At 47.8% G+C, this 71,243-nt stretch overlaps 2 protein-coding genes across 2 annotated transcripts; one reads left to right on the top strand and one right to left on the bottom strand.

Moving 5' to 3' along the window:
• Window positions 1-1,733: 1,733 nt before the first annotated feature.
• On the bottom strand, window positions 1,734-27,598 carry ADAMTS15 (ADAM metallopeptidase with thrombospondin type 1 motif 15). Its single transcript, XM_081037069.1, has 8 exons — window positions 26,625-27,598; window positions 15,258-15,390; window positions 14,589-14,756; window positions 14,071-14,354; window positions 8,683-8,860; window positions 7,425-7,606; window positions 7,143-7,318; window positions 1,734-5,265 (listed from the first exon to the last, which is right to left on the bottom strand). Exons 1-8 carry the CDS (start codon window positions 27,579-27,581, stop codon window positions 4,491-4,493), a joined length of 2,853 nt encoding a protein of 950 aa, XP_080893195.1. The 5' UTR covers window positions 27,582-27,598; the 3' UTR covers window positions 1,734-4,490.
• Window positions 27,599-44,227: 16,629 nt separating this feature from the next.
• On the top strand, window positions 44,228-64,163 carry ADAMTS8 (ADAM metallopeptidase with thrombospondin type 1 motif 8; the record flags this gene model as incomplete). Its single annotated transcript, XM_081037730.1, has 9 exons — window positions 44,228-44,971; window positions 52,860-53,099; window positions 53,931-54,066; window positions 54,718-54,885; window positions 55,879-56,180; window positions 58,142-58,325; window positions 60,720-60,892; window positions 61,017-61,192; window positions 62,972-64,163. 9 exons carry the CDS (start codon window positions 44,228-44,230, stop codon window positions 63,540-63,542), a joined length of 2,694 nt encoding a protein of 897 aa, XP_080893856.1. The 3' UTR covers window positions 63,543-64,163.
• Between the last annotated feature and the right edge of the window lie 7,080 nt (window positions 64,164-71,243).

The following is a 71,243-nucleotide window of genomic DNA, read 5'->3' as shown; positions in this document are numbered from 1 at the left end:
GAAACCTCCATAAAAATCCCTAAACTACAGGATTTGGAGAGCTTCCTGGGTGGTGAACACATCCATTCCAACTCCACAGGGACAGAAGCTCCTGCACTCAGAACCCTTCTGGTCCTCAACCTACATATCTCTTTATGTGGCTGTTCACCCATACCCTTTATAATAAACCAGCAAGCATAAGTAAATATTTTCCTGAGTTTTGTGAGCCATTCCAGCAAATTATCAACCATGAGGAGGGATTTTGGGAACCCTCAACTTTGTAGCTAAGTTGATCTGCAGCGTAGGTGTCCCAGGAACCCATAACTAGTGAATGATGTCTGAAGTGAGGGCAGCCTTGTGGGACCCTGAAACCTGTGGAGTCTGATGCTAATTCCAGCTACTTAGTGTCAGAAAGGAATTATATTATAGGACATCCAGTTGGTATCCAGAAAGCTGGAAAATTGGTTGGCGTGGGGAAAAAAACACTACACATTTGATGTCAAGAGTGCTGTAAGTAGAGAAAGTTTTCCTTTACCCCTAAACCAACCCATGGGAACTTTTCCTTAGAAAGGTTTTACTGGCAATCGCTATAATGGAAAACAGAAGGGATAACCAAAATAACAAGTCCAGGAATGTGACAGCATTAGGTGTAATTTTACAAAGATCTTACAATTGCTGACTTCTAGCTTAGACATCAACCTGAACCTCTCCAGATCCCTTCCAGACCTCCATCTAGCTCATCATGTTAAGTGGGCTCTTCTGGCTAGCTCCTCTTTCAACCAGAACTTTCTATCAAGTGCTGAAGTTGTGTCCAAGCCCCCACTCTGGAGCCTGCACCCTGGACCCCTGTCGGTCTATAATCGGCTCCTGAAGAAGTCATTCTCCCCATTGCTTCTCCCTGCAGGAAAGGCATAAGGAGAAGCCCCTTCATCTCTGAACCACAACTGACACCAAATAATCCTCTACCAAAGTTTAAACCATAACAAATGCCTAGAAACCCAGACTGTTAAATCTAGAAGCACCCTAAAGGAGCATGAAATATTAAATCTGTCTTTCTCACTTCGCAGATAGGCAATGGGATTCCAAGAGAGGATCTCAGACCTGAGACCAACACAAGTTTCTGGACTCCCAGTTGGATGTTATTTAAACTGTGTCCTGCCCCTCTTCTGCCTACTTTCATCAGAGCAAAACAGAAGTAGGAAGAGAGAAACAGTCTACAAACAGAATGCAACTTTGCCTCAGAAAACGTGGGGTTTCCTCAAGGCAGGTTCTCAGGAGCCCCTGTATGATGGACCTACTGGTCTTTCCTGTGCCTCAACCCCTCACCACAGTCCTGACCCAGAGGCCTTCTCTCGGGCCCCCCTGCACACCCATTCCATCTGGCCCCCAAACCCCAGCCTGCTGCTCCTCTGCGAAAAGTCTCCTGTGACCCTTCCACAGGGCTGTGTCCCATCTTCTACCAGTTTTCCCTGGTCACTATATCCAACACATCCCCCACACACCCAGACCCCAGTTCTTCTTAGTGTCCGTTCATTTCTTCTTGGCACTTACCACATTTGCCACTATCCTGTCTCTTTGCCTATTGACTTGTTTGCTCTGCCTCCTCAGCAAGCTGCACGGAACAGGACTGTACTTGTCCTAATCACTGCTGTATTATAGCCCTTAGCACCATGGCTGGCACACGGTGCGTGTTCAGTAGATATGGGGAAAGTATTTGTGGATGAGATAAAGTCACAGAGGCAGCACATGGATTTTAAATACTTACAACTTTATTAGGAGTAGGCTGTTGTCCCCGCAGCAGCCAGCTCCCATGTATACATAGTATACACAGCCCAGCCAGTATCCAGGTCCTTTCATCCTTCTGCAGTACATGGAATGCAAAAGAACAAAACACAAAAGGCGGCGAGGGGGCTCTAAAAATGACAGTGTCTGGTGCCTTCCAGAGCCAATTCCCAGGCTGGGAACACTCAAGCCCCTTTACCTGTTCTCAGCTCCCCCCCAACCCCCTCACTCCAGTATGGCAAGGCCCATAGGTTAGACTTCTCCAATCAGTGCACACGATGGGCACAGGAGACAGGGAGCTCCTAAGCCCAGGTCCTTTCTGGTCCACACGCCACAGAAGAAGTTGCTGGAGTCCCCAGAATGTTCCTCTTCTTCCATAGACATGAGATATGACCTTAACTTTTTATTCCATCACCAGAAATCTTTGCCTTAAGGCTTGTCTCTGTTCAGCCTTGCAGAGTATTGTTGGATTAGTAAAATGGTCAAAGACAGGACAAACCTCCCAAGTTGTCTTGGTCATATTTCTTTTAAAAAGGTAAAAAAGGAAAAAGAAAAATAGCACAACAGAAAAGAACATTGAGACCCAGCTTGTGTCAGGAACAACATTGGTTGTCCCTCCTTGAAATGATTTGTAAAGCTGCTCTGCTAGGGGGCCAGACATGCCCACTGATGCAGTTCCCTTCCCACCCGCCCCATTCCCCTGCCCATTCTGCACAGCCCCTGTGCCACCCTCTCCTCGCCGAGGAAGGGTTCGCCAAACACAGGGCGCAGTGCTATCGTCAGCTAGCGGGATCCGCATCTGGCCTGGCACCCTGGATTCCTTTTGGCCCTGTTGCCCCACAGTATTCACTCCTACATGGAGGAGGAGTCCTCCTCACTCCATTCTCCCAGGGAGACTGCAGCCCTGCCTCTAAGATCTGCATGCCCTCTGCCCGACTGCAGGAGTCTGCTGAAGGGCCTAGCCCAGGATTAGATTTGATGTATACTTGGATTAAAACACCATCCCAGAGGCCTAGCAGGGCTGGCTGGCTGGTTTGTGGATTCTGACTATTAGGGGAAACCAAATAAAAGACACTTGACCTGATGTCACCTCACCAAAATCCAGGACTAATTACCTATACTCAGAAGCAGACTCTCCCACGTATACCCTGGGGCAGCGGCATCCTCAAGAAACCCTGCTTGGCCAAAGAAACTATAGCCCCAAAACGTCTTCCCACTTCGAGCTATAAGCAATGTCCTGGTTTCTACTCCCCCAACATGTCTCCAAGATAGACAGGTTTCCTACTGGTGGCTGTCAGGTAATTGATTCTTGGTGTCTCCTGAAACCTGTCCCCAGGGCACCTGAAAAAAGAGACCCCATCTTTGTATTTGGACCGACACTGAGTGGCCAGACTGTGGAGAGCAAAAAACCATGCACCGAAGCTCATCTTTGCGTCTGGGCAGCTCAGTCTACAGAGGATGACAGCCGGGTCTTCTGGAAGCACCAGGTCACCACTGCCCCAGAGGAGGGACAAGGGTGGGTTTCCAGAGAGCACAGCCTGAGGTAGCAAATAGTGAACCCCATTTTGCAACTGCAGAAACCACAGCCTGGGATAAAATGTGACATGCCCAACGCCAGACCGCATGGAGCTGTCTGCATGAAGACCCACCTGTAGGCATGTGGATGTTCAGCACCCAGCCCTCCTGGGCATGTCCCATGTCCTCTGAGTGGGCACAGGACCATGGCTACTTTGAAGGTTCTCTGAGGGAATGCAGAGCCTAAGGCATCAGCCTGATTTATGCCTACCTCTCTAGAGGAAGAAGCCATCAGAGCTGGGGCCTCCTTCTCCCCTTCTCAGGGTGCCATTCCCCCAAAGTTTAGACCCAGCCCTAGTGACAACAGAACCCTCTAGATCTGTCCTCAAACTCCCCTGCTTTAGCCACAGAATCCTTCTCCTCTTAAAAGTTTCAGCATCTTTTTGAATGTTCGGATCCCTCTTGAAGAAGACAATACTCTCCCTTTTGATTTCCAACTCTACCTGCAAAGCCTCAGAGGACACCTATGTGAAAGCCCTCTCACTCATCTGGCGTCCTGGACGACATTGGGAGAAGATGTGGCTCTTTAAGGGAGGGCCAAGACGAGAAGATGAGGAACATCAGGACTCGCCTCTATATCCACCTCTTCCCGAACACAGTGGCCCAGGCTGCAGGTATACCTCACCTCACTCTCCCCTTAGCTCCTGCTCACCACCAGCCCACTTTTATTATTCAGTCCATGTCAGTCAGAAAAGGAAAGTAGGCTGAAAGCACCTTATTCAGAGATGGCTCAGAGCCCCTGGGGCCACCTGAGGGTGCCAAGCTGCTGGGTCATGGCTCTTCCCGCAGCCTGTGGCCTCCCTTATGGGGGCCAAGGTCCCTGAAGTTCTGCCTGGGAGGTGCCCATCCTCCAGGCCCCTTGGAAACTGGGGCCCAGCGCCTTCTTGCCCAGCACCCGCACCTCTCAGTCTCTCCCCGAGACTGGGCCCCAGAGGAACTGAGCGTGAGGTAGACTGTGCATTAGTTACTTAGGTCCCCGCCCCGGCCAGGGAGGAGGAGAGAACCGCTCACCCCCACCCATGATCCTTGTCCCTGGATGTGGTGACAGCGTGGCATGGGCCCCTGGACACTGCCATCTGCCCACGGCTCCAGCTGGCCAGAACACTGGCAGCACCAATGAGTGGACAGTGAGGAGGAGAACGGGACGGTCCTATTCAGCATGGCCTTAAGATGCAGAAGTCCAGTTCTTGGGGCTTCCGGCGTAGGTTGCACTGGTCCCGGGCCAGTAGCCGCCCTCCATGGCCCAAACACTTCAGTGGACGTCTCTTAAATCCCCGGCCACAGCTCTTGGAGCAGGGTGACCAGGCACCGAGCTCCCAGGTCGGGCAGGGGTCCCCACAGACTCGTGTCTCCACCGGCCGATGGGTTGTGTCACAGGCGGATGCTGTGCGCTGCCCCGGGGAGCCACGACAGACCACTGCCCGCTTTTGCAGGCCACTGCCACAGCTCGTGGAGCAAGGACCCCAGCTGCCTGCCACCCAGCGTGCAGGCGGCCTGTCATCCGGCTGCTCCACTTGATTGGAGAGGCTGAGGACGCTGTTGTGGAGCACAGAGGGGGGTCGAGGGGCCTTGGGGTGGGAGGACTTGTCCTCCCAAGGCTCTTTGGGCAGATAGAAGGAGTAGCGGACCCGTGGTGGCGTCATCTTCCCCACAGAGAGGACCTCCACGGTCAGTGGCTCCAGGATGGGCCGGGAGGCCTGCAGGCTCTCCACTGCCGTCCCCGTGCCACTGTAGCGCAGCAGGCTGCCCTTCACCACCAGGTCCCGTTCCATAGGTGACACCACGAAGTGCCCGTTGAGCAGGTACTTGCCTTGGCTGTTCTTCAGGGCCAGGTAGTTGTCGTCTCCAATCAGCCCCTTGTAGCCACGCTGACGGATGTCTATGCTCGAGGCGCCTGCAGGGATGGCCACCACGAAGTTGTAGCCATGCCTGTGGTGGGAAGGCAGTTGTGCATTAGACAGATACCTGCACGTAAGGATCTCATTCCCTCTAAAGTCACAACTGATTGCCCTTTCACAAGGCCCAGGGTAGGTCCTGAACATGGCAGAGAACCAAGACTAACCAGGCTGCCTCACCCATGAAGGCACACAAGCTGAAAAAGGCAGAAGGAGATGGTCATCCGGTCATCTGGGACTAAGCATACTGGCTGTATTGCCGCATGATCTTTTCTCTTCAATACATTTATATTTTGGTGAATTCTAGCATGGGAGGAGAAGCAGAACTATTGGAGTCAGAAGGATCCCTACCACACACTTAGCTGCTGGCCTTAGATAAGTTACTTAGCTTCTCAGTTTCCCCACCTATAAATAGAGATCATAACAACACATACCTCGTTGAATTGTAATTAGGATTAAATAAGCTACAGCACCTGGCGTACAGTAAGCACTCAGTGGATATTATCTAAGAGGAGGAGGAAGAAAATGAGAGGAAGGTGGGGAGAAGAGGAGATGAGTCTGTAGTCTCCAAGTCCAAGGCTGCGGCCTTCATGCAGACAGACACACTGGCCCTGGAGTTGGGGACCCAGATCAAGCCTTGGTAGGGACACTAATTCCCTGGTGGCTTTAAGAAAGTCAGTCTCTCTGGGTTCTGGTGTCCTCATCTATACAATGAGTGGGTTAAATGAGATGATTTCAAAAGTTCCTTCCAGCTTCAATAGTCTATGAAAGGAACACTTGCCATTTAACCAGTGAAGCACGTCTGGAGGTATGGCCTCCCCACTTGGCCTCCCCACTGCAGATCCCTGAAAAGAATGGCCTAGGACACCATCTGTTTGCAGTGCCCGAGCTACCAGAGAAGTTTCCCACCTAGGGGCTCAGCAGACGGCCCTCTGCCCAGGGTGGGGGCAGCCAAGGCTCCTGGCCAGCCATCATCAGCACCTGGACTCCCAAGTTTTTACAGCCAACCACACCTGCCTCTGAAATGAAACCTCAGGGGCTCTGCCTGCCCCAGCTGCTCCCAGAACATGGATCAGGGCTTTAAAAGGAACACATTCCTCTGGAAAATAAAAAGGAATGTGCTGGACCTCAGAAAGCTCAAGCTAGAGGGAGCCCCAGGCTTTGGAGTTGGGAATAGAAGAGGCCCAGAGACATTTCTTCTGCTGATCCCTGCACAGATCTCCCAGGAAGGGAGGATTCCTTTAGTCCCAGCCTCTCACTCTGCCTCTTTCTATAGTTTAGCACCATTCTCACCTCATTCTGGTCCCCAAACCCAGAGCGTCAGGCTCAGAGAGAGGGGGAGGCTGTCACATTTTGCTTCCAGTATAGCTGTTTTGTTACCACCGTCGTGAACATTTATTATGTACCAGGTACTATGATAAGCATTTTACTTGGATGAATCCCCTTAGTCCTCACAACAGCACTACATGAAATATATTAGTGACATGACCACTTTATAAGTGAAGAAATATATTATTGTAGAGACTGTGTCACTTGCCCAAAATCATCCAGAAAATGGGGGACTGAGATTTGAACCCAGGTCATTCTTATGGTAGGACTCTAGAGAGACCCTAACAACTCTCTGCCAGCTCCCTGAATAGCATCTCCTGTTAAGGAATTTCTTCTGCAAGCATTGGTCTTTCCATTCTCCTTTGTTTGCTGAATGAACGAACAAACGAATGAATGAATAAATGAATGAATGAATGAATGAATGAATGAATGAATAAATATCATAGAAGACTGAGTGGCTTCCACAGCAAGGGTACTGACATTTACCCCAATCTAACCCGAGCTTCCCATGCTTGGACGCAATGCCACTCACTCCTCCTCCCCACTGCACCCTGACCATACCTTCCAAGGCCTAGAACTCACATGGGCTTGGTGAAGAGTCCTGTCACCTTCTTACAGCTCTTATTGTCTCCCCCACACACCCCACATTTGTCGAACTTCTTCTTGGAGCCCAGGTTCCCATCACAGCCAGCCTTGATGCACTTGCCCTGGACGCAGACTGAGGTTGAGTCAGGGGTACACAACGTACCATCCACCACCTGCAGCACCCCCAGGAGGGGGAGAATAGGAGAGAGGGGCAGCTTAACTGAATGCTCGCCAAAAGATGTTGAGCCTGGTCTGATCTCCTGGCCCAGGATCACTCACCTTGGGTGCCAGCACGTAGAAGTAGCCGGTGCCGTTGGCTCGGCAGATGAGCTTGCACTTGTCCTGGGGAGACACACCTGAGTACTTGGGCACCCATGCCACGGCGAGGGTGACCCGGTTGGTGCTGTGGTTGTAGCCATTGAAGGCCTCACACTGCTCCTCCCGGAAGCTCTTGCCAGAGGCTGGGGAGGGAGAAAGTACGTGAAAGAAGCTAAAGGAGGGGCTGAGGTGGGGGCAAAGGAAAGAGCCCTCCTCCGGGTGCTCAGTCTCCTGGTACTCTAAACAGGCCTTCCCTACCCTCAGCTGAGTGATCCTTAGCACTGAAGCCGCCCCATCTGAAAGGACTAAAGCAGGCTGGGAGCACACGACGACGGGCGTGGATATCTGCCAGGCCCTGTGCCACCTTCTCCAGGAATCTGGCCTTAAACCCCCGCTGTAACAGGTATCCTAATCCTCTGTGCTATAGGACCCTTCAGTAGTCTACTGAAACTATTTTTAGAATATTATTAAACGCATAAAATAAATTACATATATGATAAAGAATATCAATTATATCGATATACAACTATCAATATGGTTTGAAACATATTTGTGATATATGTTTTCTTGTTAACACATTAAATAACAAGACAATAATGAGTCTGTAACTACTGCAATTTTGCAGTAATGACAAGCATAAATGGAATTTTGAAAAATCTGCAACAAATAAAATGTCATACGAAATATCCATGATTTTTTTGGTGACAAGGTCACAGGTACTGATACTACTAATATTGTAATTTGTTGCCTAATTAAAAGAAATCCTAAATTTTAGATAGAAAGGTTAGTAAAAAAAAAGAAAAGAAAAGAAAAGAAAAGAAATACTAAATTTCTAACTGAAAAAAATTCTAACTTTTAAATAAAAAAGATTAGTAAAAATAGAGATGTAGTTTTCTTCCCACCTAAAGTCATGGGCCCGGATAAAGAATTCTTCCTTATGAAGATGGGCTTGAGGGTACTTACAAAGGGGACTTCTAATGTCTCATTTCCATGGGCCATTTAGCCTCCTAATCTAAGCGGCCTAAAGAAAACACCTTTACCAAGGGAATGGACAGAGAAATAATCCCAAGAGGAATGTGCACCTGTGCACTTCCAGGCTCTGCCCTAAGGCATAGAATCTTAACTGCAGTAACTTTGGGGCCATGAATTATCCAGAGTGGGGGTTGTGACCTCCAGCCTGTCTTTCCCCACACCCAGGCCACCGCTGCTCTCTCCTCACCTGAACTGGGGCAGGGCTCCAGGTTGCAAGATCGGTATTTCACCCTCACTCCCTCGCAGTACTTGCCCCCGTTGGCAGGGGTGGGGTTGCTGCACTGCCTGCGGGCCAGCTGCACTCCCCCACCACAGGTGCGAGAGCAAGGGCCGTAGGGCTCCCATTTGGCCCAGGAGCCATCCACCTGTGAGAAAGAGTCTGTTACACACCTGCAGAGGTTGGGGTGCCACACTCACACCCTGAGCCTGCAAAAGAATAACTCACACCCTGAGCCATTCTGGTGGGATGAGCCTCCACGGGCCCATCCCACCAGAATGAAATCCACTTTGTATCACCAGGGAAAAAGTGACAAGCAAATATCAGTGTGCACAGGGCCGACACAACACTTCAGCCTATTAACTAGCAAACGCCAACTGCTCACAGGTATAAATGAAGCCGCTCAGAAGAGAGGCTCGTTGGGCTGTGGAGTCAGGCAGCCAAGTTCTACAACCTCCTCTACCCTCACCACATGGGTGGTCTTGAGCAAGTAAGGAAACCTCCTTAAGTTTCAGGTCCTTCATCTTAAAAAATGGGGCCCATGATACTCAGGTGTGTGGTCAGACAGAAGATGTACGTGATGCAATGTGTACGAAAATTCTTAGCACTGTGCTTGCCATCGCTCAGGAGTTCAAAGTTTCTCCTTATTTATTGTTAGTGTATTTACAAGAGTCTCCAAATCTAAGGCATGGCCAGCCCCCAGCCTTGCCAGTAAACCTTGTCACCACAGGTATCAGAATATTTTTATATGTAAATGTTCTATAATTCAGACTTTTCCCCAAACCAGGCTCAACCTTAATCAGGGGCTGAATTTGAAAAAGTTTCACTATAAGCAGTCCTAATGTTTGTGCTAAGAAGAGATAGACATAAGAAACTATTAAGCAATCCTAAAACTCTATTTGGCTTTGGGGTGAATTATGCAGTGTTGCCTTATTTTTTAAGAGGGTGAAGAGGGGATAAAAAATTTATAGTCTTCGTTATGTCTGCCTTACAATGACAGTAAAGTGAGTTTTTATCCCCCTAAACACACATAAGTTGGGCAATAGAGGAAACAGCCCCATTGTACAAGCCTGGGATTAAAATGCTGTCCCAGATCATCTAAAGCCATAACCCAGATGGAGCTAATTAGAAACTGGCTGCACGCAACATAAATACTTTAACTCATGTATATATTCAACATATTTTTTTCTATCTGTCCTTCTGTCAGATAGTTCTTATTTTATTGTGTCAACATGTCTCTTTCATCCTTTAAAAAAACATTCCCTTAGCCCTGCTTCCTCCTCAAACTGGTGCCCCACCTCATTCCATCCTTTCACTTCTAAGAGACTCTTCTACATTTGCTCTTTCTACCTTCTCCCCACTCAGTGCCTTGCAATATGGGTTTCATCCCCATCATACCATGGAAGCTGCTCTCAGTCAGCAATGATCTTCTAAAGACTGAAAGAGTCTATGCCTAGGCCTTGTCATCTCCAGTTTTTCTGCAGTATTTAACATTGTTTCTGTGGCTTCTGAGATGATACTATGCTTTTTTACCAGTCAGGGAGCAATAGCCCAAAGGAGAGGTGATGGTAGTTTGGACCAGATGAGGTGGTGAGAAATGGTTAGATCCGGGTTCTATATTGAAGATAGAGTCAATAGGAATCGCTGAGATAGTGGATGTGAATTGTGCGAGAGAAAAGGGGTGTTGGTATGAGCAACTGGAAGATTGAGTCACCAAAGCAGGTTTAGGGGAGATGATCTGAAGCTCAGTTTCCCAGATAGTAAGCTTACAATGCTTACCAGTTATCCAAAGGAAGAGATCAAGATTCAGTGGGACATTCAGGTCTATAGTTCAGGAGAGAGGTCTGGGCTGAAGGTACAAATTTGGGAGTCTTCAACATAGAAATATAAATAGTATTTAAAGCCAGCTGTCTAAATGAATCACGTGAGAATTTAGTGTGAATAATGAGAAAGGGGAGGGACTGAGCCCTGCAGCTCTCCAACATTGGGAAAACAAGAGTGTGAAGAAAACCCTGTAAAGGAGACTGAGAAGGGGCAGCCTGTAAGGGAGGAAGGAACCAAGAGACAGTGACAACTTTGTTCCCAGGGGAAAGGGTGGTCGATGTACAAATGCTGCTAACAGGTCAAGAAACATGAGAAATGATAACCAGTCATTGACTTTAACACTGTGGAGACCAATTGGTCACCTTTATGAGTCATTTTGAAGAAATGGTGTGAGTGAAAACCTGATTGGAATGAGCTCCAAAGAAAAATGTCAAGACAGGACTTGGAAAGAGCAAGTTTATACAGCTCTTTCAAGAATCTTTGCTGTAAATGGAGACAAAAAGATTAGACTGAGACATATGGAGGAGTAGGATCATGAGAAGTTTTGTTTTAGACAGGAAAAATTGCAGCAAGTTTGTATCCTGATAGGAATGATTCAACTCAAGAGAGGGGAAAGTCTCATATGATGGGAGAGAGAGGGGAGAATTGTTAGAGCACTTTCCTCAAATATTAGGTTGGTACAAAAGTAATTGTGGTTTAAAAGGTTAATAATTGTAAACACCGCAAGAACTTTTGCACCAACCTAATAGAAGAGAGGGGAAAGTGTTCCAGTGCAAAGCACAAAGACTGACCTCAGATAAGAGCATGGACAGCTCATCCATTGTCAAGGAGGTAAGGTAGAGTATATGAGCACAGAAGCAGGTCAGTAGATGTAGTGGCAGAAGTTGGTAAATATTCTCTTCTGATTGCTTTATCGCTTCTTTTTTCTTAGTGAAATAGGTAAAACGGTCACTGGCAAAGTGAAAATGAGGAAGAAAGTGTTGGTGATGGGAAGAGAGAGGTGGTGAAGATGTGAAATAATAGTTTAGGAGGTTAGGAGAGTGAAATAAAATATGATATGACTCCTGAGCAGCATTATGGGCCCACCTAAGTTTCCAGGTCATGAATTTAAATTGAGACCAGTGAGCACGATTGCATGTCTTTCTTCATCCATATGCATCTATACTGGCACAAGTAAGTAGGTGAGAAAATCAGACTCCACCAGGGTGGTGGCTTATCCACAGGAGTATGGCGAAGAAAGACAGTGGTATGGGAGTCAAAGTACATGTGAAGGAGCGATTTTAACAATGGACCACGAAATCCCAGCTCAATAAAGATGTTGGTGAGGGCATGAGCCAAGTGAGGGATAATGGAATGATGATTGGATCAATAGACTGTAGGTCTAGATAGGATTGAAAAATTGTTGGAGCCCAAACACTAGAGGAAGTGAACTGGGAAAACAGGGCCTTGGTAGTAAGAGTGGTATTCTTGCAACTGAGATCACTGGGGGGCTGTGGTGATTAGCAAGATAAGCTTTGTGTTTGACCTTGGCTGAGTAGGACAGTGTCCTATGGAAAGGGCTATGTTTCAGTTAAAACAGGGTAGTGAAGAGAAAAGAAGTTGAGAATATAGTGGATTTTGCTGCTGATGGACGTGGAAAGATTGTGCTTCTCAGATCACATTTTCCTGTATCCAATGTCCTCTTGACCATCTCTTTATCCTCCTGACTTATCTTCTCAAGAGCAGGAGCTGGCTATGACTAGCCTGCTCTCAGGATCTTCTAGTCTAAATACATCAGACTGGTGATCAAGGCAACTGCAATTCAGCCCCAAATCATCTTCCCAAAGGTGATTCTCATACACCCAACCCTCTAGCTTGCCCCACCTCCCTGACTTTACTCCATCTCTGCTTCATCCTTCCCTACTCATCCCTCAAGGCTCTCTTCAAACCTGACTCCCTCATCAAAAGTTTCTCTTATTGCAGCTTTGTTTACGGTGGCCAAGACATGGAAACAATCAAAATGTCCTGCGATAGATGAATGGATAAAGAAGTTGTGGTATATATACACAATGGAATACTATTTGGCGTTAAGGAAAGATGATATAGGAACATTTATGACAACATGGATGGATCTTGAGAGTATAATGCTAAGCGAAATAAGTCAGACAGAAAAAGCAGAGAACCCTATGATTTCACTGATATGTGGTATATAAACCCAAAACAACAAAAGAACAAGACAAACAAATGAGAAACAAAAACTCATAGACACAAACAATAGTTTAGTGGTTACCAGAGTGTAAGGGGGTCGGGGGAGGGAGATGAGGGTAAGGGGGATCAAATATACGGTGATGGAAGGAGAACTGCCTCTGGGTGGTGCACACACAATGGGATTTATAGATGATGTAATACAGAATTGTACACCTGAAATTATGTAATTTCATTAACAATTGTCACCCCAATAAATTTTTAAAATAATTAAAATTTAAAAAAAAGTTTTTCTTGCCTTTAATGATCATTAATCTCTTATCCCTTATTCTCCCATGATACATTTTCATACTTCTATCTTAACAAATAACACGTACCTCTTTATGTCTTGCATTACAGTTTCATTTCTAGCTTCTGCACTTGCCTGTAAGCCCTCAGAGACATTGCTCATGTTACATTTATTCTGACCACCACTGTTTCTTACACAGTTCCCTGAACACAGTGGGTTTAATTAAGTATATATTCCCAGAACACAGAAAAAGATTTTACATAATTCTGTGCCACAACCATTTCAGGACAATTGCTAAAGTGCTTGGAGAATGCTTTTTATTTTACTGCCTTTGTGTACATAAAACCTCAAGCCAAGCCCTCCTGCAGCCGGTCCAGGGTGGAGAAGGGATAATCCTACTAGCATGAAGGTAGAGGAGGGACTTCCTATTCCTGCCGGGAAAAGTACAAATCCCTTTAGTATCCCAACCCAGGACTTGAAAAATAGAAAGTTTTTGTTATATTCAGAGAATATTTGAGGTTTTGAATTTATTCTGGTTTGACTGCTATTCCCACTTAGTAGGAAAAAATAACTTTTGTTCAATTATGTTTCAGCTTCAAAAACCAACAATCAAAACAGAAACTGAAGCTTGGCTCAGGACGTAGTAAATTACTGAAGCTTCCTTTCAGTTCTGAGCCTTGTTCATCGCTGGCCTGCAGGTCCCTGGAAATGGAACACACTCAGAAAGATGTGATGAGGGAAGAAAAAAAAAAGGAAGCAACAAATGATCAACTCTGAATATAAATGTTCAGCTTTGGTCCAGAGCTCCTCCCCAAGTTGGCGGAGGTGTGGAGCTCAGCTCTGGGACCCTCACTCTGGTTGAAGGGCTTTCCCCACCTGCCTAAGGCTTCACGAAGTGCTCTGACCTACTATATCTTTTCTCTCCAGTCTTAGAGTCAAGAAGGGGATAGAACAACAGACAGAGCACAGCAATGCGATACAGTATAATCACATAGCACATCTGGGATAGGACAGGTTCCCTGTAGAGGCCTCCAGAGTCCACTCCCCTCCAGCACACTCACCCTGTACTTATTGAGGTTGTGTCTCTCCACACAGGCCCCCTTGAGGCAGAACTTGCCCTCGCCACAGCTGGTGCCATCTGCCCAAGGGAAGTGGCGTGTCTGGCACACCATCTGCCCCTTTGCCTTGCCGGTGCACCACAGTTTGGTGCAGTACTGCATGTAGGGACAGGGCTTAGAGCCTACACCAAACGCCAGCTCACACTGCTGGCTCAGGGTATAGCTGGCACCTGCAAGGTCCTCAGGTAAGACGATGGGCTTGCTGGGTTGGTCCAGGAGGCAGTCACCTGTAGAGAGCCAAGGGTGTTCATTAGAGATGAACTGGGACTGGTGAGGTTTGGCTAGCCCAATATCTAAATAGTGAGGAAAGAATAAAGCAAGGGGCAATGGAATAGACTCACTTCAGAGCCCAACTCTTCGGGGTCATGCACACCTTAGGTAAAAGAGGACAGGTCCATAGAGGTGGTGAGCACTGCCAACAGTGACAGCACTGATGCTCGTCCTCTGTCACCCTGGCTTACCGTGCCCACTGTCCAGGAAGTCAGTGATGATGGCAGCACTGCAGGCTGACCAGGGATTGGCACGGTCAATCTGGATGAGTGTTGGGGACATCATGTGGTTGGCTTGGAGTTTCCCAAACACCTCCTCACACACTTTCACATTGTCATGGGGCATGTTGAACACATGGCCTGTGGAGTGAGACAAGAGGACTCAGTGGGCTATGCAGTTTAGAAGGCATGGGAGCCGATTGCAGGGAGGATCAGTTGGGAAAGCTAGACAGCTCATGTCAATGGTTTTCAGGCTGGTCATTTCTACCTATTGATAGATTGCTTTGCAAATGTCCCCAAGGTCATGTTCTTGAGTTCTCTACCCCATCCATCAGTCTGTGGACTCAGTGAGGATAGCGATGTATTTAACATACTTTCCCCTTAGTGCCCAATTGATGAAAGATTCTGACTACTAACAATCTCACACAATATCACTGGCCAACTGGGCTGGAGCAATCCAAGAAAATTAAACAAAGTCATTACTAAAGAAGACTCTGATCCTGAGAAAGGATCCCTAAGCCTTCGGTACATGAGGGAAAACATGTCCATGTGTCTACCACCCACCCAAGTACCCGGTGAATCCCAAAATGATCCCACATGGGGAACTCTCCTACCCCATCCAAGAGACACCTCCAGGCTTACCTAGCTCATGAGCAGTGGTAAAGGCTGACGGGAGCCCATCATCCTCAATCACAGAACAACTTCTCTTGGGGTCACACATGGTGCCTACATCAGCCATGCCCAGCGTGTCACACGTGGTGGCTCCACACAAGTCCTGCCAGGGCAAGGGAGAAGCAGAAGCCAGCCAGAAGTTAGAGGCAGTAACAGAAAAGACCTGAAAGGAAGATAGAGCATTCCAGCTCGTCCCCATTCCAAACCTAACCAGGCGCAGCACCTTTCCAGCCAGGATCTTTTTCCCAGGGGGCTATGGGGCTATTCGTGGAATCAACCCACGCTGAGGGAGGAGGCCTCAGGAAGAAAGCTCTGTGGTTCACAAATTCTATCCAGGTAGGTCCTGTGGGAGGAAATTAGGAGGTACAAAATTAAACTACAAGGCCCATTGCTTTATATAGAGTTGGCCTTCCAGACCAGAAAATGGTGACTCCCACAGCTGGCTGAGACTCTGGCCATGACTAACTGTGGCAGGTGGGGGTGAAAGGCAAGGACACTCTCCATTCAGTCAGTTCTGTGCAGCCTCGGTCGTGGCTGATGACTGCCTTTGAACAATCATGAGTTAAGCTCAGACTCTCAGCCAAAATGTCACTGGCCAAGGACCCACGTATGCCTGAGATCTAGATTCCTTGGCTTGGGAGGAGGCAGAGAAATGTAGACACAAGCAAGCCCCTATTCAGACACAGCTCAATTGCTACAGAAGCTCAATGGCTGCTAGGAAGAAAAAAACAAATTAAATGGTTGTGACCTAAGCAGAAAGGTCCCTCTTATTGTACTGAGGTAGGACTTCCAGCAGCAGCCCTGACAGGAAGCACTTCCGGGGAGTGTGGAAGGCAAAATGGGGTTCTTGGGGTGGATCTCGCAAATAACTTATTAAGCGTTATGGGCCAGCAATGCATCTAGATACCTAAGAGCCCAGGAGTTGGAAATAGAATAAGATACTTGCACACATTCTGCTCCTCTTGGGAAGACCCTGTTGAATCGGTGATGCTGGCATTCTCCTCATTATATCCTTGCCTTTAATGTGTAGGGCATTTTACAATGGACAAGAAACTATGACATGTATCACCTCATTTAATCCCCACAACAGTCTTAGGCGGAAGATATATTATTATACCTACTTGTCAAAGGTGGAAACTGAGACTCATGAGCATGCTTAATGATGGCGACAATATATTGAAGGCTAACACCATGCATGCACTTCCCGTGCACACCCTACGGAACGGTCACAGCGTCCCACTGGTGGAATGACTGTTATTATCATCTTCTATAGACAAGGAAGCTGAAGGTCTGAGAGGTTCAAGTCTCTGGCAGAACTTCGGCCTCGAGGTCTGTATGATGAGGCACTCAGCGCTCTTTCCACCGTGTCACAGCTGTCTGCCCAGCAACTGCTGAGCTAACACTCTAGAGAAAGAGCTGTGCGTGTTCTCCCCTGGGAGCCAAGGTATTTACGTAAACACACACACACACACACACACACACACACACACACACACACAGAGCTGTTCTCAATTTCATTCTCTTCAGGGCTGTGTGTGTGTGCATGTGGGTGGGTGCAGGTACATGCAGACATGGGGAAAAGGTGGGCAGTAGTTAATGAGGTCGGGGGCATAGGAGGAAAATTGGACATAGTGCAGAAAGTCAGCAAAATGTAATCCAAAGCACTCAGAAGTTTACCAGTCAAATTTGAGCAGTCAAATTTGGCTTCCCACTGTCAGTTGACGGTCACACTTCCTAATGAGTTAACAGTTATTCTGGCCAAAGAACAGCCAGGGTGATCAGATTGAACCCAGAGTCAACCCACGGGCAAAACATGTGCCTAGCCTTCATCTGCTGTCCTGTGCTTGCACATGGCACTTCTCCCATTTCTGGGAGCCCCATGGGGTGAAACTCAAATTCCCTTCCCTTCCAACTACCTTTCCTTCTCTGAAGGTTCACTCTCCCTGAAAGTTCTCCTTCCCCAGAATTCTGAAATCTAAAGACAACTGCTGTCAAAACTTGGGAGGGGAAGTTCATGACTGCTGAGGAGCAGAATTGAGTCATATGGACCAGCTTATGAATACAGCAGAAAGGGGCCCAAGACGAGGAAGGCAGGAATGAAGACTCACGCAGGGGCACAATGAAGGAGGAATGGGCAATGGGGCTATCCAAGGTGGTAGCATCTGGAAACTCTAGCCTCGTGGTCACAGTCTATAGGACAAGCATATTACACTGGCCCGGGGCCACCATGTACACTCACTGCTGGTTTATGTGAGAGAGAGAGCACAGGAATAAAAACCAAGAAGCCTAGATTCTGGTCCTGGTCCCATCACTAAGTAGATGTGTGACTTTAGGCAGGTCACTTCTCTCCTCAGGGCCTCAGTTTCCTCCTCTGGGGAAGGGCTAATTCTCGCCTAGAACCCAGACTGTACGAGTGCCTTAAGCCTCTGCTCCTTCCCCAATCCCAGGGTGCTCAGCCCCTTCTGGCCCTCTGGGTTAGAAAACGAACAGAGACCGATATACTTTTAGAATGGAAAACCCCTGAGGATGATCTTGTCTACTGACACATGTTGCATAGGATAAAACTAACTCACAGAGAGTGAAGGTCACTCATATGGAAGTTCAGAATCGTATCCCTCTCTGCTCATCAGAAATGACTAGCGCAGATGGGGAGCTCAGACCTCGGTCTAGGCTGCCACTGAAACTCGGCTGCCCAGCAGCCGCCTCTGCAGCTGGGAGGTCCTTAAAGCCAAAAGCCTCCTTCCTCTTAGGGCGGGTGGACTCTCACTGGAGCAAAGACAAGCAGCTGCAGGCCCTTCCTAGCCAGGAGCAACCTGTTCTTTCCATCAAGAAATCCGAGTTTCCTTGGATCAAACAAGAGGAACAGGGAAAGAGCCGGCAAATTTCCTGAGGGTCAGGGTGTAGCTGAGAGCAACCCTCCTACAATAACCCGTGTCTTCCTTGTGGGGAGATGCAGCTGTTTGGGGTCAGAGGCTGGGCCTGTCCCTCTTCCCCCAGTCAGACTGGCTGGGCCTTAGTACTGTGAATGCCTGGAGGCAGTGTGCAGGGCCTGGTGGTGCCTCAGCTGCGGCACTGAATGTCTCCACCCTTCTGGAATGAACTCAGATGCACTCAGACTGCTTTAACCTCTTCAGCTCAGGCTCTTGTCTCCAGAAATAGAAACTGTTCTGGTTCTTTGCGCCTGGAGGATGTAGGCACTTCCCAGCCCAGCCCCTACCTGCCTCACTATTTCTGATCATTTGTCATTTCTCCATGTAACTGCGGCTGTTTTTCCAGATGACCCAAGAATCATTCTGGACAACAACCTAACCATCCTGGATTATTCTTTTTTAAAAAAAAAGCTGTCCCTTTTTATAAAATAATTTAGGCTTGGAGCCACGATTTGTAAATAAATAAATAAATAAGGATAACACCTTGCAGTGGCCTGATCCAACTTACCAAGGTTGCCCCCTATGTACCCACCACAACTCCCACCAACTATCTTCCCTACTGACTGCCATCCTACCTCCTCTCCTTTCCCCAACTATGTACAGAGATGTTCAATATGTTCCAACAAAAATCAAGCACATTAATTTTTTTCATGTGGCGGAAGATGCATGTGTTCTCAGGTAGCCAACGTCCTGCTCACACTGAACTCCTGGCATGTGAGCATCACATTGTAGCACCAATATTATCCTCCCACAACTTCAGAGCCATCCTGTCTTTCTACAGATGAGGATACTGAGGTTCCGGGAAGTCAGATACTCACTCAAGGCCACACAGCTACTAAGTAAAGAATGGAGTCCCAAATCCATGCCTTTTGACACCAATGCCACCAAATCCTTGGTTTGAATTGTACCACATCAGTTAGGACTGTCATAATTACTGGTGAGAACCATCTGCATAAGTAGTAATACAGCCCCTTTAACTTGTTTCCCATCTGAATCTCTTGTCATGTATCACTGTATTTCCTCCTCTAACCCAAAATCCACTTGCCTATAATTCCCAAGGATAGGAGGACCCTGCTTTGCTAGAAGAAAAAAAATGCCTAGCAGTTCAGTGCCAGGGCAACCTGACTAAGGATGCCTGGTGAAGAAGATAACATGCCCTATGGCTTCTATCTGCAGATTCAGTTTCACTGGAATATAAACCCCTCGAGGTGTACAAATGGTATTATAGCAAGAGACGGAAGTAACCAAAACAACAACAATCACCTCAGTGTGGAAGAAGAGGAACCCAAAGCTTACAGGAAGAACAAACTTTCTCTAGATATCATCAGTTCACGAAGGGGTACATACCAATATAATGATAGTAGCTAACATTTATTGAGTTGTTACCATGTGTTAGACACTGTTCTAAGAGCTTTACCTGTTATTAGTTCATGGAATCCTCACAACAGCTTTAGGAGGGAAATGCCATTTTATAAGGTCCCATTATTTTTTTTAAAGATTTTTTTAATTGGGGAAGGAGAATAGGACTTTATTGGGGAACAGTGTGTACTTCCAGGACTTTTTTCCAAGTCAAGTTATTGTCCTTTCAGTCTTAGTTGTGGAGAGCGCAGCTCAGCTCCAGGTCCAGTTGCCCTTTCTAGTCGTTTCTAGTTACAGGGGGCACAGCCCACCATCCCTTGCAGGAGTCGAACCGGCCACCCATCCAGTGCCATGTTCAATCTTAGTTGCAGGGGGCAGAGCCTACCATGCCTTGCGGGACTCGAGGAATTGAACTGACAACCTTGTGGTTGAGAGCCTACTGGCCCATGTGGGAATCGAACCGGCAGCCTTCGGAGTTAGGAGCATGGAGCTCTAACCGCCTGAGCTACCGGGCCAGCCCTATAAGGTCCCATTTTACAAATGAGACCCAGAGAAGATAAGTAACTAGGCCAGGATCAAACAGTGAGCCCAGGATTAAGCAGGGAAAGAGTGGCAGAAGGAGGGTTGAAATCCAGGCAGTGCAGCCTCAGAGCTGAGCTCTTCCCACAAGCCCACAGTTTCCAGTGCACATGCACCCCAAGAATGAATGGGTTGGGGAATCTCAAGAAGGAAAGATTGCCCACCCCATACGCTCAGCCCCCAGAGCACAGGCTGGACTCTGAGTGAGGAGAAGCCAGGGAAGAGGGGAACAGCAGAGTTCTACTCAGAGTTCCCCAGAGTGCTCTTAGAGCAGTGTCTGCACCGCCTCCCTGGGTGAGCAAGCCCCTGGCTCAGTTCCCCACACCTGCATTGACACACTGACCCGATCCCTGCTGTGTGCCCTGCCTACTGGCTCCTCATTGGGGCCCCTCCTTCCTCCAGGGAAAAACCTGATGGCAAGGAGCCAAGATGAAATGACAGAAGAACCTAAGACTCCCTCTCCCAACCCTGCTGCCTGACAGCCTAAAACAACGTTGGATTAATGATTCCCAGAGGGGAGGTAAACTACCTCAGCACCCATAGCTACATGCAGTCCTTCCATGAATGCATACTGAACAACGGCAGTGTGCAGGGGCCCATGAGAAGGCTACAAAGATGTAAAGAGATCCTGCCTTAAAGGAGTTCACAGATCAGTGGGCTTGGCAAATGCTGGAGTGCATAGTTTCCCCACAAAAACAGAAATATGTCATCAGACAAGTGTTAAGTAAACTTGCAAGGGCAATGGGACAGGGCTATCCCAAATGTAAATTCTGGCAAAGGACCTATAGGTAATCATTCAACAACAACAAACATATACAGTAGTCCCCCCTCTCCACAGGGGATACCCTAGTGGATGTCTGAAATGGAAGATAGTACCAAACCTTATATATACCCATACATACCTATGAGAAAGTTTAATTTATAAATTAGACAGAGTAAAAGATTAACAATAACTAATAATAAAACAGAACAACTATAAGAATATACTGTAATAAAAGTTATGACTGTGGTCGCTGTCTGTCTCCTCTCTCTCTCTCTTGCTCTTTCTCGCTCTCTCACTCTCTCGCTCTCTCTCTTTCTCTCAAAATATCTTATTGTTCTGTACTCACCTTCTCACTTAAAGGAAGCACTTCACAGCTTCTCGCTGGCATACCTGAATTGCCTATATCACTACACCTGCGCTTTGGGGCCATTATTAAGTGACATAAGGGTTACTTGCACACAAGCACTGGAATACTGTAACAGTCAATCTGATAAACCGGGCTGGGTGTGTCTACAGCATGAAGACGCTGGACAAAGGGATGATTCACATCCTGGGCAGACAGAGCAGATTTTATCACTCTACTCAGAATGGCGCACAATTTAAAACTTATGAATTATTTATGTCTGGAAGTTTCCATTTAATATTTTCAGACCCGGTTGACCTCGGATGACTAAAACCGCGGGTAAGGGGGAACTACTGTACTGAGCGAGTACTAAGGTAGTGATGGTAACAGCTGCCATTAGTTGGGTGCCTCTTCTGGAATACTTGATAACTTATCCTCCCGATGGTCGGCTGTGTAAGTTAGTTCCCATCATTATCATTATCCTCATTCTGGATCAAACAGCTGAATCATTCAATGTCTGTGGCTAAAAGTGCAAGGGTCAGGATTCAAATTCAAGCCTGCCTGACTCCAAGCCTGTGTTCCTCCTATAAGGCCAAGTGATCAAAATCAGGAGTCAAGGCAAGGTGAGAGTGATACAACTATAGAGAGGTTCAAAGGAAGAAGAGCAAGACCTAAGGAGGGAGAAAACCCCATTTGCCTTCCTGAGTAAACCAGTATTTAAAGAAAAGAATGAAAAAGATTCCAGTGCACATTACCATTGGCTGATTTACTTGGTGTAAGTAAGAAAAAGAGAGAGAAGAGGAATCACCCTACAAGTCAGGGAACAACCCTGTCCTTCTGTGAAGGAGGAGGGTGAGGTGGGGGGAGAAGAAGGAGTGGCGTTAAGTTTCTATTTAGTGATACTTATCAATTATTAAACATCAAATCTACAGATGCCCTTCTCTGTTGATATCTCCCAAGGACTGACTTCAAAAAAGATCCTGGCAAAATTATGATTCTTTTTATTGTATTGAGAGATATGTGTAAAATGCATGTTCTCATTTTATTTTTTTTAACATTTTTTTATCTGAACATTAAATTTCACTGCCATGTTGCAATTAGTTTATTATAGAAAGAACCAGCTTCTATTTTAAATGAAGTTCCAGAATTCTGTTCCATTCTGCATAGTATAGAAGATGTATACATCCCCCCCAAAAGACACACACAAGAAGCACCAAGCTTGGGCTTGTGAGAGGCAGAAAGGTGAGAGTATGAATGAAGAAAATAGAAAAGAAATATGACAAAAGCCTGTCTCTATAATTCCAAAAGAGGACGAGGAGAACATGGAAGAAAACAGGGAGAAAAGAGGACGAGGGAACAGCATAAAGTAGTACTAAGCGCAACAGAAAAAAAATAAAGTAAATGAAGGAATCGCAGGCAGAAAACAGACTATAAATCCTTTAAAAAAAAAAAAAACATCAGTCCAAAGGAGGAAATGTCACAATAGCAAACTACAGAGTGTGCCAAAAAGATGTATGCACATTTTAAGAAAGGAAAAATCTATATTAAAATTGTAATACTCAATATACACCAATAACAAAACACGAATACAAGTCACGTTTAACTTCTGCGATTACAAGAGGTGCTCAAAGTGGTTACCATCAGCGTCCAGACACCTGATTACAACAAACTACTGCTTGAGCAATGCTGACCAAAGTGTCCACTTGTATATATTTTTTTGGCACACACGGTAGATGGTCGAATGGAGGAAATGGCTCCTACAAGATAGACAAGCTTCCTTCCCCATCACCACCAGTTCCCAACCCTTTTCTTGATTCCTGTCCCTCTGAGGGCTTCCCGGGTCCCAGCTGAGGAAGAATGAGGGTCCAAGCCTCCCCCAGAGCACTTAACAGACTATATTTTAATGAGCTGTTTCTTTATCAGACTCCCTGCCTGACAAGCAGTGAATTCCTGGGAGCCAGAGGCCACGTCTTACTAATATCAGTATCTCCACAACCCAGGACAGTTCCTGGAAATAATAAATGCTCAAATAAGTATTGAAAGAATGTACAAATAAAAAAAATAAAAAAAAAGAATGTACAAATAAATGCATGAAAGCCAGTCTATCACAAAGTTACCCAAATAGCAGAGGTATTGGACCTGAAGAGAGAAGATGGGGAAATGCAGTCCTACTGAGTCTCAGCATGAAATACCTGGTTCCTGCAGCCCAATGCAACAAGAAACCACAGAAACATTTCTCCTCGTAGAAATAAATGTCCACCCAGAAAGACTGGCTCTACTTCTGCACAACTCTGGTTCCAATCCTGTGCTGACCTCACCCTGCAGTTATGAGGCTGGAAGCCGATCACTTTGCAAAATCAGATGTGCACTCTTTCTCCAGGAACATGAACTTTTTCTGAATCTTTAAGTCAACTCCTCAAATTGTCAAAATACTTGTCATATGATCGATTTTCTTCTCCTTTGTGCACAGTAAAGGATACTCCCTGGGTCTTGTCTTCCCAGTGTTTTGATTTCAACACCCCACACCCCTCCCGCTGCCTGCCAAGAGAGGACATCAGTGACTCCCTGTAGCCTGGCCCAGACTTATTTTCATGCATAGCAACTCCAACTGTGGGTCCAAAAGGGGCTCCAGTGCCTGCCAGTCATGTCGCTCTTACTGCTCTCTTCTCCGGTACCCCTAGCACCTGGAGCTCTAAAGTAACAAGCCTGACCCTTCCTCACTGCTTCCTCCCTGCGGACACCACAAGTGGAGTGTGGTCAGTCACGAAGAATCACTAGCCATTCTTAAGATTTCTCTGGGGGAACCAAGAAATAGGTGATTCTAAAGGTGTCTATCGGTTGCACATCCCTTATAGACGAAAGGCAATTTATAAAACAAGCACATTTCTAAAAACTTTTTATCCGAACAAACTATGTATCTATTATATATGTGTGTGTAATATATATATAATGTATATTCCAATGTTAGTTTGAAATGCATTGATTATACCAACATTTTAATAATAAACAGGATTTAAGCAAAGTAGCTCATACCTCTGAGTTAAAGAATTACTGCTGACTTTCACAAAGCGGAAAAAAAAAAGTGCCTCTTGTGTTGGAGTGTAGCAGGAGACTCCTCCAGGTTCCCGGACACCACATCTAACCTAGTCTAGAAAGAGCAGCTGTGCGCGCATGTTCTCATCCTATACTGTGCCTTCCCAGGGGAGTTCAGGAATGAGTAGTTCCTAAGACTCTGAGAATGCAGCAGGCCCTGAAATCTGTGCTGGCAAGGAGGTGAGGGAACGATGTTTACTCTAAAGCATAAAGCTCATACGTAGAGTATGACCTGCCAACACAGCCTCCCCACTTACTGGCTTTGCCCTCTAGACGCCTAAGAGACACCTAAGAGAAAGACAGCTTCTAAAAGTCACATCTTGCACATCACTACTTCTGACCCAAGTGGTCATACATCTTGTAACAATTATGCATGGTCAACATAGCCCCCTGGGAGTCTAGCACACACCACTGACAAACAGAAGCTGTCACACTGTTTGATGGCTTCTTCAAAAGGCGGATTCTTCTGATGGCATGGCCCATATTCCCAGCAGGACTCCTCTTCCTAGGACTGGTTCCAAAAGTCAGCCTAGCCACTAGGCAGCAGAGACTGAGGTCTGGTACTTTTTAAAGCCAGCAAGTGGCCTCCACAGGGCCAGGTAGATGGACAACAGCTGCTTTGCCCGTTAAGCTACCCTGTTCTCGGTCTTTGCTTATTTTTCCCCAGCAATCTGACTGCTGAGTTGGTCTGTGTGCATAGATCGAAGCCACCTCCTTTGCAGTTTCCCCATGACTCAGGCAGTGCTTGTAGAGGCTGGGCAGTGGCAGCTCTACAGAACTCAATTGGAAGAATAAGCGCAAGGAAACAGACTCAGGCCAAAGACCTCCCTAGAGAAACCAGGTGGTGGGAGGAGAAGGCTGGGAAAAGAGGAAGTTCAACTCCAGGAAGGGACTAGCTGTGCCAAATGGGTTAGTGTGGAAGACTCCAGCTCCAGCCCCGTGTGCATCAGTCCAGCTTCGAGGGGCTATTTGGAAGCGGTGGAGATGCAGAGCCCCCACAGGTCACCATGGATTCTGTGCCATCCCAGAACGCTGTGGTTAGAATAACAAAACAAGAGCAGGGCACACATTCAAGTTGCAGCCCCCAAAATTAGAGGAAGCAGGTCGTGTGGATGCCCCTTTTCCTTCCAGTCTCCTGCATCTGAGTAATTTCAAGAATCCAAAAATTCACAGTACCCAATCACTCCAACATCTACAAATTTAAATTTTCACAGATCCATAGCAAAAAACAGAACTGCTTTTCTGATTTGACCATTTTTCTAATCCCAATATTCAGTATCTTGCAACGCTGCCGATTGGGTCGCTAAATGCTCTTTACTGACCTCGCATCACTTCCACACTGCCAGCGGCAGAAGCTGGTGCTGTGCAGTCATAGGAAGTTTCAGTGAATCAGAGACACAGCAACATTGCCTGCTCTGCTCTGTAGCACACATCGGGACAAATGGGTCACCCTTCGCCAACAGGACATGGGAAAATTGAAAGGGATCTTCCCAACTCAGCTCCAAGTGAAACTCCACTTGGAACTCCAAGCTCTGAACAGGTGACCTAACTAGATCGCCTGCTCTGAATGGTCTGGAAGCCCCTCAACTAGGAGACAGGCCCAGCACCGAAGGGTATAAAAGAGGAAGCCATGAAAGGGGAACCGTCCAGGTATTTGAGTCTGTCCTTTCACAGCAACCCACAAAATATCCCAAATGATTCCCTCCATCCCGATCCAGCTTTTCCAGGCCCAGAACAGAGCAAGGATAACTGCACATGCTACCCACGAGAAATGTAGCCAGGCGCTGAAATGGGCCATTTGGATCACCTTCCCGTTCTACAGCAAAGGGAGAAAACCTGGGAGGAAGTGTCTGAAAGGGCTTAGATGCCCCCATAGAAATGGGCGGACCTTTCCCGCCCTCTCCAACGCCATCCTCAGAGCGCCTCCTATCGACCTTAAAGACAAACTGCGGCTCCTGGGCCGCAATTTCCTGGGTTCCAGCCCCTCAGTGCCGGATCTAGGAGGCGCTGATTGGCCACACCAAGCCAACACCTTCCGAACCAGCAGGCTCTCCTCCGACAGCCCACGTGCATCCTGACACACGTGAGCGAGAGCTCTGCTGAGCCTACAGGCGGGCGCTCTTTGGAATATCCAGAGTGGGAGTCGGAAGAGATCAAGGAAATTTAAACTCGGGGACACTGCGCAGCACAAAGGGCATTTGGAGAACTAGGGACAGTGACCCTAAGAAAATGAAGCTCTCTGGGTCCAGAGAAGTGACAGATCAACTCACCTGCCTAGTGAAGAGGATGGCGGTGTCCCAGTACTCAGGGTGCTTGTCACTCACTTTATTCAACTTCTTCTGCCAGGCACAGAAGTTGCGCAGCGTCAAGGCCGCGTTGCCGGTGACCTTGGGCCCTGCGTCGCGCTCTCCGAGAAGCAGCACCTTGACCACGACGATGCTGATGGGGTTGAGGATACTGGGATGGCGGTAGAGTTGCGCCGCCGTGGCCAGCAGCGTCAGGAGATAATGCTCCAAGTCCGCGCCGTGGAATTTGACCATCGACTCGTCCGCCACCACCAGGGTCTCCACGTACCGCGGGATGGACACGAAGCGCTTGGCGCGCCCAGACCTGCGCCGGTTGCGACTCTCCCCTAAACCGGTCCGCCGAGGCTTGTAAGGGTCCAGGGCCCGCAGGATGGCGGGGTTCCAGCCTGAGGCCACCCCGCAGCGAGACGTGGGATCTCCCGGAGGCCCGCCGGGGGCTCCCCGGCGCTGGAGAAGGTGTGCACCCTGGCTGTTGCGCTGCGCCGCCCGAGCGCTGGCGTTAGGCAACGGGCTAATGACATACTCGGCGCCTCGATAGCCGAAGGCTCCTCGGAGCCCCTCGCACAGGCTCAGAGCGGCGAACGAATCCGGCTCGGCGTTCACGTCCCCAGAGTAAAAGCAGTGTCTCAGGTCTGGAGCGCCCCGGGGCAGCGCCTGGAGGGGGCCACCCAGATGCTCAGTGGCGAAGGCGGACGCCAGGAACTGAGCGTCCGGCGTCAGGTGGAGGTAGAAGTCCTCCTGGAACGCTGTGATCTGAAAAATGAGCCCCTGATCCCCGGGGTCCTCGGGACCCGGCCGGTAGTAGTAGCGGCCGTTGATGTCCGGGTCCAGGAGGATGGGCACCACCACCTCCCGCTCTGGCTCTGAGCCGCCAGCGGGTCCCCCTGCGAGCGTCAGGGTTAAGATGCCCAGCAGAAGCATGGCGCCGGGCAGCGCACAGCCGCGCTCCGGGAGCGGCAGCCGGCGCGACCTCCGTGCAGCCCGCGCTCGGGAACCACCGACTCCCCGGCTCCCGAAAGGAGAGCCACGCGGGGGCGACTCCTCACAGATCCCTGAGCTTGCGCTGCTCAGCCCGCGCCTCCTACCTGTGCCTCTCCGAGCAAAGCGCGCCCCTGGACCTTAAGTGCCGTCGCTGTCAAGTGCAAGGACGAAAATTTGCCGACGAGAACTAGAGGGAGGTGCCCGGCAGCTTCTCCGAACCGCAGCTACTCGGAGCGCCACAAAACCGGCGCGAGGCGAGCCTATTAAAGGCCCCCTCCTCTTTGGACTGCCCAGTCAGCGCCCCTCCTTCTCTCCCCTCCCAGCTTCCCAAAGCTTGCAGCGAGCTCCGAGCCTCCAGGGACAACCGGAGAACTCGGTCCCGCCTCCAGAGCCGAGAGCCACTTGGCGGGGAGGGAGTGGCGTTGAGCTGAGGCAGGAGGCGTGGGCTGGCCAGAGAAACCGACGCTGGAATCTAGGTTCGCGCTTTGCCCTCACGTTATGCCCCTGTGCCCGACACATCCGTTACTTCTGTCCCTGCGGACATCTGTCGGCTGCCTGGGTGTTAGGCTTTGTCTCAAGGAAGTTCCGGTGAGGAGTTGGGAATGGAGACCCGCCACTGACCCCCGCTCCCAGCCCCTCCGGTTGCAACATCCCTGCTGTTTCTTCATCACAATATCTCCTAAAAGACCCAGAACCAAGAATTATCCCTCTAAATGTCCTGTTGCCAGAAAAGCAACTTCCCAGGACCAGAGAGCCCTACTAAACGCAGGGCCACCTAGGCCCACAGTCTGCCCAGGGGACCATGGTGTGCTGGATGGACTGGTGCAGACTATTAAATTTTCAGGAATTTTGCCAGTCAGCTGTTATACACAGCCATTATTAAAAGTTAAATGATATAAACTTACAATTATGAATTATGTTTAAAAACAAACCCCAGCACTTTCTAATTGACTATTAACCATGCTTCTGAGCCTCCAAACCACCAACGCTCCAGGACTGCTCACAGCTCCCAGAAGATAGCAGAGGGAGGTGGAAGTAGGATGGAAATGCTAACTGGTATGCTACTCTCCACCTCTCCACTCAGTGACATCATTATAGGAGCTTAGAACACGGCCTGGTGGGAGTTTTATGCCACCTTATTTATGAAGGGCTTGTGGGGGAGAGGGAAGCCCTTGATCAACACTGACCAGGACACCAGTGCCTGGAAAGGATGTAGAGAAAGAGGTTATCTTCCTACCAGGGAAGGGCTTGGGGACTGGTACACAGTAGAAAAATCAGAAGGCACTTCCTCCATGAGTTTATCTCATTCAATCCTTGACCAAGTATCACACAGGGCACCGGAGGCTGAGTATGGGTGGTGGGGACAGAGCATCAAGCCATGAGTTCCCATCTAGTTTGAAGGGGAGTCTAAGGACCCCTGTTCCAGACTCTGGTTTCTCAAGAACATCCTTATCTCTCCGTAAAATCAATTTCTTTCCTCTAGCAAGGAAGAAAGGCAAGTAGAGTAACGAAGTCTTTCCTCATTAGTCCTGATTCCTGGAAAATCTTCCCAGAACCAGTTGAGTAGAGTTTAGAAGAGGAAAGGACAGGAAAGCATGTATGCAGTGACTTGAAGCATAAAAAGGAGGTGGTGTGGAAAAATTTTGAAATTTTCTTAGGAAAGTGGCTGCTCAAGTAAACAACTCTATTGTTGAAGGGAAGAGAACCCTGGGACTGGTCCGTCAGTGAAGAGCACTGTTTGCCCATTATCTTCTCCCCAGAAAGGATCCACTCTTCAAAGAACCCCCTGGGGCCTTGGACCAGGCAGACTGGCCACATGCCCTTGGTTCTGCTGGGACCCCTCTTCAATTGAGATGTATTATGTGCATGAGTAAGACATGGGTGTTTATGCTCTGAAAATGAAAGGGAGAGTGTGCATAGGGGAGGATTGTGTGTGAGAGCAAGGGAGTTGAAGTGTACAAAGGACTTGTGTATTTGAGTGTTTAAAGAGAGCTTATAATTAAAGGGAAATTCAGACAACCAAGGGCAATCATAAGCCACTTATATGGGGCAAGCAATTGTTTTCCTACACCCAGCAGTTTTAATGGTGGATTACAAGTTTCCAAAGACATTTTACTTTCACTGTGATTGATGGGATTTGGCAAGGGTTGCTGCATGTCAATCAAGCTTCCCCCCTTCCCCAGTCATAGCCCACTGTCTCGTCCCTAAGCACAAAAACCCAAGCCATGTGGACTTGTTCAAAGGCACTAGCACACGTTGAGCACTTAGTCTGTGCTAAGTAAGCACTGCTTGTCTCTCCCCTCTTGGGAAGCGGCAGTTTTGTGCAGTCACTTTGCCAGGTGTTCCTAACCAGGAATTGAGATCTAGGGATCTCCTGAAGTGGAGTACGTAGAGCACTGCAGTAGAAGTTAGGAGAACTCAGCACTGATAGTCTATCTGCATCACTGGTCTGATTCTCTGACTCTTCATTTTCTCACCTGTCAAAAGAGGAGAAATTATCCTAGGTCCATGGTCTTCAGTTACAAGGTTGCATTAGAAATCTCTGGTCTAGATAAAATCTAAGGTCACTTTCAGATCAAATATTACGTGACTGTTTCAGGCCTGTAGACGGCTATAATACAGCATGAGGATTAAGAGCCCAGGCTCAGGGGACCCAGATGGGGATCCTGGCTCCGCAGATCTTAGCTGTGCAAACGTGAATAAGTTACTCTACTCCCTAAGCCTCGGCTTCTTCCTTTTTAAAATTAGCATAGTAGTACTACCCATCTCTATAGTTATTATGAGGATTACATAAGTTAATACTTAAAAAGTGCTCAGAAGTGCTTAATACATTTTAAAAAAATTCTTATATGTTATCTAACAGAACTGTTGTTGTTGTTGTTGTTATTATTACCACCAAGCCCTACTTGGCCCTTCAAGATGACTGCCATCACCACCTTCTGAAATTTTCTGGTGTTCCTCACAGGGGAGGATGGAAAGCTAATGGGAACACCCTTTCCTGGCTCTGCTCAGGGACTTCCAATGTCACTTCAGCAGCCCTACTTCCATAATATGACTCTGTAATTGCCATCCTTTTATTTCCCCCCGTCCTCCGTGATCTTTGCGAAATAGAAAGCAACTCCTTCCCCAAAAGAAAGATTGGGGGCCTAGCCCATGCTGTCCAATCTAAATACCTCCGGTTGGCTTTTTATGCCCTTTGACAATTAGGTTGATGTCATCCTATCCTTCAGGTCTCAGCCCAAGTGCCACTGCTTCAGAGCCTTCCTAGGCCACCCAACCGAAGAAGCCCCAAATCATGATCATGATGCCATGTTTTACTTTCTCCCTACCATTTACTTCTGTTTAAACCTATTTTGTTCACTTGGATCTTTACTTTTTTATTGACTGTCTTCCCCCTCTCCCCTAGCTGAAATGAGAGTGGGACCTTATGTGTCTCATTCACTGTTATATCCCCCAGGGGCTGGTGAAGTGTTTGGCAAATAGGAGCTCTTTATTGATCCCAAATGAACAAATAGACTGGATTTTAATCTCAGCTTCATCACTCAGTCTGTAAAACTTTGGATAAGATACTTCATCTCTAAAATGGGGATAAGGCAATTTCCTAGGAGAGTTGGGAGTGCCTAACACACTGTTCCCATAATGATTAACTTTTTGCACTTCTGTGATGGAAACCTTAGCCAAGTACCCTCATTTCATAGCTAAGGAAGCTGAGGTCCAGAGAGATAAAATTACTTGTTCTAAGGCGACCCAGCCAGCTGCTTTGCTCATTTCATAAACTCGTTTCTCTTTACCCTTTACAGGACAACCTGGCTCTAGCTAAATTAATTTGCTTGGCCTCTTCTACTCAGAAGCTGTAACTTCAGTATGCAGAACTTTGTGTGAGCCATTTCTCCCATAGAGGACACCCTCTGAACCTCATCTCTGCCTGTCTATATAACTCACACCTCCTATAGGAAGCTACTTAATTGATCTCACAGAGCTTTGACTGCTCCTTTTTTTTTCTCTCTCTGTACCTTCAGCATATGTACAATCCATTTCTAGCATAGGCATATTCAGCGTGAACTTGCTTGCCCTTTGCTAATTAAATGTCAAACCCTTTTCCTGAGACTGGGCTACAGCCACCCTGGACTAGAAACTCATCTAAACCAGGGCGTCCTTGTCTTTATTATCAGTCTCCGTGACAGCCCCCGAAACAGGTAGAGACGGCTTGGCTGAGCCAGGTGAGTGGAGGAGGTTCCAGGTAGAAGATGATGAGCCCAAAAGGATGAGGCACTGAGGCCAGAGGAGGCAGCCACAAGAATTCAGTCTGGAGACTTAGAGTTCACTTCTCTCAGGTCCTCATGATTAGGAACAAGGATGGCTTCTGCCAACCTGTAAAATCAAGCATGCTGGAGTATCTTCCCCAAATGGGAGAAAAGAATTAAGGAGAAAAGAGTGGAGTAAGAAACCAGAAATAAGCTCTATGGTCTCAGCAAGGTTTGAATGGGGAGGGAAGTGGCTGAAAGAAACCTCCCAATTCTTCAGACCAGTTATTAAATCGTCGGTTTGCTATGTGAGGGTTTAGATCAAGTTTTACACAGAAAACAAATTTAAGAACTTACCATTTTTTTGTGCTTTATGTCTCCACCAGTCTTTGTCAAAAATCCCTAAAAATCCCAGATGTGTTTAATCTGCTCTTCATGGAAACTGTGCCATAGAGATGGGCAAAGCAAATGACATCTAGACAGGCACAGGCTTTGGGAAGCTTCTTGGAAGGCTCAGGGAGTGAGCTGCATCATCCACTGGCTTCCACAGTGCTGGTCCCCTTGGCCAATCCTCTCCCAGATGTGGAGACAGCTGAAGCAGCTGGAGATTCATCTAAGGCCCCATGAATTATAGCTCTGGGCTTGGGTCCATTGTTCTTTGCTCAGAGGAAATACTTAACTCTATTTTTTCCTTCTCAGCCACCCACTCTGTTTTTTCTCTGGGGCTAAGTATTTAATAGAAGTCCCTTTACGTCCTGTATTTGTTCTCTTGGAACTACAGGGCTCCAACAAAGGGTCCTGGATTGGGGAAATTCACCAAATATTAGTTCCAGGCTGCCTCCTCACACCCTGAATCCTCCCTTATAGTCTTAAATAACAGCCACCGCCCTCATCTTTCAGGCCCTCCAATGTAGAGCCCCACCTCTGTCTGGTGTTAGGTTATTTGGGGTGCTAATTAAATGGCCCAGTCTCCTGGAGCTTTGAACTCCTTATTCATGAAAGAGGAAGCATATTCTTATAAGCCCGCAGAGTGAAGAGCATGATTTGGGATTCTTGTAATTAGAAATCATGATACAGTTCTCACTTCAGGAGTTTGCAATTTATTTGATTCAGTCTGCCAAGAGAAACTGAGGAGAGCTACAGGCTCTTGCTATCTTCACATAGGTAAAATTAGGGTGTAAACACTGGGCTTCTCCATTCTCACTTCCTAACATGTCCCTCTCCCCTCCACCTCTACATTCCCATCTTACCCCACCACCACCATGCTTTCTGTAACTCCCTCTAATTTTTCTCATGCACCCTCACTTTGCTTCTCAAAATTTGCTGCTGTCAGCATCTTCATTTACACTAGGGGGAAAATAGCTGACAACAGCTTTACAGTGTTTCCCATTCATATATATTTACACCTTAAAAGGATCAAAGCCTTTTCAAAACAAAGTTCTGATAGTGGAATTTCAGACAGTGACGGGGAAGAGCAATTCTTTAAGAGGAGAGGAAGGAGAAAGGGGTGATCAAAAGACCTCCCCAGGGAGGGCCACTATTGAGGTTTTGCACCGCCCAGCACTAGGGGGCACAATTCTCAAAAATGAGAAACAAACCACCTGCGTAACAACTGATTCCATGTATCCACCTTGCTGTCATCCATCACACTTCTCACTGAGCCCAACCAGTTGGTAGGGTTCTTACTGGATCTCCCAAAATGAAAGGGTTCCAATATAGTAAGCTATTGCCCTCATTTTTTTTCCTCTGGCATCTCATTTAGAAATGCTTTGTGGAATGGCTACCTCCTCTGTCCCTACGTCTTACTAACCTCATCAGTGTACATTGCCTCACTCCAGGATTCATGCCTCTCCATTTCATTCTGGAAGTGGAGAGGTGAGTGGGCAATGGGAATGAGAATCATGGATAGTTTAGGGGAGAGTGGAGAGCCCAGAGTGGGAGAGAAAATCTCCAACTCAGTGTCCACAACTCAATATGCATGAGGCTTATAAGTGTGAGTTTTTTCTGACCCTCAAGAACAGTAGAAATTAAAAAGCAGAAAACTCTGGTATTTAACTGAAGAAGAACATCAAACTAGCCCTTGACCCAGACTGGTGGTAGTAGAAAAGCTGCTTTGTGACTCTCCTGGCTCAGGCTCACCTCCCACCTGAGTGTGAGTCCCAGAGCAGAGCCCAAGGTGTCCAGTAGAGCCCACTTTTCTCAGACCTTGTGTTCCCCAATGCTTTGCTGAGAGACCAAATGTTATCTCCTTTAATGAAAGACTGCCCATGCTTTGCCTGCCCTCTCTTCCTCCTCCCTGCACCTCTGTGCAGCCTCCCTTGTCACCGTTGAGAGCCAAGAGGTGATGGGATCCAGTAATGTCACTTCTTAGCCAACCTGGCAGGAGCAGCCCAGCAAGTTGTCCAATACTTTCAAGCTGTGGCTGGTGAGACTCCAAACATCAAGTCACTCCAAGTAAAGATTTCTCCCTTCCTCCCCTTTTTCTCTCCAAGCTAGCCAGGAATCTCCTCTTTCACATCAGGACAACCCACCCTGACATTTTGAATCAGCCAACAGACCAACTGGAAGACACTTGTAGACCACAGAGTCCAATTGGGTGAAAATCACTACATTTCATAAAGAAAAAAACAAGGTGGTTACAGCTTCTGGAAAGGCCTCAGATGTAGAGGACAGGAAACAGCAAGAATGGTGATTGGACAGGCAGATTTCACGTGTGCTCCTGAAGGTGTGAAAAGAAAGAAAGGTGGGGGAATAGCGTAAACTGAAAGGATGAGTAGAAATTTAAAAGGAAACAAAGAGAATCCCTAATTTCACATTTATTTATAGAGCAGAATGCTGTCTCATTCACAACTTCAAAGACCCCATCTCTGTGTCTGGTTCCCAAATCCACATTCCTAGTCCCCAACATTGCCTGAGCTTCATTGATATGTATCCATCTCCACTTAGCTGCCCAGAGGGTCCTTCACAGATCTAAAACCAAACTCCCTCCTGTGCACATCCCCAAAACAGCACACGAGGCCAGACAATTAAGTTCATGAACTCATCCTAAAGAAAGTGCTACATATCTCGTTGCTGAATATCACTATGGTCACCTTTGAAATACTCCCCTTGGGAAGCTATGCACCAACGCCAGCACCTAGTCCACCCTTCCAAGCAATTTCGGTACTCTTTTTCTGGAATGGCCATCAGAGCTGTCGTCATATTACCCTTGATGTCCTGAATGTCATCAAAATGTCTTCCTTTCAATATTTCCTCTATCCTTGGGCAAAAAAAGAAGTCATTGGGGGCCAGATCAAGTGAGTAGGGAGGGTGTTCCAATAGAGTTATTTGTTTACTGGCTAAAAACTCCCTCACAGACAGTACCGTGTGAGCTGGTGCATTGTCGTGATGCAAGAGCCATGAATTGTTGGCAAAAAGTTCATGCTGTCTAACTTTTTCATGCAGCCTTTTCAGCATTTCCAAATAGTAAACTTGGTTAACTGTCTAGTTGGTACAAATTCATAATGAATAATCCCTCTGACATATATAAAAAAAAAAAAAAGATTAGCAACAAGTTCGCGAACTTAATTGTCAGGCCTCATACATGGACACCTATACCTTCTTCCTCCTGTTTCCCTCAGCTCAGCCAATAGCATCGTTATTCACCTCATCACTCAACAAGGCAGCCTCATCTCCTCCTTCCCTTGGCCCTCTGTACTCACCACCAGTCCCGATGCGCTAACTCAAAGAGGCTCCAGAACATTTCTCTCCATCTCCACTGCCACTTCCTTAACTCAGGCCACACAGTCTCTGGAAAGCTTGTCCTAAGAAGCCTCCATTACCCCAGTCTCTCCCTTAATGCAATCCTTATTCTGCATAATCGTTAGAATTGTCTTTCTAAAGACAAACGCAGTCATGTCACCTCCCTGCTTAAGAGTCTTTAACGTGTTGCATCACCCTCTGGAAGAAAGCTCACAGTGCCCAGGTAACCAATATACCCCTTCCCACACTGGCCCCAGCGGACTGTTGTAACTTCATTGCCTGCCACTCCTTGGCAGCACCTGACACTCTAGACCTGCAAGACTCACTGAGCTCTATCCTTTTCTCAAATGCAAAAGGTTCTCTAATGTCTTTGTGTGTACACATGTATCTCCACCTTTCTGAACTAGTTTTTCTCCCTCCAGTGCCTGGTGTTCTCTTACTTATTCATTAAAGTCCAATAACAACAGCACTCAAATGGAATCTTTTTCAGACTGATCTCTGCCCATTAAAACACAGCTACCACTACCTTCTCTGGGCTCTCATAACTTATTAATCAATTCACTCAACAAATGTTTCCTGAATTCCTACTCTGTATGCCAGGCTTCTTGCATATAGCTTTATTATTGTACTTGCAACATTATATTATCATTATTTGGCTACTTAGCTTTCTTTTTTCACCAGGCAAGCTTAATAAAATAGATGATCAAAACAGAGTAATTATCTTTTGCATTTCTTTCCCCTCGTTGCCTAGGACCATTTCTGGCAGGTCTGTGAAATTATTTATTAAAAGTGAAAATACAGGGAATGGGAAGCTGAGAAAGGAAAAGAGGAAAGAAGAAAATTCAGAAAGAGGAGAAAATTGAGCAAATTCCACGAAGAAGAGAGAAGACTAGGTCAGGAGCTACAAAGATGAGGGCACAAGAAAAGTAAGAAAGAGGAGAACTGGAAAGGTGTACCACTTCTCGTATCACCACCACCAGTGTGTGTGTGAGGGAGCGTGTCAGAGAGAGAATGGGTATGAATGGGTGCGCATATAGGGTCCGATAACTAAGTTTGAAAATTCATCCTAGAAAAAGTGCTACACACCTCACTGCTGAATATCACTACAGTCACCTTTGAAGCACTCCCCTTGGGAAGCTATGCACTGACACCAGCGCCTAGTCCACCCTTCAATTTTAGAACTCTTTTTCTGGAATGGCCATCAGAGCTGTCGTCATATTACCCTTGTCATCCTGAATGTCATCTAGATGTCTTCCTTTCAATATTTCCTGTATCTTTGGGTAAAGAAAAAAGTCATTGGGGGCCAGATCAGGTGAGTAGGGAGGGTGTTCCAATACAGTTATTTGTTCACTGGCTAAAAACTCCCTCACAGACAGTGCCGTGTGAGCTGGTTCATTGTTGTGATGCAAGGGCCGTGAATTGTTGGCGAAAAGTTCAGGTCGTCTAACTTTTATATGCAGCCTTTTCAGCACTTCCAAACTGTAAACTTGGTTAACTGTCCAGTTGGTACAAATTCATAATGAATAATCCCTCTGGTATCAAAAAAGTTAGCAACATTGTGGCAACAAGCTCATGAACTTGTCAGACCTCATGTGTATACACACACACACACACACACACACACACACACACACCACACACCACACACAACATGATATGAAAGAAGCCTTCAACATTGAGGCTGTCTCTATACCTCTCTCCTTCCCCTTCCTCCCCAGCCCTAAATCCCACGCTCTTCCTAAATCCTCAGGCCTTTCGTATTTCTCCGTTGCCTTTTTGAGGCATTCAGAAGAGGTATTCAGAAGATACCTCCACTTTGTCTGATAGTTTCACATGGGTGAAACACCTCTTGGTAAGTCACTAAATATAGCTAAATTCTAGATACTTTGAATTCTTCCATAATGGAAGGTTCTTTTGCTGAAGAAAAAAAAAACACACCAAAGAAAGAATTCTGGATGAAGACAGCATGGTCAGTTGGATGATGATGAATGATGAAATAGAACAACATGTCCCACTGTACTCCATGAATCTAGACTCTACTGCCAGTCCAATCTCCTGGCAGCTCTGTGACTTGGGTGGTGTCACATAAACCCTGGGAACTCAGGTTCTGCTCTCTAAGAGAGAGTGGAATTAGATGTGTTGTGGTGAGAACACAGGGCTGAGAACCCACATTCTAGCCCTGAATCTCCTGTCAACCAGCTGTGTGACTCTGGGAAAATGACATCCTTGTAGGTCTCAACTTACCATCTATAAAGTACCAGGTTAGAAAACTTACCCTCCCGTCCACCTGTAATGTCTATGTCCCTCTTTAGAATTCTCTAATGCCAATAAGCCTGATGAAATGTCACACAGAGCCAAGTGAACCGCAAAGCAGAATGTTCTGAAAAGAAATAACCCTTGCAAATCTCAGGAAGTGGGATTGGTGGACAGATGCCTGATGTGCACTGAACCTAAATGTCGAAAAGGAAAAAAAAAAGCTGGATTTTTTTTTTTGGCGGGGGGGTGGCGGGGGGAGGTCTGGACTCCAAAGAATGCTTGTTTCCTCCACTACTCAAAAATACTTGAAAAATATAACAAACAGAGTTGTAAAGTTCTTATAATCTCATCTCCCACCCAATTCAAAAATCCTCTTTCAGCACCTCTACAGGTGCCTCCTGTCTAATACTTATGAGCCCTGACATGTGTCCCTGGCCTCCAGAATTCTCCTTCGTGCTACAGCTACAGTGTCTGAAATTCCACCATTAGTCATTTATTTTGGCTCCCCTTCCTCAGGCCTCTTAAACTTTAAGTGCTCCTAGCTGTACTTCTTATCAAACCAAAGTGTTTGTGACTTGGATTCCCTCCTGTCCATGAGAGCAGATGTTCAGGTTAGCACCCTGGGCAACTCTAAAAGAAGGAAGACCCTGAGGATGAGAGCACCAGTGCCAAGATAAACTCCAGACACTCTACAGCTTTTCTGCCAGGCCAAATGGGAGTATCTAACCGTGATGACAATGACGGTGATGGTAGAAAACAATGAACATGTATATATGCTTACTAAAGGGCTGAGCACTCTTCTTAGCACTTCACATTCTAACTCATTATAAACACATTTATTTTAAAAAATGGATAGTGTTTATATTAAGTCCTTTGATGACCTTAAATAAGAGAAACCACCCTCCATCCTGAAATCCTGGTTTTTTTCCTTTGCCTCTTGTCTTTCCTTTTAAAACAAGCAAAAATAGGTACCGCTTTGCAAGATAGTAAAATAAAATGTGTGTGTGTGTGTGTGTGTAATCAGAAGTGGTTAACTAGACCCATTGTTCAGAGAGATTTGAGACTTTCTTGAATCAGCTATAAAAGGTAAATGTGGTGAGACTCCCATCTGGTGGTTAGAATCAATAACGGAGATTTGGGGGGAAATGTATGGTTTGCATTAAAAAAATTAACCAGGTGTACAGAAACCAAACCACCCTCACAATTAAGGTGGTCCCAAGCCCTAGAGACATCTTAGGGTGGCCAGCTCTCTAAGACTTGCTGAGGATTTAAGTTAAAAGACACTGATCTGATGAAAACCAGAAATCAAAATGAAGAAAGGATGGTAGGAAGGAGAGCAGCACATGTTAAGTATGACAACCACACAACACCTCCTTCAACTTTCTCCAGTGACTGGTTGTAAGAAATCTCACGAACGTCCAGCTTTTTCATTGGTACAATTTTGAAGGACTGCTGTCTCAGACTTGCATGACATGATAGAAATTGGTAACTTTTGAAAAAGTTGCTCTGAAATTGTAAAAGAGTTCCAACAGTGCCATCTGCTGGCCATAAGGTAGTGAAGCAAGCGTGATCGTCTGCTACCATTATGGCCGTTGCTACTGCATGTAAGATTGAAAATGTGCAAGTAACTCTTAGAGGCCAGTTATATTAGTGATCACAGATTGTAATCGCGTAGAGCAACCTTTATTTTGGGCGCCCCACAATGAGCCTGATACATGGCAGTTAGTCGCTTAAAATACTAATGGCAGGAACAAAACGTTTTTGTTTGTTTCCTTCTTGATGTATTAAAACCAATTACACTCTGGTCAGCAAACAAGTCAATGTCAGTGTTGCACTACAGTTTGTACAGATCTGGTTCTCAGTGATCTAGATAACAGGATTGGGAGCATGCCCATTGAGAGTGCCGAGTAGCAGCAGAACGGCCGGATGAAAATGGGAAAATAGAGTACTGCTTTACAGGAGTTAGGAAACTGAACTTACAGTAGCCTCAAGAATATTAATTAATACTAATTAATTAATGGCTTTCTATATACAGGGTGAAGTTCCAAGGGTTCCAAAAGACAGAATATTGAGGATTAAGGAAGAATTGAACAGATAAAAATAAATAGGAATGCTTGTATACATACAAGTGGTAATCACAAAACCCTGCATGCCAAAGGGAATACATGGTGAGGGTCAGCACAAAAGTGATGTCAGAAATCAAACGTGGCCTGTCTGGGATGTGTGCTCATTAGCGTGGTGGACAAGCATCAGGAAAACTCTGTCACTTATAGACAATACGGGGTCATAGCAATTACACAATAGCCAACGTTATAGAAAATGAACATGAATTGTGGCAAAGGGTATTATTTTGCTTAGACAGAGAGAACACTGTTTATATTTAAGAGCTACAACAGGCTTTGAGAAAAGCTGTCTTTGAGATCTTTAAAGATCAAATATTACAGTCCCTTCCAGCTATGTAATACCGTGATTTAATCCCTGGCTCTAAACATAGGAAGACTAATTCAGTATAGGGCATCGTCACCAGAAATACATTTTATTTAATTGGTAGCTTGTGAGTGTGATCTTGGTTAAGAACACTGCTTTCACAACTTAACTGAGTGACCCTAAGCAAGTTATCCCTTCTAAACTTCTTTCTTTATCTGTAGGATGCCTTTTTTAGAGGACTGTCATGATGACAAAGTGAAATAATGTTTGTGAGCTGTTCAGCACAGTGCCCAGCCCACAGCAAGCTCTCAAAAGAAGGAAGCTATCATTACTAAAGGTTAAATGAAAGTTAAATTAAAATGAGGCTTTAGAACAATACATGGCCCGGAGTAAGCACTCAATTTTAACAAGACGGTATGAATTGCAAATGAAATTTAAAAGCAGTATTGTTTCTTTATCATCAGGCGGGTATTTTAGGAAAAAAATTTCCACTAATTATGTGTCTTTGGGCAAGTCACTACAACCTTTGCATTTCTGTTTCTTCTGTGTAAAATGAGAACGGAAGTGATTACATGACCGCTATTATCTCCTCAAATAGGAAGGAGATTCTAGAGAATATCAGAGCTTAGTAAATACTATAAATCTATGATATAAACTCTATAAAACTCTACTTAAATAGTAAGAAATACCAGTTACTAATAGTATGTGTTAATTAAAAACTCAAGATTCACCATAGACCTAGATAGTATAAGGTACCATAAAAATGAAAGCCTTTTCATTATTTAAGGGTGAATTAAATAATGAATAATTGCTAGATACCGAACTAAAGACAAACATATATATTTCAGTTTTAATTTTGTATGTAATTTCCCTTCGTATTCAGAGCAAGAAATTATTTTAAGTTTTTTATTCCTTAAAAATCACATGTATTAAGTCTAAATATTCCCACATCCCCAATTTGAGGACTCCAAATTAATGGTGCTTTACTGTAATTCAGGAGTCAGCAAACTTTCTGCAAAGGGCCAGATAGTGAATATATTTTAGTCTCACTTAACCCTGCCCTTCTAGCACAACAACAGCCAATGTGTGACTGAATGGCTGTGGCTGCATTCCAATAAAATGTTACTGTATTTATGGGCACTGAAATTTGAATTTCATACCGTTTTTAAGCATCATGAAATTGTATAATTTTTTTCAATCATTGAAAATATGTGGGAAAGAAGAAAACATTCTTAGTCTGTGGACTATACAAAAGCAAGCAACATGCAGGATTTAGCCCCCCGGGTCGTAGTTTGCCAATGCCTACTATAATTATATATTTTGGGGATAATGTAGGAAATCCAGAATTGACAGATACCCCTCTGGGATCTGCACTGTTTGGTTGGCATTTGTTTTGCTGTATTCTTTCCGTCTGCTGTTCTCCTGAGGGCTTTCACCACAAACATTCCTCAGTCCCAGAGGCAAGGACAAAGGCTGAAGCATAGATAAGGCAAGCCTGACACCTTGAGGTCACACTGCAAGTGGCAGGCACTACCCTGGCTGGGAAGCATGAATCCTAGTGGGTTGGAGGGAGGCAGCGGGCAGCCATGCAGGCTCAACACAGCAGTGAGCCAGCCAACAGTTGTTGTTGTTGTTGTTGAAATGTGGCAGGATAAAGTCCTTCTCTCTCCACAGGAGCTTCTAAAGGGCTGTCTTCAGGGGCATTTCATTCTATTTAAAAAAAAAAAAAAAATTCCAGAGCCTTCCCAACTGAGATCAGAAGCCTCCAGAGACATTCTAGACTTTTCTTGGTCTGCTTAAGTCTCCCACTTGCAGCCACTAATACACATTCAGGAGGAGAGGAAGGGGAACTGGAGACAACCCCTCCATCCCACGCCTCTCAGATGCTTGCAAAGGAGAAAGAAGGAAAACATACAGGACCTAATTGCTGTTGAAAATCAGGAGTTTTACTCTGGGAAATGGCAAATCAGAGGCTTTAAGAAACCAAGACCAATGATCAAAATGTTATAATAGGCCCAAAGCAAAACGGGATTATGACTTGCCTGCCGGGTCACACTCCCAGGGCTGTTACAGCATTGTGCTGGGGTGAAGTGTTATGGTCATTTTTGGAAAAGGATTAAAGAGGCCATTCTTTCCATTTCCCTGCCTCCAGAAGTGTTTCCCCCAAACATCTGAGACTCCAGTTATTCCTATCTTATAAATTACCCAGGAAAGATGATTCTGCAGCATTCTAGGTTGAGAAGTTCATTTATTCTTAATGTATGTCTAATTCAAAGCCATTCTTCCATGTTACTGAGAAAAAAGAGACAGAGGACACTTGGAGAAAATCTGGCAGGACTTCTGTAGTCGCAAAAGTACTTTTGTGGGAGTGAGAGCCTCCTGCTTGGAGGTAACAAGCTCTGACAGTCACATGTATGCTGAACCTCCATAGCTGCTGAAAGGATTTTGATGGGCTAAGAAGAAACAGGGACAACTTCAACTGTCAGTGCCCACAACACAAGCAGAGAACTGGGTAGTTGGTGAGGTGTGTGAGGGGGGAGGGGGTGCTGGCAGAGGACTGTAAAGGTCCTCATCCCACTGAATCTCCCATTCCAACAACTCAAAGCACGGGCAGAGAGGGGCGACTCTGGAGCCCATACTTAATGAACAGGACCCTGAATCCAATCCAGACCTGTGCCATTAAGACGGGGTTCTGTGTTTTGTGGTTTTGAAGGAAGACTGTAGACTCTACCATTCCTCTCTTTGCATTTCAGTGTCTTCACCTCAGGGGGAGGTGGCAGTGTGGGACCGAATGAAAAACTCTCATACACATTTGTACCCACAGTTGTGGGCAGTTGCAGCGAAAGAGCGCCTGCCACCTTTCCTGAAGCCCTCTGGGGCAGCCGAGCAGTGTCCCAGTCGTTTTCATGGCCAGGCATGCACTTCCTGGTGGCCTGCCGCCCCCTAGGGAAAGGCTCGCCTTCCTTCTGGGTGATCCCGCTTTGCTGACAACCTCGCTTCTAGTAATGTACCCCTGTGCTGGGCTGTACCCCGCCGGCACACACAGCCCACCCCCACCCCCCACCCCCATCAGCGAAAGGAGCAGTAACAGAGTCCTTGGTTTCCTTAACCAGGTGGTATTTTCCCCCATCCCCAACTTAAGGTGAAAATGTTTTTTAGCGGGTTGCTTGGTTTTAGTATGACCTTCTCACCTCTCTCTTTTGCTTCACAATTAAAAGCTCTGGAACCTTCTCCAAGGGGACCTCTCTGCTACACAATCGGATGCCCACGGTGGCTGTGATGGGATCCGAATACTGCCCTGGGGCCAGGGCAGGAGTCATTTCTGAGGATGTGTCCTGGGCACTTGACCTTAAAGGAGGGAGCGAGCGGGGCCTCTCCAAGGACTCGCCTGAAGGACCGGTCCAGCCGCGTAGGAGTTAATGTGGGACCATGCGTAAAAGGGAGGGGGCAGAAGCTGGAGCTGATGCTCGAGGTGGGGTGGGGAGGGCAGCGCGTCTCGCTGATTCCTGATTAGTCTTACGCTTCATCCCCCAATTTTTTTCCCCTCTCCTCCCTCGCTCCCTCTTTTCAGTTTCTCTCTCCGATCCCAGGGGAGGGGAAACGGGAATAGTGAGAGATCCAAAATAAACCTCGGGTCAAAGCCGGGAGGAAGTATAAATACGAAGGGCTCGGCAGCCCACTCGGTGCTTCCCGGGGTGGGGAGGAGGCAGGGGCGGAGGGCGGGCGCGGAGGAGCGGGCCGAGCGCGCGCAGGGGCCGCCCGGGGACCGCGCCGCCGCCAGGCCCCCGCGGGCTGAGCCGCCCGGCGACCTGACTGGTTTCCTTTTTCTCGGAGGGCGAGGCCCGGCAGCGTCGCGCTCCAGCACCTGCCCGCGCCGGGCAGGCTTCTCCCGTCTCGCGCGCCCCCCACGGAGCCCCCATGCCCCGCGCCGCTCCCCGGTGGCCGCCGCTCCTGCTGCTGCTGCTGCTGCCGCCGCCGCCCGCCCGCAGCGCCCCGGCCCGGGCCGACGCCCGCGGGCCGGCCTCGGAGCTGGTGGTGCCCGCGCGGGGGGCGGGCGGCGCGGGCAGGCTGGCGCTCCACCTGTCCGCCTTCGGCCGGGGCTTCGTGCTGCGCCTGGCGCCCGACGCCAGCTTCCTGGCTCCCGACTTCAAGATCCAGCGCCTCGGCAGCTCGGGGGGGGCGGCCGGGGGCGAGCGCGAGCTGCGGGGCTGCTTCTTCTCGGGCACAGTGAACGCGGAGCCGGAGTCGCTAGCGGCCGTCAGCCTGTGCGGCGGGCTGAGCGGCTCCTTCCTCCTGGACGGCGAGGAGTTCACCATCCAGCCGCAGGGCGCGGGGGCCTCGCTGCACCGGCCGCACCGCCTGCTGCGCTGGGGGTCCGGGGCGCGGCGCGCTCCAGCCCAGCCCCTCCCTCGAGGACCCGCGTTTTGGGGGGTGCCGAATGGCAACGGTCAGGGACAGGAGAGAAACCTCGAGCGAGAGAAGGAAGAGGAGGAGGAGGCCGACGAGGAGGGGGGCGAAGAAGAGGAAGCAGGCGACAGCGACCTGCCACCACCCCTAGGGGCCACGAGTAGGACCAGGCGGTTTGTGTCTGAGGCTCGCTTCGTGGAAACGCTGCTGGTGGCGGACGCGTCCATGGCCGCCTTCTATGGAGCCGGTCTACAGGTAGGAGTCGCTTTGCCCAGAATCCCCGCCCGGGGACCAGTCACCTCCCAGTCACCTCCCAGTCTCCAAATTCTTCCCTTCCCTGTCCCTCTGAGAAAACCCTAAACGTTCTTCGCCATCCCAAGACCGACCCCAAACAAGGTTCTTCCCTTTCTGAGAAAGCGCAGAAACTGTTTTCTTAACCTCTGACACCTGGGCTACCTACTGCCCCTCCCCCTGTGTCCCTTCCAATTTAGAGTGGAGGTCCAGGACGTTTCCCTCTCTCTGCTGCTCACCCCCATCCCTCCCATCGAATCTCCTGCAGCACTTGGCAAACTGAACTGAAAGTGTGTTTTTAAAGCACTCCCCACGCCCGGCACTTGCCTCTCCCGAAATAGATGAAAACTGAAGTTTTGAAAGAACATCCACCTCACCCCCCATTTGTCAGCCCTCTACTGTCTCCAGACCTGAGAGTCTCCTGTGGAAAAATGTGGCTATTTCATTCCCTTTGAGTACAGAACTGAAGTTGTCATAAATAAAAGACATTGTTTGGAGGGATTTGAACCTCGAAAGGGGCTGCCCCATTTCTGTGTGCCCAGCTGGTTCTGATCAGGGGGTGTGGACTACCTTGCCAACCTGGCACTCAGCCTTGCAGAACTTGGAACTGCCAGCATCAGAGTAGAAGGGAGGGGAACAGGATTTCTGCCTGGGGGCTCAGCCCGGGAAACTGAAGCTTCAGTGGAAAGGGAGGGGAGATATGTGAGGATATGAACTCTTTCAGTTACTGTTCCTAGTGGAGCCAGAACTACACTTGGTCCACCCTAGCGGCTCTAAGCCCAGACAACAGCTCTCTAAGCCGAGGCAAGAAAACTGAGTGCAGGGAATAACCCCTGGAGCCAGATGGTTTCTAACTAGATTCAAAGATGGTACAGATTCAGCAGAAAGTGTCTGTGCCACCCTGGCCCCAGCACCTCCTTCAAGCGCCATGTGAAGTGTAGGGGCTGCACTTTCTCTTCCCCTGGGAGCACAGACCCCGTGATGTGTCAGGTTAAAAAGAACTAACCTTCCTGAAGGTCATGGTGCCCTGAAACAGGGATCCTGGCCGCTGCTGCAGCTCAGTTAATGCTTTTTCAGTGATGACAGTCTTGGCCAGGGACCCTATTCTAGGCTCAGTCTGTGCCTGACTGTTGGGGGCACCAAGCCTTTCAGCATCACCTGTGCAGAATAACCCAGGTGAGGTGCAGTTGGCACTTCTGTTTCTCATCCCATCTTTCTCACTCTGCAATCACTGGGAAATGCATTCTAGATGAACAGATGGGAAGCACTGTAGGGTGAGAGGTCCATGTGGCTGCTCCTCTGGCCACTGCAGGGGCCAGTTACCCTTCGTCAGGCTCCCCTGTGCACTGTGTTCACTTCTCCCTGAGGATGGCAAGGCAGCTGTGAGTCCTCAGGCTGGTCTGCCCCACAGACTTCGGATCTATGCTGACTTAATATCTGTTTCCCTGCCTACCCTGAGAGAGAGGGGAGGCACCACCTGCCTTCTCAGACCACTTTCCCCAAGCAAGTCCTCAAAAGGGTGTCGGGAGAGGCTTCTCCCATCTCCCGTTAGGACCTCCATGCTAGCTACTGAGCGGCTCCATCAGAAAGAGGCTGAAGTACATTCATTGCAAACCAAGAACTGAGATTCTGAGCCCCTACCCCATACTTGAACCAGGGTCTGACATCTGCCTGAGAGCCAGGAGGTACAAACAACAAGAACATGGAGAAGCAGCAGAAAAAGTAATTATTTGTCTGTCTCCAGAGCCAAAATGTCCTTCCTAGTGCCTTCTGACCATCTCACTCTCTGAGTTCTTCATGTAGACACTTAAGATACTGATTATTTGCCTCAAGGCCATACTTGGTCTCTCCAGACACCAAAGCCATGTAGAAGCAGGCTCCAGGATGCCCAAACCACTGAAGCAGGAGGCTGGGCTGGGTTTTGCTCCAGGTTTGCTACACCAGACAAGTCTGCTTTCTCTTCATTGAGCCACCCAGGAGCTCTTCCACCCTCATGTGATGCCTGGCTGGATGACCTAGCTCCTGCTTGTCCCAGCCTCTCCCTCCACATATATTCACAGACAAGCACCTCTACACCCAGCCAGCCTACTTGTGTCAGGAAAGCACATCACAGTGGGTGTCAGGCACCTGTGCAGGCTGAGTTCCTCTCCCTGCGGCATCTACTGCTAAATCTTACACCTGAAAGAAAAGTTTTCTCTCAGCTGGACCAGACCTGTCAATTCCCCCTTGATCTCATTGCCTCACAGCTCACCTGTCACATGACTCCTGCTGTCACCATGCTAGGGTGGGGCAGAGACTGAGTGAGGCCCAGCTGTTTCTATGACTGTCCACTGACCCCTCTGCTCTGACTGCTCACCAGCTGTAGAGATGCCACAGGATGAACTTGAACTTCTTGGTTCAATCCCCTGGGCTTCCTAAACAGGTCCAGGAGCTCAGTCAAGAGTGAATGTCAAGTTCTGGTTCCGCAAGACCTTGCCTACCCCAACCCATCTCCCCAAACAGAATCCAGTTCTTTATAAATAACTCTCCCAGGAGTCTCCTGGAGACATTATTCACAAATATGGAGGCACTTTGAGATGTCTTAGCAACCGGGGGCATGTGATGAGAGTGAAGAGAAACTTTACCCTCTTGAGGAGTTGGATTTCCTCATTTGTGAAGAGAGACACCTAGACTAGGTAATCTGTGAGGCTGCTTCAGGATGAGTCTCTTCTGGGAAGTTTAGCACTATGTGGAGAAGCCACTCTGGGTGCGTTCAGTTTGCAGAGTGGTTTCTATGCGTCACCTCAGCAGAAATACTTATGAGGGAGGCAGAGGAAGAAAGTCCAACTCTTGTGTGTGACTTTCTCCTGGTCATACAGCTAGGAAGTGAGCGGCAGGACTGGGTCTGCAACCTAAGTCTCCTGAACCTAAATGCAGTGCTCTTTTTATTGTGCCATGCTGTCTTCATCTCAAGAGTCTGTGACTCTGTGGCCCTGTTTACCCCTGATACTTGTCTGTATTGTGGAAATGGGTCTTTGACTCCAGCAGTCCAAAGATGCCCAGCCAAGTGGGACGCCCAATCCTGAGAAGAAACCAGTGTCAAGGCTGAGAGAAAAAACCAGCCGTGCTTGAGGCTGGTCTCACTGTGGAGTGACAATGAAGTTTTCCAGAACTTCATACACTTGAGTTCACTTAATCCCTTGACAGAAGGGCCTCTGCCTCCCACCTTCTTATCTGGTTTCAGAGCGAAGGAGGTCAGACAAAGGGGTCTTTCTGAAAGGAGGGACCACCTCGGAAGAGCCATTAACTCTGTCCGCATCTGGCCGCTGCTTAACTGCTCCTTAGATGAAACCGGAGCAGGAGAGGAGTGAGCAGGGGCTGCACAGCACCCACATTCAGTATGGGAAATCTGCCAGTGGATCAACTAAAAGCTGAGCTTCTGAATTCTCTGCTCAAAAAGAGGGTCCTAGGAGTGCCACTCATCATCCCCAGAGCAGACTACAGGTTTCCCAAAATGTCAGGCTACCAGCACATGATTTCAGAGAAGGGCTAAGGGTAGGTCAGATGGAGCCATTTCATCTCCCCCGGACCGATATTGGAGAAAATATTCCACACAAGCCCTAACACTAAAATGACAATGCATCCCACTTTGCCCAGCACAACCCCGGTTTAGGCCTGTTCTGACATAATTAATAGTACCATCTCTCACTCTCAGAAGTGTCCTGCTGTAGGTAATAACAGAAGCAGGTGCATGCCCCACTCGCTCCGTAGCTACCCAAGTCTTCAGAGGTGAGAGACAAGTATTATATATGTGTGAACTATGTTCTTCCACTGGCAAAAGAATGAGTACTTTCCATGTCTTTTGCCTGCTGCAATGAGAACGATCAACAACATGCAGTATTTTCCAAAGAAAATGCCTTAATAATCAAAGATCTTTGATTTGCCAATTCCACCTCCCCTGGAAGGTGGGGAGCTGTGCGTAAACCACGTCAGGGCAAGCTTGCTAACTTGCATGCTTTGGGTTTGCCTCATCTGTCCTGTAGTTTTCCTTGAGTCAGCAAAGACGGATGGCAGTCAGTGTAGTGATTAACAGCATAAACTTTGAAGGGTAATAGAAATAACTGAGTGTCTTTGAGCAAGTTACCAATTTCTCTGTCCCTCTATTTCTTCACCAGCAAAATAAGAAGTTATATCAATGTCCTGTCATTGTGCTGAGGATAAAATAAAATATAGAAAGCACCCAACCCAGTGCCTGACACATAGTAGGTGCTCAACAAAGCATAGCTGATATTAGAGTTGCCTTTGGTGATGCTATTTGTCATAATAAGAGGGCAATGTGGTCACACGCCATCACAGGCAACCACTGCTGTGTCAGCTCTGCTGTCCCACACAGCTGAGGCCTTCCTTTTCAGCTTCCTTGGATCAGAGTTGCACTGAACTTCTTGTGGTTCTGGTAAGGGTGTGTTTTGGAAAGGTGGCATTGTCCTTGTTGTTTTGAGAACGAAGAGAGATGAAGGACTTCTGTGCAAGACCCTCTCTGCTCCTATGGCTTCTTTCCTTTTCCTTTGCTTCTCCTCTCCTCCTCCCTAGCATAGCTTCAGGCTCAGTGAGATGCTCAGAAGGATAAAAGGAAAAGTATGGCACCAGTTGCTGAAGTGAGAGGGTTTCCATGTTCTCACGCTGCCTCTCCTTGCCTCTCCCAGGCATGCTTCACAGAAAAGCAGGAGGATCCAAAGTATGAATAGCAAATGAGCAAAGCTTAACAGGTGGTGCTGTGAGCAGAAGGAGCTGCTGGAAATGTGCTTGGCTCAGGCCCAGCCTCCCCTAGACTCCCATTCTTGTTGCTTTGACTGCACCAGAGCTCTGAGGTGGGATTTCCTCATTTGTAGCTCAAAGAATCATAAAGGGCTGTGTCCCAGCCAAGCTGGCTGGGACATTTTTTTTCTCCAGGTCCTGGGTTGCCAACAGAGAAGGAGACATCCTGAAAGACTCCCTGCCTTCCCTAACAAGAGTTAAGCGCATCAGATGCCCATCACTGAAGAGCAGGGTTGTTTGACCACTGCTGGCCTGGCTGGCCATGGGCTCCATCTGACCTGCCTGTGTGGTTGTGGGAGGTTGTCTGCTGGGGCCCCCAGTCCACAGGGGTGCCATAATCTCACTCACATACCTCAGCAAGCATCCTGCACTCATGTGGTGCACAGGGAGATATAAATAGACACCCGGTGGTGGATCGTGCCATCTGACCTTCTCCTTGATGGCTCCTGGGCCCTCTTCCTGTGGGACTATAAGTCAGGCCTGCCCTTTCGACCCAGGGGTTTGGCAGAGAATCGGAGGCTCACAGATTCAGGGCCACCCACCCAACCTGGGACCCAGTGATCTTTCCCCCTGGGGAGTTATGAGATGTATTCAAATGTCAGGCATTCCTGCCACTGTTTCTCAGAGGAGCAAACGGTGGGCATGGCGGCCCTTCCCGTCTCCAAAAGTTCAGTAAGACAAAGAAGGAGAGGTAAGCAGGACCAGGATTTGGGATTTTAATTGAAACACTGGGCCACATCGTCCTTGCAGCCCTCTTGCAATAGAAATTATCTTCAGAGATAGCAGCAAGAGGACTTTCAAAGGTCCTCAGGTCTAACCCCCTGCCTTGAAGGAAAATGGCTTTCAAGCCCGCTCAATCCAACAGTTATTCAGTGTTTGGAAATGCTATAAACCCCCTTAAGGGCAAAGGAGAAGACTCCCTGAAAACCTACGTGTTGGGAAGCCCCCTCCCCTGATGCCTCACTCCATCCTTAGTATAGCAGTTTACCCACGTGTGCCTTTGGTTTTCACTGGGGAAGTGGCCATTGCATGGTGCCCACTGAGCTGCCTTCCCTGAGAGCCTCAGTCTGATCTGCTCAGCTTGAGAACACAGACCCTTCTTAAACCTCAAGTCTTTTATTCTTTCTACTGTGCCTTCTGGGACCAATGCTGAACAGCTGGCATCTCTTCTCTTCACACCTTCTTTGTAAAATATAATCTCCCCAATTTTGAAATTATAAAATTGACACTCAAAGGGAAGTACTCTTGTGAGGAGAGTTGCAGTTTGCTTGGGAAGAAATCTCAGGAGTTGGTCCTTGGCCCATCAGACTCTGGCCCTTCCTAGAGCAGGAGACCAGGAGACTCTTTCTGCCCCCAGGGAGCAGTGAAGGCCTGGACAGGAAGTAGCCTCAGCAAGCCACCATTCCTCAGCCCTCACCCCCAGTTGCATAATGCTGTGATTGCTTTATCCCCTTAGGAATCCAACTATAGGAGCAAGTGCCAAGTTTTAGCTTTGCTGATAAGATGTTTACATCAGCCTAAACATAGCTAGAGTGCTTGACAGCTCTGTAACCTGCCAATCCCTGTTTGTAGAGCTTACAAAATACCTGGCTTGTTGCCTGTGAGGTGAACAGACAGATCCCATTCACAAATAATGGGCTTCATCTAGAACTCCCACACATGGCCTCAACCGATGGATTGTCCCTCTCTAGCCTTTCAACCTCCTTTGCCCTCTTTCCACTCCCACCTTCCAGACCACTGGAGAGAAGCAAGGAGATGGTATCCTAGGGGATAGGGAGCAGGGGGGCAAGTGCGTGGCAGCTCATCTGGCCACACTCCTGGCTGAAGGCACAAGTGTCTCTGCCCCTTTGTCTCCTCTTCTGCAAAATAATCCAAGAGAACTCACTTTTAGAGGTCACTGAGGCAGGAGAATGAGCTCTAGTCTGGCCTCCTCCAAAGCCCTGGGAACAGCTGGCAGCACAGGGGCAGGACAGAGGCCAAGCAATAACGTAGACAACTTTATCTGGCCTGGGTGGGACTGAAAGGTGTGATCCTAAGTGCCTGAGGCCCCCTGGATTTTCTCAAGCCCCAGGCAGAAGGGAATAAACACTTCAGGGCTGTCCAGGCGAAACCCAGAAGGCCAAGCACTGGAAAACTTATTGAGAAGAGTGTGGACCTCAGAGACAGACAGACAGACAGGCGTGGGCTGCATCCTGGCTTGAAGAGCTGTGTGGCCTTAGACAAGTTGTCTAACTTGGTGACTCCACCTCCTCATTCATAAAATGGGGATTGCAATACCTACTTCTCAGGGTCGTTTTGAGCATATAATGAGATGACAAACGTAAAGTGTGGGCCCTGTACCTGGTACAAAGTAGCTATTGTTAGTCATTATTATTAGAGCAAAGTTTTCAGGGTTAACATTCCCATCCTGAAGAGTAGCAGTCACCCCAGCAGACATCAGGAAAATGCTCTGGTGGATTCTAAGAAGGAAATTCTACTAACCTTGAACACTCAGATAATTGCTACTGGGCTGAGAATGGAGAAGGAATGGGATGGCTGGCAGAAGACAGTTGGTGTCAAGGTCAAGACAGAATAACCAGTGCTGTCCAATAGAACTTTCTGTGATGGTGGAACAGTCTGTCTGCTCAGTCCTATACAGTAGCCACGAACCATAGATGGCTATTGATGCATTTGAAATGTCATCAGTGTGACAGGGCAGCTGTAATTTTGATTTCATTGAATTTTAATTAATTTTTATTTGCACAGCCATATGTGCCTGCTCAAGATGTGAAATGCATGCACAAGCTTTGGAGCCGGGTGGGCTGAGTTCAAATGTTGGCTATGCACTCATCAGATCTGTGATCTTGGGCCAGCTACTGAGACTCGGTTTTCCTTTATGTAAAATGAAGGGAAGTAGTGCCAGGACCTCGGGGGTGTGAGTTTTCAGCAAGATGCCATTTATCAGACCCTCAGCACAGAGCAGGGCACATGGGAGGTACAGCAAGGGATGATGGCCATGGACAGGCAACGGGCCAGGATATTGAACCCTTCACTCTTCCTATCCCCTCCTTCCCGACAGAACCATATCCTGACACTAATGTCCGTGGCGGCCCGCATCTACAAGCATCCCAGCATTAGGAACGCCATCAACCTGGTGGTAGTGAAAGTGCTGATAGTGGAAGATGAGAAATGGGGCCCAGAAGTGTCTGACAATGGTGGGCTTACACTGCGCAATTTCTGCAACTGGCAACGGCGTTTCAACCAGCCCAGCGACCGGCATCCAGAGCACTTCGACACAGCCATTCTGCTCACCAGACAGGTCTGCGGGCTGGCTCCGGAAACCCCGGGGAGGAAGGGAGGCAGGGTGGGCAGATCAAAAGGAGGACCATTAGGCCTGCCCAAACATGGGAAATGTCTCCCTGCTGGCCCCAGCTGGACGCCAGGAGCCTCATGTGTGGAATGATGAGGAGGAGGTTATGAGGATAAGTGTGAGGTATTTGCAAAGGAAGGAGAGGAATCTTGTAAGGGCTCTTTTCCAAACGTTTGTGACCAGCTGTCTGCTGAGGTCATAACAAGAAGAAATGGACTCACACTGCCCAATGAGAGATGTGGAGCTGGAATTAAGAGAGGCAGCCCATCTACAATGGTTGTTAAACATAGGAGCAGGTAACCAGGAGGTTAACCCCCAAGATTTCCCCAAATAAGGAGGCTACCCACCTATCAGATGTGATTGAAACCAGCAGCTTCTGGAAGGCTAGAGAGTGTAATAATGTGCACCAGGGCCTGTTTACTCCCCAGTTCTCACAACCTCACTAGGCAAGTCCAGTTGTCAGCCCATTTTACAGCTGAAGAAACTAGGCACGAAGCCGCACACGGTGGCAGCACCCATAGTCAAGCCCAGGCAGCCTTGCTGTGGGGTCAGTATCCTTAACCACTGTGCTGTCCTGCCTCCCAAAACAAGCTGCCCAAGTCCCAGCCAGCCTTCGGACATGCCAACGTAGAAAGAGAAACAGGCTTCCGCGCACAAGTGGCCTTTGTGAAGAAATAGGGCTTTTGGCTTAAAATTTTTCCTTCGACTCAGAAGGAGCAGGAGTAGGAAGATGTTCTGTTCCGTGTCTGTTCTTACACTCTCGCTCTCTCTGCCACGCAGAACTTCTGTGGGAAGGAGGGGATGTGTGACACCCTGGGCGTGGCGGACATTGGCACAATCTGTGACCCCAACAAGAGCTGCTCTGTGATCGAGGACGAGGGGCTCCAGGCAGCCTACACTCTGGCCCATGAGCTAGGTAAGCGCTGCCATGCCCAAGACTACTCTGTTGTGTCAGAGGGAAGTGCCTCTTCCAAACCCAGGTGCACGCAGGTGCTAAGGAATATGCAGCCCCTCACATTTAGCCAATTTCCTCTCATAATTCTGACAGAGTAATTACGTGCAAATAGATATTGTGCTTTCTCCATTCCCACCCTGAGCATAAGGCCAGATGATCAAAATCTGGACCATCGTCAAAGTTCACCAGGAAAATGCCAAAACATGAAGCAAATACTCAGACAAAGTCGTGATGCTGTAAGTGGTGAGAATTCCGGAAAGATTAATTGTAAAGAGAGCTCTGTGTAAGCAAGCGAATAATAGGGGTGAATGAATTTAGGACAGGCTGAGGCAGAAAATAAAGGGATATCAGTGGTCCTCGGTACTCTGAGAAAGCGTCCTGGAAGGGAAAAGCCCAGAGTGCAGCCTGAAACAAAAACCTTTGAGGAATAAGGGGAGGATGGTTCCCATGAGGAGCTAGTGACTGGTCTTCTGTCAGCAGAGTGCCACTCTGTCGCAAGAGAGAGAGGGAAGGCATGCTGGGCCACGTTGGGAACCCTCTGAGCAAGGTAGGGAGGGCTACAAAGTAATGGAAGCCATTAGGGTTGACTGTGGGTCCCCTCTCCATCCCCAGGGCACGTCCTCAGCATGCCCCACGATGACTCCAAGCCCTGTGTACGGATCTTTGGGCCCATGGGCAAGCACCACATGATGGCACCCCTCTTCGTCCACCTAAACAAGACTCTGCCCTGGTCTCCTTGCAGTGCCATGTACCTCACGGAGCTCCTGGATGGTGGGCATGGTATGAATCCCTCAAGCTTCTCCCTGGCCAGCGGCTGCAGGTTGAGCGCTGCCCGGCCAGCCACCTTAGATCACTGTAGGTACCTGTGCTGTTTGGGCTGAGCTCCATCACAATGCATTATAGCCATTTAGGGTCAGAAGAGACTTCCGACGTGTGTCCCTCATCCAACCTCCCATGCCATGGCTTCTTACCATTTCCACAAAGCATGCTCTTCCTAGCCCCATCTTCCAGCAGCCTGAGATCAGGACTAATTTAGATTGGTAGTCACAAAGCATGTGGAATTAGTCTGAGAAGGTTTGTCTGGAGGAAGTGAGTTTGAATAGAGCTTGAAGGAATGGAAGACTTATGTAGAACAGAGGAGAGAAGGGAGTGTTCCATCTTTAGTGGTCATCATATGATAGCTTAGAAATGGCAAAGAGGCCAGGAACTAGTCGTGCGAGAGCAAGGAGTAAGGGGTGGGGTGGGATTGGGGTGGTATGCCTGGTTAAAATAGCTTGATTTGTCGAGCAAATCGGTGAAAACACAATTTATTCTTGATTCTTCTCATTGAAGGAGGCAGGGACCCATATGTTACAAAAATAATAGATTATCCAAATGTCAGTACTTTGGCTTTATTTTGCATACCATGGTTTTTAAGAGCTCATTTACACCCCCAATTATATTACGATGACGTAGATTAGTATTACAGTTCACTGGCATTCCCTAGGTAATCACTATATACAAACAAGTATAGATGTTCTGGATAACAAAAGAAACTCAATCCTGAAAAAAAAAAAAAAGAAAAGAAAAATTGTCAACTGATAGTCAAAATTTGGAAAAGCCCTATATAGATGATATGTGTTGACAGGTTTTAGATTGAGGTTAAGGAACTCATGATGTCTAGACCTTACGCCCCATTGACAGGAATTTAAAGGTAATGTGGGAACAATGGAGAGCTGAGAGATGTAAACTCCAACCCATTAATCTTATTCCTCTGCTTCTTCCATTTCTCAGGAGACTGTCTCCTCGACGCTCCCACCTCCGCCCTGCCCCTCCCAACAGACCTCCCGGGCCGCAGGGCCCTCTATGAGCTGGACCAGCAGTGCAAGCAGATCTTTGGGCTGGGTTTCCGCCACTGCCCCAACACTTCTGCACAGGACATCTGCTCCCAGCTCTGGTGCCACATGGATGGCGCTGAGCCCCTTTGTCACACAAAGAATGGCAGCCTGCCCTGGGCTGATGGGACGCCCTGTGGGCCTGGGCACCTCTGCTGGGATGGCAACTGTCTGCCTGAGGAGGAAGTGGAGAGGCCCAAGGTCAGAGACGGCCACTTTAGGGAGAGGGGAGGCTGGGAGGAGGGCTAGTTTCAAGGAGGAAACCACACTTGAGAACTATGAACTAAGATACTCTGGGCCAGACTGCAACTATGACTTCTAAGTAACAAACAAAGCAAAGCGTATTTATCCAAACGCAAGAGGAGCCTTTTGAGGCTGCATTCATATTGGATGGATGAAGCTACCAGTGCTCTGGGTATTGGGGAAACTCCCACTTTTAGAATTGCTTTTGAGCTGACTTGAAGGCTTGTGAAGGTTGGTGATAATTGTGAAACACTCCAGCACAAAGACCAGAACATGGGCACTCAATAAACGGAAGCCATTCTGAATTCTATTATAAACAGATAAAGTAACTCAGAAGAGGAACATTCAATCAAAGGAGGGAAAGTATTCATATCCTTCCCATGTCTGAGTCATAATTAGAGTTCAAGGGAATAAGACTAATTATGGGAATTCCATACTCAAAGAGGAGGAGGGAGGAGGAATCAGAACCACCTCTGACAGGCAAAGAAAACTTGGCCCAGGACAGAATAAATTTGCAACAAAAACCAAGGCCATGCCACTGAGAGTTTTAAATGATTCGCTTCTTGCCCTGCTCTTAATACTTCCAAACTGTGAGGCTGATCACATTTCTCTTGCTGGGAGTCACTGAGCTATCCCTATGAAATGGAATCCACTGAATTGCGCAGCCTGGTCCCGGCCCAGCATTGAATCACCAGGGTGGCCTGAGCACCAGGGCTGTCCTCGGTGGTGTGTCCTTTGCACTGAGTCTCAGGAAGCTGCTGGGGCCGGTAAGCCCCACACTCGTTCTAAGCCTGAGCCGGGGCAGGATTCACGTCTTTATCCTCAGCCACCTCCCATTCAGACATGGAGCTTCTCTTCTAGGTGTCACCCTCTCCTGTAGCGTGTGCTTCACCCATCACTGAGGGCAGAGGGTCCATCCAGTGTTCCCCGGCACCAGAGCCAATCTCAGTGCAGGGAGAGGTTGACATAAGGTGTTGATAGGATGCTATTTATCATCTATTTTTAAATGGAAAGGACAGATCATAAAATACTATGTACGACAGAATCATATCTGTGTAAAATAAAATCGCTACATCTTTATGATTGTATATCCAGAGCAAGAGTATGAAAGGATATTGATGAAAATCACGCCAATGCTTTTATCTGGGTAGTGATATTTTTTTTTAAGTGCTACTTTGTTTTCTACTTTTCTAAAGTTGTCGTTTTTCATATGAGCAAGTATTATTTTGTAATTTAGAAAATTTTTCATTTTGAAAACTCTATGAACGCACCAAGGGCAAAGCTTTGTTCTCACAGGTCTGTTGTAAAGTTAGAAGCAGCTCTCTTTATTTTCCAGGCAACATCTGACCACCGAACTGGTGGCTGGTAGACTAGCGGCAACACCTCTCAGTGGTTATTCCTTAGGCCAGGACTTACTTCTCAACCTCAGTAGTAGTGACATTGAGAGCATAAGTCTTGGCCAGAGGGGGCTATCTTGTTCATTGTTAGATGTTTCGCAGCAACCTTGTCCTCTACCCACTAGAGGCCTGCAGCATATGCCCTCTCCAGTTGTGACACCAAAAATGTCTCCAAACACTTTCAAATGTCCCCAAAGGACAAAACGGGCCCCGATGGAGAACTGCTGCGTGAGACCCAATCTTATTTGCACAAAGGAGTTTCATTCGACAACTAAAGTTGAGCACCTCCCTGAGGGCAAGGCACTGTTTTAGATGCTGACTGGGCAGTGAGCCGTGAGCAAGTCTAGCACAGCCTCTGTGTTCACGAAGCCGATAGCCAAGCAGGCCACCCAGTCATGAAACAAATGATTAGGGCAGTTTGCTGAACTCCATGCACCAGGATGAGCAAAACTAGGGTAAAGGAGTCAGGGCCGTGGTCGCCTGTCATACCTCAGCTCCTGACTGTGGCCTTGTGTGTTGCAGGCCGTGGTGGACGGAGGCTGGGCTCCCTGGGGACCCTGGGGAGAATGTTCCCGGACCTGCGGAGGAGGAGTACAGTTCTCATACCGTGAGTGCAAGGACCCCGAGCCTCAGAATGGAGGAAGATACTGCTTGGGTCGGAGAGCCAAGTACCAGTCATGCCACACGGAGGAATGCCCCCCTGATGGTAATCACCACTTATGGCCACACCTGCCAGAGCAACTGCTCTTATTGCTGCTGCAGATCCCCAGAGGAGTAGGGTGGTCTCCCAAGATGCAGAGCTATCCTGTGAGCCAGACATAAATGTGCTCTGCAAGGCCCCAAGTTTTGGGGCAGCGCTTAGTGACTTGGGACAGCTCTCATTGTGCTGGGAGAGCGTGGCAAAGTCAAGGACAGGAATAGCCTTGGTGTTCTAAGATGTGGAGACAGAGGATGTCACTCCCAACCTAACTTACTTGGGAGGGGAGAGGACTTACAGCGGGGGCTAGTGTCTAGGATGGTAATCCTCCTGGAGGCATCTCAACCCTCATCTGTGTGTAGAATGGACGTATTTTCCAAAGCAGTGTCAGAGCCAAACCTCCAATGTCTTTCCAGCCAACATGCAGCCCATGGTGGAGGGAGGACCTCTGAATCTGATTCTAGTGCACATTCCTTCGAAGAAGAGTTGCCCATGTTCCCTTGGGGCCATAGCAACTGCCTGATGGAAACTTCCCAGGAAGCAATACCACCTCTACCTTCCTTGGCATATTCAGACCTGCTAGAAAGCACATGTATTAACTCAGAGGCAGGAAAGGGCAGCAGCCGAACTGGTGAGAGGGAGTCATTAGAAGATTTTTCCCTACCATCTTATTCACCTCCCCTCTGTGCAGCTCCAGGAAGTATTGGCAGGCAGCAAAAGACAAGCAGAGCTTTAAAATAGATTCATCCAAATTCAAAGACTCATTGGCATTGGGTTAGTGTCTAAAGGGGGGATCTGTAGGTTTTGCAGTTTTGCAAGATGGAAGGATCAGCCCTGGCACGAGGCTCTAGAAAATGTGCCCCAGAATTGTGCGAGTTTGCCTGGTATACAGGTGAAGCAATCCCTGGGACTGCAACAGTTTGCCAGGTAGACACGGACAATAGGTGATACCACGATTTCAGATGCATGGGGATGAGCCATCTCAAATTCACAAGTGTTTTTAATGCCTCTTGTGTGGCTAGAACTATAATAGATGTTATAACTGACATAAAAAATGCAGAGAGCATGGTCTCTGTCCTCAAAGAACGTACAGTCTAATTAGAGATCCAAACCCCTCGTACAAAGCAAGTAAAACTTAATCTGTGAAGTACTGTCCCAGGCTCACTAGGAATTCAGAGCAAGAAAAGCCTGGACTAGTCAAAAGCTTCCCAGGGAATGCGGGCTCAGTCTCGGGGGACTGAGATGATGACGAGATGTGGGAGGATGTGCCAGGAGAGGGGGAGGTGTGAGAGGGGCTATGATTCGCTCAGGTGGGGTCCAGCAGAACGCACCAGCATTTCAAGGCCACACCACCAAGGTCCATGAAAGCTGAAATGGCAAGTCACCTGGGAAGTGTTTTCAAACACAAAGGCCCAGACTCCTCAGATGTACTGAATCAGTCTCATGAGTAGGGCAGGGCCATCTGTGTTTCAAACACTCTTCACAGGCCGTGTTGTACAGCTAAGCTGGAGAACCTCAGTAGTAAGAGCAGCTTCGATTTCAGGATTGTGGGGGGAAAAACCCAAACATGTCTTACTTCAGACAGATTGTTCTGGAAGCAGCATGCAGCAGGATGGGAGAGGAGACAGCTGTGCGTAGGAAGCTGGGCACTTGGTCCCGCGTGAAGCCAGGAGGAGACCTCAGCTTGTGAGAGGGGGACTGAGGTGGTGAGAGTGGGACGAAGACATTAAAGTCACAGATTGTCCCAAATACAGCAGGACTTAATGACAGGTTGGAAATAGTGCATGTAGGTGCTCAAATGTTTAATCTCAGACTGGAACGTGGTAGACTCACTACATGAAAATGAAGCCAGCTAACGGAGGAACTGTATGGAGTTGGGCTGTGCTGAGCTGGAAGTGATCACAGCACCTGCGAATGGAGTCCCCCATAGACACCCAAAATCATAGCAAGTGAGGTGTGGGGCAAGATTTAGAGCTGGAGCTAGAGATCTGGGAGTCCGTGTCACCAAGGAAGTCAAGTTAGAACACAACAGCAGAGGCCTGAAAACATAGTTCCATGCATCATTCTGTGCTTTCCAAGCTTGCTACATTTCCCCCTGTTCCCACCTAAGTTTATTCATCTGTAAAACAGAATGCAGATCTTCCCCAAATGGAAAGGATATTTATCCCAGAAAGGCCAGCTGAAGCTGGATGCTCTTTTCCCTGCCCCTGTGAGTAAGGGTACATGTGGACCTAAGTCAGGTGTGTCTAGCAATGCTGGGCCCAGATGACGTGGGACCTGTGTCCTGGGGTTGGGTTAAAACCAGGAAGAAGAAAGGTACCTTGAATACAAGCATTTTTCCAGTCAGATCCTCCCTTTTTCAGCACAGCATGTTAACTCCATACCATTTCTTACTCTTTTTAGGGAAGAGCTTCCGGGAGCAGCAGTGTGAGAAGTATAATGCCTACAATTACACTGACATGGATGGGAACCTCCTGCAGTGGGTCCCCAAATACTCAGGGGTGTCCCCCCGGGATCGTTGCAAGTTATTCTGCCGCGCCCGCGGGAGGAGTGAGTTCAAAGTGTTTGAGGCCAAGGTACGCACCGTGCGGGAACTCAGATCCACAGCTGAGGAGGAAGGCCACCTACCCTCCTGGGACTGCCTCTGTGCCTGCCATACCCTCTCTTACCTTCCCTTCCTTTTCCCCTCACCTGCTACAGGTGATCGACGGCACCCTGTGTGGGCCCGAGACTCTGGCCATCTGTGTCCATGGCCAGTGTGTCAAAGCTGGCTGTGACCACGTGGTGGACTCACCTAGGAAGCTGGACAAATGTGGAGTGTGTGGGGGCAAAGGCAATTCATGCAGGAAGGTCTCCGGTTCCCTCAACCCCTCCAGGTGAGACTCCCAGTAGTGGTACCAAGGTGGAAGAGCAGAACAGGCTTTGGAATCACATCAGTCTAGGTTTGAATTGTGGCTGCTACTTAATACCCATGGAGTACTGAGCATTCATTTCTTGACAAAATGTGGGCAGTCCTCTGAATCGCAGAGTCATTGTAAGGAGTTGTAAGATGGGAGGCAGAGCTCTCAGCACAGGGCCTGGCCTATACCATAGAGAGGACCGTGCTCAGGGCTGCCAGAGGCCACATGCACAGGGACGGATCACCTCTGAGTCAATCGGCCATACAGCTCCACTGAGTAAATGGGACCTTTGCCAGACAGCAGCTCTTCCAGGCTTCTTTTGGGAAGGACCTCTCCCCATACACTTGGCGAGTCTGTCCTACCTGCAGGTGGATCTTCAGAGAAGGGCCTACACGGGAGGGAGCCCTCGGCACCTCAGTGCCGTCACAAGTCTGAGAACTTCAGACGCATTTTCGTAGCGTAATACCCTACGTTCATAAAGCTCTAGTATTTGTTTGAGTGCTTTCGCTTCTATGGCCTTGTTTGATTCCTAAAATAAGACTCTGAGGTGGGGAAGGCCAACACTATTATTCCCCAGGCACAGATAAAGAAGCTAAGGAATGACAAAATTACATGACTCCTCTAAGGTCACACTGATAGTTAATGACAACCAGAAGAGAATCCAGGTTTCTTCATTTCTAAACAGTCTTCTTCTTGCCCTTCCTGCACATCCTAGAGCAGAAGGGCAAGGGCAGGTGTTATGCAGGCACACTAGGCCCCTCTGTTTCTCTCCCTCATCTCATCAGGCTCAGAGAACAGAATCAGCCCCTAGCAGACAACTGCTAATTTTTCAAATTTAAACTCAAAGAATATAGGGGGGGAAAAGCCTGGCATAAGGGATGTTCAGATACTGGGTCCCCTAGCTGAATGTCTCTTAAGCATTAGACAAATGGGCCTGTGGATACTTTCACGCTGTCCTAGACTAAGCAGCTGGCCCCAGCGGGGCGCAAGGCACAATAGTGAAGGACCAACTGACTGACTGTGTTTCTTAGTCCTTTTCACATTGTTCCCAGCCTGTGAAATGCAAATGCTTTCACCCTAGATGCCAAGAATAAGAACTAAGGTTTCTCTAGCCCTCACAAAGCCCTGGACCTACAACAGAGATGAAACATTTTTCCAAAACAGCATCCTATCCCCCCAGAAGCACAGTTCAGTGTCTGGGCATACCCAGAAGATGGATCCTCAGAAGCAGGATATGTCGCCTCGTTCCTGCCCTAGAGCCATATTAACCAAATACTAGGAACTGACTGACTCTAAGAGGTAGAATGAGGTGTCAGATTTTGGAATGTATGTGTCAAACAGATTTTCCCACGTGGGTTTGAGCTCTGGCTATGAAAGTGGCCAAGCAAAGTTTTATACCAATGCAAAGAACTAAATGTGTTTGAGATCTCGCTTGAGCCAAGAACTGCCAGGTGTGGCAGCCGTGATGCAGGGCTGCCTTCCTCCCTCTGCTATTGTGCATACCCACACGTCTAAACTCCTCAGCCCCAATATTTGAAATAGAATTGCCAGGCATAGCAAAAGCCCATGAAAAGCCCAATGTATGAAACATTCCTGTCATCCTCGGCTGGTAATTTATTTAGAACTTTGAGGCAACTGCACAATAATTTGCTAGTGGTTTTCATCTGCCACACCCTGTCACCAGCAGGTGAACTTCCTTAAGCTCTGGGCTGGGAAGCCACTTGTCCTAAGGGTGCCTTTCTGTTTCAATCCTAGTTATGGCTACAATGACATTGTCACCATCCCAGCTGGTGCCACAAACATTGATGTGAAACAGCGGAGCCACCCAGGGGTCCAGAACGATGGCAATTACCTGGCATTGAAGACTGCCGATGGGCAGTACCTGCTCAATGGGAACCTGGCCATCTCTGCCATAGAGCAGGACATCTTGGTGAAGGGGACCATCCTGAAGTACAGTGGTTCCATTGCCACCCTGGAGCGGCTGCAGAGCTTCCGTCCCCTGCCTGAGCCTCTGATCGTGCAACTCCTGACGGTCCCTGGTGAGACCTTTCCTCCCAAAGTCAAATATACCTTCTTTGTTCCTAACGACGTGAACTTCAGAATACAGCACAGCAAAGAGAAAGCCACCACCAACGTCATCCAGCCCCTGCTCAACGCACAATGGGTCCTGGGGGACTGGTCTGAGTGCTCGAGCAGCTGCGGAGCTGGCTGGCAGCGGCGGACTGTGGAGTGCCAGGATTCCAGCGGCCAGACCTCCTCCACCTGCAACAAGGCTCTGAAACCTGAGGACGCCAAGCCCTGTGGAAGCCAGCCATGCCCCCTCTGACGCAGTGGAGGACGGCCAGTCTTGTGCTCATGGATTCGGAGTGCTGGGGTGCAGATTAGTATCCCCACTGTGGTAGCCCTACCTGTAGAGGTGGCAGGCAACCCAGTTCTCCCATTGCCACGGCCCCTCCCGCAGGGCATGAATTCATAAGGGGAGGAGAAGAGAGGATGGGACAACAGATCCTAATGTCTGCTTTCTAGTGGGTGGGACCTTGCTTGAGTTCAAGCAGAGGACACAGATTAAAAGGTAAAAAGTGCACTTGTTGACCCAAACAGGAGATTCAGTCAGCCTGTTTGCAAAAGACTAGCAAAGTTAAATGAAAAAAAAAAATGTTTTCTATTTGGTTTCCCCAAAAAATAATCTACCTCAGAGGGGAAAAAATGCATCCAAGAGAGGTGTGGGGTGGGAGTCAATGGCAAATGTCACAGCAAGCTCTGTAGCTGAGCCCCTGAGCAGGCTTCAGTAGTGACCATGACTCTCTTCAGTATTAAAATCCATCGCCTAAAGGGCTGCAGGACTGTGGACAGCCACCTGTTCTCAGGCTTCCCCCTGAAGGGGTGGATCCATTTCAAGTATTTATGCAAATGTGTCTGAACTAAAGTGTGATCTTGTGCCAATGTCGTGGTCTGGTCTGGTTCAGTATTTCTTTGGAAAGGGCAGGGGGCACAGAGCCCAAGAACAGAAGCTGAAACAAGGTCAGCTGACCCTGAACACACAGGGAAGCGGGCACCTGGCCTGCCTGAGTCTCTTCAGGCTTTCCTCCCAGGTTCTCAGGTGCCAGCTGAATCCAGCTCATTAGGGCAACTCTTCATTTGCATAATGAAGTGGTTATGCAGATGACTGGTTCTCAAACTTTAGTGGGCATTAGGATCATCTAGAGGGCTTCATAAAACACAGATTGCTGGGCCCCACCCCCATGGTTTCCGATTCAGCAGGTCCTAGGTGGGGCCTGAGAGTCTGCATTTCCAAATTCCCTGAGGATGTGAAGGCTGCTGGTCTGGGGGCCACGCCCTGAGAACCACTGCTGTAGTAGGAACCTCCAATCAGAGGAATAGTGGCTATGCAAAGCCTGTGGGCTTGTTTTTCTTGAGAAAGACTAACCCCTGCCCCTCTGCATGCGTCCCCATCCTCACTTTTACCCACTGACCAGCTAGAGATAGCAAGAGTCTCTTAGGATCTGAGGAATTCTGAGGCCTCAGCTCCTTCTCCCCACACCACATTCCATCCCCATCTCACAGTTCTTTGGACCCCAGCAACTTGCAGCTGTCCCAATCAGCCCTTTTACACAGAATGTCATTCCTCACCATTCCTGGCCACCGGGGACCTACCTGAGAGCCTCCAAAATCCTGTCTTCCACTCCATAGCTCCTCATCTCTTCCTGGCTCAGAGCAAGTCTCTGGCTCAGTCTTCTACATGGTCTGGTGTAGAGGAACATAGTCCTTGGTCATAAATGGATGAGGAGAAAGACGACAACAAGAAATGACATTCTAGCGAAAAGAAGGAAAATATTTAAATTTGCATCTTCTCTTTTTTGTCACCTTTGACCCCTTTGTCCTTTCCTTTAGCTTTCTCTCAAGACCCCTTCAAATACGTGGTGACATGGGCAGAGAGGATATTATATGGAGCCCCATGTGAATGAGAAAAAGGGGCCCCCTGGGAGGACTCAGGCCATGGGCACAAGGAAGGTAAACGGGATTTCAGCTCCTACCATGCCCTTGTCAGCTTTGTGTGGTGCCTGGTGGCTGCTGACAGAGTTGACCACTTTTCCTGTCTTTCTCCCTTTCCTGTCTGCTAGCTGTAGCGAGTGGGAGGCCAGGCCTACCTAAACATAAACAAGCACACACACAAGCATGTTGGTGATGACTAGTAAAACCAGATTTTTCCTTGCTGTGCACCAGTTTTGTTGAGGCTGATATATGTTTCTGCAATTCTTCATCTCCTTTCATTTCTCATCCTCCCTGAAATGATCAAAGCCAAGTGTGTCCCCTGTTAACTGCCCATGCCAGTCCAGCTGTGCCATCCCTCCTGCATCATTACCAGCACAGCTTTTGCCCTGGAGTTCAGCTGGCGGCAGAGCTGCTGATGTGCAAAGCAGAATGGAATCCAGCTTGGCTCTTCCTTGCTGTGTGGGCTCGGCACGGCTCACAGAATACATACTTGTTTGTGTCTGGAAATTCAACAGCTGCAGCTCAGGGACTCAGAAAGCAGATCTGCAGAGAAAGACCACTTCATTATTTTCCCCAGCCAACCACGACCACCTTTTTTGCCCAGAAAAGGAAAGACTGCATTTCCTCTGCTGAGAATTTGCATTTTCCAGTTAGCGCTTCTAATGGAAATGGGTACTGGTGCCTCCTAATGGAAATCCCTGAGGCCCTGACTCAGCAGGTAACTTGGTCATACATCTGGATCCTGCAAACACCTGCCAGAAATATCTCAAAAGTGGTACATTAGCATCAAAGTTCATTTCCAGCCTTCGTACTCAAGATAAGTGAAGCCCCGTCCAGGATTTATTATCTGTCCTTTATTCTCCTGTAGCCAACCGAGGGTTTTGTGAATTTACAAAAGTATGCGACATACCTGTTCCCTACCCCCTTTGTCTCCCAGGAATATTTTCCCGGGGTAATGGGACCATGTTCCCACCACCTCCACATATTGCTGTCTAATGATGTCCACTGGTTCTGGATACTTAGTGTTTGGGCTTTTTAACCAGTGGGTCCTCTTAATGAGGACTGTTCGTCTTTTAGCATCCAAACTGATAGTGCTTCTTCTTTCCTCTGGAGCCCTCTTCTTTTTTGACAAACCTCCCCTCCCTGCAAAAAAAAAAAAAGACAAGAACAATAGGAAAGTTCTTAAGACTATGTTGGCTTTTGCTTTGTCTTGATATTTTCAACTTGTGGTCCAGGGCAAATAAAGAGAGAGGTTTTGTCACCAGTGCCTCCTTGAGTCTGTAAAGTGGTAAGGCAGTGTTGCTGAGAGGTGCCAGACTCTCATACACAGCCCAGACTCCCAGTGTCCGAGCCTCCCCAGGTGAGAGACTCACAAGCCCACAGCCATCTCTACTCCTTGTGCTTTGCCTCACATCAGCAGCCCTTCCAGGAAGTAACAGAGCCCCCCTTGCTGCTTGGACAGTAGGAATAGTTTGTCCATAAGAGTGAGCAGAAATCTGGAACTTACCAAAGAGAATCTGATGTAGTATTAGCCTAGAGTTTCCAGCTTTCTGCTGCCATAGCCTTATCACTTCTTTTTGCCTCTATGGTGAGTTGAAGCTAAATTACTGAACACACGGCCAAAATAAAACATAAGATAGGTGAAAATAGTGAAGGCAGTATTTTAGGCAATGTTAAGTGACTGTCCCAAACACCTGTCATCCTCCAGCCCCGCTCTGCTCTGTGTAGAGTGAGAAGGAATTCCCTAAGCAAAGAGAGGTATGTTCCTACCAGGATTCCCCACCCCAAATTCCACCACCGGTTAGACCGTCAGCCACCTCAAGGTCCTGAGCAGGCACCACCCAAGGGTTCTAGGATGGAAGGCAAAGGAAGTGAGTACCTCTGCCCTTGAGAAATATAAACAGGTGTTTGCTCACCTTTGGTGGCCCTTGGCTGAAGGACAGTGTGTCTTTATGAGAAAGCTCTCTTCTCACAGAGTGCGTTTCCTGTGATGCCATGGCTGAAGCTTCAAGAGAGCTGCATGTGGGATGTGAAAGAAAAAGAAGTCATGGACCCAAGCTGATATTTGTGCTGGTTCAATCTGCATAATCACCAAAGTGAAATATTGTGGTTGTATTGATCTGACATTTGAAGAAAATTCTAAACAAAATAACACACTGACCGGAGATAAAAGTTGGAATGCTGAGTGAACAGAGCGACTAGGCTACGACCCCCATGCTTTCGCTGACTCTCTGGCACCATGTCACTCCTACCCAGGCACCTGTCTGCTTTCTAGGCTAAAATTTCCCAACAACCTGGCCGACTTGTCAAATTAGGTGTGCCCCTTTACAGCTTGGTTCATACTTCTTCAGATGAGGAGCTTCTCTGATATTCCATTTGGGAAGTAGTTGGCCCTCCTTGCTTAAAATTGAATGCCAGCCAATCCATACCCCCCAGAAACTAGATAAAGGGGCTTCTTACAAACACAGCTCAAGTATTGGGAAGAGAAGGATGAGACCCAATGGACAAGTACATTCTGAAGAGTAATGCTAGTAATGCTAGTGCAGAGAGAGAGAAATATAGGAGCCTTCAAGCCACCTGTCTTTTTGAGAACATACTTTCCCTCAGGCCTTGGACTTAGCAATGAAAAACAGGGAAGTTCTGGCTAGTCTTCCATCCCTGTGAGCTTCCCAGCCTACCCCTGGCAGGCACACAATTGCCCCAGGAAGAGAGAGAGTAAAGAAGCCCTCACCAGACCTCACCATTCCTCATTCCAAACATCTTGTAAGTCCCAGGCGCACTGAAGAATCTATCCTCAGCCAAACACAACTTCCTGTTTCTAAGAAAGGGAAGAAAAAAATAGTTGAAAGGGTTTTTGGACACTGGAGATTTTGAGTTTCTATAAACTCAAATGAATCAGACACATGTGGAATAAATTTCTCCGGAAGTAAGGAAAGATGCTGTGAATTCCTCTTGCTGGACCAGAAAGTGGTTAAAGGGTAGCTGAGATGGGAGTGCACCAGACGCCAAAAGGAGAGAAAGAAGCCATGTGAACATTGGATCAAAGAGAGGGTCCTGGTGATGACAAGGGTCAATGCGGGCCCTCCCAAGGCCACATCCTGAGCTTGCTGATTACTCAGAACTTCTTTACCTCTGAAGTCATAAATTTACATATTCTACTCCCTGACCACAACTTCCTGTCCTTCTAGATCTCTCACTAGCTCCCACTATGCATATTCTAGGGACCCCCAGATCCTTGGCCACCTCCATATAAACACGTGCTGTCTTTATTTCTTCTCTGTCTCTACTTCTTCTTTCCCTGCGCTGCTTAGAGTCCATATGCCAGCACCCCAACCTCAATCTTGCCAACATTCCCAACTTGCTTGTCCCACTGATTTTCTATGGTGTTCCACAAGCAGAGTTCCACGCAGGACCAATCAACTCTGTATCTCAGGCTCGTTATAATTATGCTAACAACCAGGGTCCACACCATTGAGGGAAATCACACCACTGAGCACACAGACGCCACTATAAAGTTATAGTCACCAAAAGAAACTCTGATCAGCAACCCAGACAGACTTCCCTAGTCAGCTCTATCGTTACTTCTCTACAAAATTATTTTAAACTTTCTTCACTCTCCTCAAGCTCATGAACCTGCCACATTTCTTCTTACTATGAGTAGATGACTTCAGCTCCTTCTACTAAGCAGAACCTAACACTACATCTCTCATGGCAGAAGAGAGAGAAAGGACACAATCTCACTGTTAACAGGTCAAGTTACAATCACAAATCTACTGCAATGTTATAATTCTACCTCATTTTGGATTCAAGAGGCATATCCCAATCGCTATGAAGTCCATAGGAGGATGAAGGTTTAGAAGATAATTTCCATACCGTATTAAATTAATCCCCCAGCTCCTCTAAAGAATACAGCACGTCAGGTCTAGATATCCAGAACTCCTCACAGGCTCAGCTTCCCCACCCCCCACCCCCAGCAACCTTGTCCATACCTCTGTTCTCTACTACCTACTCAGAGTAATGCCTCTCTAGGACTTGGCCCTGACGTGATTTATCACTCAGTGCTGTCTAGTTTCACTGCTGTCTTCAGAACTCAAGGGTGGGGTGAGAAAAGATGGAAAAAGCCCTCACCGGGACAGGGCCAAGGACATGTCTTAAAGACAATAGACTTTTCACTGTGCTAACCTCAGCTTCCTGCAAGACTTTCTCCGGTGTGTTGCAGTACTTAAAGAATGTCTTCCTCTTCTCCATCTTGAGTTACTTTACCAAAGACCCCTTCTATTTTCCTAACATTCAAATGTGCTAGGTATCAGAAAGGGTGATGGGATTCGGGGGGGGGGGGACAGTGCCCCACAAGAAAATGGAAGTCATCGTACAAGAATGCTCAATTTCTTGCCACCAAGCCTAAGGACATACCTATAGCTATATCTATCCTTTTCAAATCTATCCTCTTCTATTTCTGTTACATGATGAGGTATTTTCCTACTATCAGAATCAATCCCTTCTAGATATCACAGTTCTCCACCTTGTTCTCCATCCTCAGCCCATGGACAATCCTTCCGTCTCCTGTAGATGGAGCTTCACTCTCTGCTGGCTCCTTCCCATCAGAATTTGGAGGTGCTGCACCATCTCACCACTGCCATTTTACAGCCGTATCTCTTCACTCTCTCCCTTGCTCGTGAAGCTCCTGCTGCTCCTTCAAAGTATGCACTCTTTTCTCCCTCCAGACATTCAAATATAGTCTTTTCTCTTCCCGAAATGTCTTTTCTCCTCTCTCCACTTCAATAAACTCATACTTATTCCTCAAGTCCCAGCTTCAAGGTCACTTCCTTAAAGGAATCCAGGGGTTAGGATAAATACCCCCTTAGTGTTATGCACATCCCGTTTCAAATATGCAGCACACTGGTGGTCCTTCCTGTCTCTGCTGCTGGACCACGCACTCTGTGAGGCCAGACCACATCTTGTCACTCTCTTCTAGCCTAGAACCTGTCATACCACAGGCACTTTTAATAAATACGGAAAGAAATGATCAAGTTTTATCCTACCTTAAAAACAATATGTTTACACCTCCCCACATTCCTCTCTGCTCTTTTCATAGTCACACTTGAGAATGTTGCTCCCCTCTTTAAACCAGCTCTCCCCCACGTGCCCATGAGAACTGTCTTGCCACAGTCGTCAATGACCTTTTGCTAAATCCAGCAGACATGCCTGTTTTTTATTGCCTGTGTTATGACCCCTTTTGTAATTTCTGTCCTTCTATTCACCCGTAAATTGCGGAGATTCTCAGGGTTCTACTCATTCTTTCTAGGTGCTCTCAGATGCTCCCATGGTTTCAGTTTTCTTCTACATGCTAATCACTCCCTAATTTAAATCCTGAGGCTATGTCAGGGGCCCGCGAGACCACCCCGTCATTCATAGATTCACTAGATTCAGAATTCAGCGTGTAGTTGTACTCATGGCTGAGATTATTGTAGATATGTAATAAGGATACACAACTGAATCATAAGGGACGAAGACACAGGTGAAGTTGGGAAGAATCCCTGTGAGGCTTCCTTGTGTTCTCTCCCTACCCTGAGGGATCACGCAGAGCTCACTCTCCCCACAGAAACATTGCCCAGGGAAGCTCGTAAGAGACTCAGTGTACATGGGAGCTGGTCATGTAGGCACGCTCTCCCTAGCTTGTACCAGAGTTCCAGACTGCCAGAAGGAAAGCAGGTGTCCAGAATAAATCACATTGTCTGCACAAATAGTCTATACAGGGAGCCAGTCTTATCTGTTGACTGTTAACTGGGGATACTCTGAGAGTCAAGTTCCCAGACACCAGCCAGTGTCCAACCTCGCATCAGGCCTTTCTGAGGACAGCAGTGGCAGGCCTGCTGTGTTTATTCCTTTCTGCACAGGCTGGATCTGTCTGCTGAGCCACAGGCACATATGTTTTCAACATGCAACCAGACTCAGTGTCCTCAAACTTACCCTCTTCCTCTCAGCTGTTGTACCTATGACCAATCTTCTCGCCCTTCTTCCCTACCCATCCTAT

Source organism: Rhinolophus hipposideros, assembly GCF_964194185.1.
Source record: "Rhinolophus hipposideros genome assembly, chromosome: 24".
NCBI lineage: Eukaryota > Metazoa > Chordata > Mammalia > Chiroptera > Rhinolophidae > Rhinolophus > Rhinolophus hipposideros.
This window is presented reverse-complemented; position numbering and strand designations above follow the sequence as displayed.

Coding starts and splice junctions, on each gene's coding strand:
- ADAMTS15 (XM_081037069.1), bottom strand. CDS start 27,581: ATGCTTCTGCTGGGCATCTTAACCCTGACGCTCGCAGGGGGACCCGCT. Junction 15,391..26,624: donor CCATCCTCTTCACTAGGCAG/GTGAGTTGATCT, acceptor TTGCCCTGGCAG/GACTTGTGTGGAGCCACCAC. Junction 8,861..14,070: donor ACAACCTCAATAAGTACAGG/GTGAGTGTGCTG, acceptor TCTTTCTCACAG/GTGGATGGCTCCTGGGCCAA.